The sequence below is a fragment of the Phaethon aethereus genome (genome assembly GCF_964289735.1).
Source record: "Phaethon aethereus genome assembly, chromosome: 2".
Lineage (NCBI taxonomy): Eukaryota > Metazoa > Chordata > Aves > Phaethontiformes > Phaethontidae > Phaethon > Phaethon aethereus.
In genome coordinates, this window is record NC_138582.1 from 132,645,026 (window position 1) to 132,710,747 (window position 65,722).

At 43.9% G+C, this 65,722-nt stretch overlaps 1 protein-coding gene across 1 annotated transcript; it reads left to right on the top strand.

Moving 5' to 3' along the window:
- Nucleotides 1–8,863: 8,863 nt before the first annotated feature.
- On the top strand, nt 8,864–50,296 carry COLQ (collagen like tail subunit of asymmetric acetylcholinesterase). Its single transcript, XM_082014951.1, has 17 exons — nt 8,864–9,106; nt 22,508–22,620; nt 24,429–24,533; nt 27,153–27,197; nt 27,865–27,891; nt 29,603–29,674; nt 31,499–31,561; nt 32,604–32,630; nt 33,289–33,333; nt 34,093–34,128; nt 35,061–35,141; nt 38,657–38,753; nt 41,162–41,301; nt 43,862–43,981; nt 44,590–44,710; nt 47,637–47,739; nt 49,718–50,296. Exons 1-17 carry the CDS (start codon nt 9,001–9,003, stop codon nt 49,785–49,787), a joined length of 1,371 nt encoding a protein of 456 aa, XP_081871077.1. The 5' UTR covers nt 8,864–9,000; the 3' UTR covers nt 49,788–50,296.
- The last annotated feature ends 15,426 nt before the right edge of the window (nt 50,297–65,722 follow it).

The following is a 65,722-nucleotide window of genomic DNA, read 5'->3' on the forward strand; positions in this document are numbered from 1 at the left end:
GCATCACATTGCAGCTGCAGTGGTGACTGCAGTGTCAACATACACTCAGGCACTCATCCAAGCTAGATCCACAGTGTCCAGATACAAGTCCCTCTCTAATGAAATCAGCACGTTAAAACTGTAAAGTAAAACAGTTGGCACTTTTTTTGAAGTGTTTGAAGAATTTGTCATCTGTCTCCTTAGCACTGTCGTTAAGATAATGTGCACGTACGGCATTTCAAAGACCTTGGCCCTGGGAGGTGCTGGTATCAGTACTGGTGGACTTGCAGGCACGCCTCAGGTTGCAGCCGAAGCAGTGCATCCTTGTTACAGCAAGGAGTCATGGCTGGGGTTTAGGTATGAAAACCTTGTTAGCCAGGCCGTAAACCACCTGCTTGCTCTGCAAAAACAGGGATATCATTGAAGTGCCCAAAAAATAAGTAAAAACTACATTAGGAAATATTAATATTTCAGCCCTACCAGGGATTTTCAGGTACCACAGATAGAAAGAGGCCCAGGATTAGGTGCCTATGTAGTTGAAATCAGTGAGACCTTTATTACAGAATTTAGTATAAGAGCTGGTTTTTCTCAAAGTTTTCATCCCTGTGTGCCAAATTGCCACTTGGTAAGGATGTCTGAAATACAAATGATTGAAGCTTCAAAAGTAGGACTTCATAATGGAAATGCTAATGCAGCCTTAATTATAGCTGCCTAATTCTGTAAAGGGAGCTGGGAAAATGCATTTGTCTAGTTTGATTAGGCTCAGCTGTTATCCTGTGTTCGAAGACAACCACCCTGGCATACTGGAATGATTGGGCGACGTGCAGTGCCCAGCCATTTTGCATGCTGCTGCAGTAAGAGTGTGGCCTGGGCTTCAAAACTTGAAGCATTGTAAAAAGGCAAAGCCTCTCCACCCAGAGCCTGACCCAGCACCCCTTCAAATCAGCATGAAATTTGCCATCAGCTTACAAAAACACAGCAGATTTAAAATGTAGGTGTACGCTGCCCAACAGAGAAGGTGCCAGAGAAGTCTCATTCAGTTCTGCTTGGTGTAGCTTGGTCAGCACTTGTGGCCGTCCATATACTTAAAAAAAAAAAAAAAAAAAAAAAAAGGCAAGAAAACTTGGCAACATACTGCTACTTCTTCCTACTTTCTACTGTGACCTATTTCTTTATCCAGCCCCAGCTTTATACTGTTGGTTCTTTTGTCAGGTCTTTGGATAAACAGGTGAGTTGCTCTACTATTGCTCCCTAGGTGGTTCAGCATCTCTGCTCCCATTGTTGCATTCTACAAGGCACAGGATCCCTAAATATTTAAATCATAGAAAAGACCTCTAAGATCATCAAGTCCAACCATCAACCTGACACCACCATGCTCACTAAACCATGTCCTAAAGTGCCACATCTACACATTTTTTTGAACGCTTCCAGTGATGGTGACTCCACCACCTCCCTGGGCAGCCTGTTCCAATGTTTGAACACTCCCTCAGTAAAGAAATTCTTCCTAATATCCAATCTAAACCTCCCCTGGAGCAACTTGAGGCCATTTCCTCTCATCACCAGTTAGCTGGGAGAAGAGACCAACACACACGTTGCTACAACCCCCTTTCAGGTAGTTGTAAATTCCCTCAGCCTCCTCTTCCCCAGACTCAACAACCCCAGTTCCATCAGCCGCTCCTCGTAAGACTTGTTCTCCAGACCCCTCAGCAACTTTGTTGACCTGCTCTGGACATGCTCCAGCACCTCAGTGTTCTTCTTGTAGCAAGGGGCCCAAAACCGAACACAATATTCAAGGTGCGGCCTCACCAGTGCCGAGTACAGGGGCACGATCACTTCCCTACTCCTGCTGGCCACACTATTGCTGATACAGGCCAGGACGCTGTTGGCCTTGTTGGCCACCTGGGCACACTGCCGGCTCATGTTCAGTCGGCTGTCAACCAGCACCCCCAGGTCCTTTTCCGCCGGGCAGCTCTCCAGCCACTCCTCCCCAAGCCTGTAGCATTGCATGGGGTTGTTGTGGCTGAAGTGCAGGACCCAGCACTTGGCCTTATTAAACCTCATGCAATTGATCTCGGCCCATTGATGCAGCCTGTCCAGATCCCTCTGCAGAGTCTTCCTGCTCTCCAGCAGATCAACACTCCCACCCAACTTGGCATCATCTGCAAACTTACTGAGCGAGCACTCGATCCCCTCATCCAGGTCATCAATAAAGTACTGAACAAGACTGGACCGAGAACCAAGCCCTGGGGAACACTGCTTGTGACCGGCCACCAACTGGATTTAACTCTGTTCACTACAACTCTCTGGGCTCGGCCATCCAGCCAGTTCTTTACCCAGCGCAGAGTACGCCTGTCTAAGCCGTGAGCTGCCAGCTTCTCTAGGAGAATGCTGTGGGAGACAGTGAATGCTGTAGGAAACAGTAGATGCTGTGGGAGACAGTGCCCAGAGGTATCCGTTGGAAGAGAGGAAAACCAGCTGTAGGCAAGGCACCTATGCACATGCTTCATTTCAGGAGCAGCTTCATTGATTTCACTTGCATGCCTGAGGTTACACTCAGGCATGTATTCTTCTGACTTCTCCAGGTTACATTCTGATTAAGTCGTCTTCTGCTCAGTGGTGCTCTGGCCACTCATCTGATACAGAACCTCTGCAGAAGGCTACAGTTCCTATATTAGGGGATATTCTCCAAGGCGTGTATGCACTGGTGTTTGGATCCATGTTTGCTTGCATCTTAATGGTGTAATGGGCTGTGGTGCAGTATGAAAACTGGGAACAGGATGGTGCGTTGCCAGCATCCACGAAGCTCTCTGGAATGAAGAGTTCCAAGACCAGTGTGAGCATTAAAACAATAATGTTAATATTTTCTTCTTGCAAGAATGTTAACAGAAATAAAAGAAGATTGTGCTTTGTGGTGTTTAATTGATTGGGCTTTTTGGCAAGCTAGATGATAAACCACTTAAATTAGGAGTCATGAGAACCAATTAATGCCAGATATTCTTCTGTGCCTCCAGCAGCATTGCAGTGATACTAGTACAGGCAGTGAGTTCTGCAGACCTTTACTAATAGAGGTAAATAACAGCAATAGACAGTCCAAATGAAAGTAAGACTAAAGAATTACCCTGAAGGCTATTTCCATCTCCTCTAGACGTAAGTACAAGAACAGATGGGGCTATAGCTGTAACTTGTTTGTGATTCACCACCCTAGGGTGCTAATGGCTATCCACTTACATGCTAGTAAGTGTAGATCTCAGCTGGCCAGGACTCCCATTCTCAGGGCTGTTGTACACATGGATTTTGACAGGCATCCTCTTTTTCCTGTGGAACATCTCTCTATGAATAATTCTAGGATTTTGCATGTTTGGCTAGGATTTCCAAATACCTAGCAATCCTGGATGTGTCTCTTGATTCTGTGCAGACTCGTGAGCATGTGTGATGAGTGCATCTCCTCCAAGAAGCATCATGTGTTCTGTGTGGTGGTCTTCTATGCAGTAGATACAGCACGATGAGAACATGTTTGGCAAACTATGTATACCTGAAAAAACCAACCAGTACCTGAACATCTTGGGGAGCCATCAAACTTTCTTCACATTTGATCAACACATTCAGCAAGTCCATGGGGTTCTTCCCTATACAGGTTTTTACAGCACGTGCATGCATCGCAGGGAAGCATAGGCTTTCTGCATGTCTACCACATTACGTATACACACATATTTCATCTGTGAATGGCAGCCCGGCCATTGTGCAAAATTTTAGACAATCTCACAGCGAATGCTAAATGATTGGCAGTTTGAAAGGCAAGCTCTGAAAGGCGGATGAAACCAACAGGAAAGGGGAAGAAGAGTAACGTTAGAAAGGTCAGCAGCTGAATTATTGTTTTAAAATTGTTCTACTTCATTGTGCTTTCCAACATTACAAGGCCACAGTGGGGTTCTTCTGATCACTTTGATGGAAGTCACTTGGCATTATCCCATAATCTTTAATCGTATTCATAACTCTTTTGTGCTGCAGTTTGTTCCATTATCATCAACAGAAAAAGAAATGTATGCATCGGGTTTACTCATAGGAGAAAAAAATTGAAGGACTGAGCCTTTGAAATAGGTCTAAAGGTGCAAAGTTAGAGTGTCAAGCTGAACTTTCTAAAAATGGGGTGAGAGCTGGGCTGCTCTGGAAACAAATAATCTCTTGAAAAGTGCAAAAATAAATCAGGTTCCCTATCCAGTTTTGCCTTTCTGCAAATACAGAGTATAGAGAAAAGAGGAGGCCAGAAGGTCACTGGTTGTTGTGTAATGTATAACACCCATCGAGTGACTGATTTGCAAAAAGTTGGAAGTTGCTAGGCATGTCCTGCCTCCAGTGTCCCGCTTTTGCCTTGTTCATCCAGTGGATAATACAATCTGAAGATTTACTAGCACTGGTTTGCTTTATCTGGCCAACTGCCCTGTGACCTGATACCCTGCTGGGTGACTGGCACAAGTGGACCTGTCGATTAGGTCAGAACTTTCTCATGCGGTTGAATTTACTTCATTGCACAGTTAGTGGGTCTAATTCTATATGGGCTTCTGAATTAGATCTAAATACACCCGCAAGGAAGTGATGAAGCCATTCATTGTTTTTCTGCACTTACTTACTATCTTTTTTAGTTCAGCAGTTGCCTTTGTACCATCTTCCAAAGTAATGTTAGCTATGTTGTAAAAGTATCAAATCTAAATGTCAGGCATAACTGATTGAGATGTACAAACTTGAACAGGTATTTTTATTGTTAAAAATAATTGTTGCTAAATATCTGTCTAACAAGGAAAACGTAATTATAAAGAATCTTTTCCATCTCCTGCACTAATTGAATGAACAGAATTCTTCTGTACTGCTTTGCAGACATAATCTGTTATTGAATTATTGCATTAACATTGGGTTGCTGTTTTACCTTTGCCCCACTCAGCAGAAAAGCTTTCAGACTTCTGAACTAGAAAGTCCCAATTATCTTTGTCCTTCTAACTAGCACTGCGTTCATATAGGACCTTGAGATTGATGACATTTTAACTACATTACTTTTCCCTTGACTTGTCCCTGAAGGACCTGTGGACCAAAAGTGTATAGGACCGAGAAGAAGCCTTCTTATTAACAAGTATTCATTCATTCTTGCATAGAAGAGATGGGTTCATAAATTCTGTTTATGAACCTATGTAGGATCATCAGCAGATTCTTGCACCCACTTCAAAGAGTTCAGGTCTGTGTTGAAAAGGTCAAGCAATAGCTACTGGAGCAGGTAAACTGTGCAGGCTTTTTTTTTTTCTTTGTGTGTTGGTCAACTTTTGACATTTTTAGTTGCTATGGCAACTGCTTAAAATAGGATTTTTAAAACTACAGTTGATTCCCTGTGGTAAAACTGTGGGGATCTTCTTCTTTGAACCATAAACTGCAGGTGCAATTTGGGGTTCTGGGGTTCTCACTGTGGAACAATTTTTTAAAGTCAAGTCCTCAAAACCTTTTGTTCTTACTTAGGTCATTAGGGTATCTTATAAGACTCTGAAACTGCAGAGTGTGAATACCTTCCTGTGTTTCTTTCTTAAATTGATGTAATCTGAAATAGAAATACTGCTGAAGCCATTGTATTTCCATTTGATGAACACTACTCCTAGTATCATAGTAGCACTTCTAGGTAAGACATGAGTATGAACTATGCAGGAAGAAACACTTCCTCTGTTTCTAGCAAATCTGTAATCTCATAGCAAAATTTTAAGATTCTTTAAAAGATATTTTTATTCCCAAATTTTTATGTGGTCTTCTCCCGTGGTTACATCATCAAGTCATATTAATGTGGGTTTTCACTACACCAGCAGCAGCTGCAGTGAATACAGAAGGAAGTAAGTAAATCCTTTGTTATTAATTGCTATTTGGATGATAAAGACAAGGAATTCTCTTTAATCTCAGAGCATTGGCCTTAACTACCTGGTGCAGAGCTCTCTGCAGGGAGCAGCAGCTTTCAGTTGGCTTCGCGGGCCCTCGGGAATAGCTGGAGGAATGCACTGCTTAACTGAGACGTTCAGAGATGGTAGATAGCTCGGCGACCTGGAAAGCACACGTCTGTCAAGTTTCTCACACCACACCATGTGACACTCACTCTGCTACTTGACGCTTCCCCTCCTCAGGTTCATCTCTATCACATGCGCCGATGCCACCGAGATCAGAAACAAGCCACGTAACCAGGTGTGCACCCTTGTCAAGTGGCGTGGAGTGCCACTTAGCGTGGCGTGTCACTCTTGTACACTGCCGCCTGACTACGTCAAAAGCAAAAAGCCCACAGCTATCGTCCATTTTATCTCAAATAGACTTCATTCGTCTCCCACTGACACCGTTAGCAACCTCGCCAGCAGCTTTAGCTGGACAGTGCCTTAAAATTAGAGGAAACAAAAATGCGTGCTTGCACCTTGATGTGGCCTGGCTTGCTGCCTTGTAATAAGACCTCTCCTTTGTCTTGACCTAATGGTGGTTCCACCGAAAACTAACGAGTCGATGAACTACTGCTACACCACGATGAAGGTGTCTCTCCAAATATAAGTCCAAACATCTCTTTTCAGGTCTTTTGTGGAAGACGGCGTGTTTTCCACAGCAGAGTGTTTGCCTACACGGTGTTTTCCTCTCGTGTTGGCTGAGAGCCAGTTCAGGTCAAACAGGCTCAGGCTTCAGAGTGATGGAGATGCTAAATAAAAAGAAAGGAGGATGTTGACAAAACATCCATTTTTAATCAGGGTTCTCCACTAAAAAAAGTGGATTAAAAAATCCCTACTTAAGAATTGACTGCAAAGCTAACTATATGTGTTTTTTTAAAACCTAGAAGCAGCCCTGACTTTCTGTATCACTTCTGGCCACCTCCAATATAGCACTCACTCTTGTGAGGAAAAGGTATATTCCTTGTTCCTATCTTCTTTAGAGCAGATCAGAGGGTGGATGTGATTTATGATAGTATTCCTTGCAAAATTCTTCAGGGAAGATACTGTTGCATTTTTATCTGAACATGTGTTTCTCTTCTTTCTTTTCTTCTCTTCTCTTGTTTCTCTCTTGGCTGAAGAACCAAGAACCAAAACTGGTGAAGGGGTGATGGAGGAGGGGAAAGATATGGGTCCTATTGTGTGATCTTAGTTCTTTGCAGTATTATTGGGTTAATTAATTACCTTATCAAATGGAACGTATTTTCCACTACAAATTTCTACCAAATTTTCTCTTGCTAAAAGACTACAGGAGGATTTCAGGAGGATTTGAAATTACTCAATTGTTGCTTTGGCTAACTATTGGGTTGGTCAAACATTTTCAGAGGTGAGATAAATTCTTGACATTTTAACTTTTGAGCAATTTTTTCCAGCATCCATGCTTCTAGTGTTGTCCACTGCTTACCTTTATCATCAGGCAGCTGGATATTTATCTTACATACTCAGGGCTTGTCATTATAAACTTCGCAGGAGCTATGCCTTTCCCTCTGAGATGCGGCATGCCAAGAGAACTAATGGCTTCTCCTTAATCCAGGGTCATCTTGGTCGAAGGAGAAAGAGGCTGAACTGCTATCTTCACTAAAAATAGACAAATACTAAAAAGGAACAGTCAGTGGAATAAAGTAGATTAAATTGAAAAATAAATTCAGTTATCCAACGTGTTGCAGTACCGGAAAGAGATTTTAGAAAGCATTATGGTTATATAAGCATGTCCTTTAAGGATAGAAATATATAAGGCGGATGTGATTGTTCCTTTCAAACAATTACATTTAGAAAGGATTTGTTAATATGCTTGCAGTGTCTTGAAAGTACCAGCCAAGACTGTTTAACTAGAATTGTGGCAATACATCACTTTGCCCTTCGGCGGTTGTACTCGGTAGGAGTTAACGCCCAGGGCGACGCGTCGTCATCTCTGTCAGCGTGCGCTTTTCTCAAAGGGGGGGGGAAATCAATTCTGTAATGAATCCAAAATATTTCCATGTGTGTCTTGGGAGGAGCGATAAACAGTGGGCAAAGAAAACCATCTCTGCCTGGAAGATAATAACAGTTTTCACAGCGAAGGGATACCTCTGCTTTTCATGGAAACCACTGTCAGATTCCATGCAGAACGGAGGATCCCTCTGCTAGTTATTCAGAGGGCAGAAATTAATTTGCAAAGCCCCGCCAGGCGGGATAAGGCACCTAAACACCAACCTTTTGTACAGGTAACAGCTTTTGTACGCTGCCTTTTTTCCAGCGCGGCAGCGGGTGGTTTGCTTCCCGCAGCGCCGCGTGGCGCGCTGACCGTCGCCCCGCCGCAGCCCGTAGCCCTTCGCGCGCCCCGCCGGGGCGCACGTATTGTTCCTTCCACCTGTTGCGCCCTGTCAGCGCGCGCTTCGCCGTCCGACGGTATCTGGCGCTGTCGGTGACGCTGCCGTTTTCGCTGGAATACTAAATAACCAGCCGTTCCGTGGGGTGTGAAGCCCCTGTGGCATCCGCCAGCCTGAGCTGCGCTCTGTAAATGAACGCAGCGCTTGCGACGACCGGTGATAAGCAGATGTCGGGTCGCTGCTCATCTCTCTCATTAAGGCAATTAGTGACCTGGAGAAGATGATCAGTCAGGGATTTTATCCATCCTGACGCCGGTGTCTGGTTGCCTGCACTGAAGGATGCTGTTTATAGTCCGGTGCATAATTTCTCCCTTTCCTATTCATCATTATTATTATCCAAAGTGCCTTTTTGCTTCTGTTAGCAAAACCAGAATCCCCCATGCCCCGGTTTTAGCAGCTACTGTCTACAATAGGGGCAACTGATCCAGCGCAGGAGTTAAATATAACCGTGTCTAGTGTAAGGAGAAGATTTAATGGGAAATGGTTGGCATTCTTTCTTCCTAAAGGCACGGGGAGGGGGGGAGAGGGAGACGTACACACACAGACACACACACGCATCCCACGGCGAGGGAAGAGGCAGGGAGCAGGCAGAGAGGGAGCCAGGGTAGAGCGAGATCCCCAAAGCAGCCCTGCGCCTCCGCGCCGGAGCCCGCCGGGGCGCAGCCGGCATGTTGGTCCTCGGCCCGCGTGTCTGGGGATCTTACCTGCAGCTTTTCTTCTGCTTTGCTTTCTCTCAGACTGCGTACGTTGACAATGTCTTCTCGGTTTCAGCAGGTAAATTGCTTTAAGTCTTGTTACTTTTCCTTGCTTGGAGCTCTCCTCTGCACTCTGATTCTTGGGGAAAAAAAAAAAACAAACAACAAACCAAACTTCAGTTGCAGCTCTTGGTGAAGGAATTTTGCATCACAGACCTGTTCTGCCACATGCTGGGACATTTTTGTTGCTTGGTTGTTTTTGCTTTATTATTTCTGGTTTTAAACCCCTCCCTTCTCTTCCCCAGGAGAAATAATAGACAAGATACGCAGCTGCTCCAAAATGCTTTTTTTCCATTGGTTCTGTGGTGCTGTGCTAATTCATGGATCTGGCCCAATTAGTATATTACTTGCGTGTCTGCATGTTTCTTTCTATTTTGGGTGAGCTTAGGTAGGTTACAGCAAGGGAAAGAAAATGAATCTCAATGTATATGTGCTTCTATAAATAAAGCCCTGACCTCAATGAGCGCTGCCGGAGTCCGACTGGATGTTAGCAGAATAAACATCATCTGGCTCTGGCTATGACACTAACAAATACTCGGATGACTTACATAGCAAACAAGAGTCCGCTGCATGGAAAATCCCTGCTAGGCAAAGGCAAAACAAATTAGTTGTCAGCTGAGCCGGGGCACTGGAAATCCCACTGAACAGATTTTGCAGTTTCATCAGCGAGACTTTCCTGTTAGCACGTTCTGTGCAAAGGGAGGGGAAAGCTGGCGAGAGCTCTGACTCCATCTCTCCTCCGAGGGACTTTCACCAACTTAGGGCAAATTGCGATCTCCCACTTTCTGTCTGCTATTCTGCATCTGTCAATAGAGATGCTTCTAACTAACATCGTAGAGTCCTCCAGTGTCAAATTTGAGATGGTTTAACTGAGATTTGTAGGTCAAGGTCAGCTATACCTACAGATCTTCCCCATGTCTTTCAGGTGAAGACAGTGACCAAAAGGGTGTACTTCTGAAGACTGTACATAAAATCAACCTTCGACATGAATCTAAACACACAGGGCCTTTCTCTCTCTCAATAATATCTCTGGTGTGACCACAGAGACAGGTGGTTTACATCCCAGGCATTTAAGAGAGAAGGGTGATCAGGAAGGTAGCTTTTATAAGATGATAGGTTTCTGCATTAAATAAGAATAACAGTATGCATGATTTCTTCTAAGGGATTTTTTTAAATCTTCTACGATGTGCAGAGCTAGTGCACTATTTCACTCCCAATGGTTTGAACAGTCCATTCATTTAAAGATACTCTCATTCAAACAATAAGATTCTGAGAACCACAAGAGTAATGCTGATTTCCTTTGGGGAAAAGCCCTATAGCGTTTAATAACGCATCCATTAGAGTCCTGTAGTCATTTCAGATAGCTTTTATGATAACATATAGAGAAGCCTAATGTTCGAAGAAGTACATCCTTTGAAAAACAATTTAATTCTTTCAAACCTTGAGGAAATAATATTTTTTCTGCTAAGCTCTATAGGATGCTAAAAAGCGTTTACATTTGTTATCATTTCTGTTTAATTGGGTATGCTTTTGCTATGATGTTGAGATTAGTTAATGCTGAGGTGCAGGAATCATCAAGGTTTATTTTCTCTGATATATTCCAGATTGCTTTGCAATAACATGTAAGTTATTAGACCTCAGAAATTGTTTTGAAGAGCTTTACATTTACTTGACACTTGTAGATGCTACCCAGACAAACAAGAATTCCACGTTTCTGTCACCTTCATAGCCTGGCCTTTCTCCTATGGAACACACTTGTGTGTCTGGAGAAGCCATTTAAACCGTTCTTTTAAAAAATAACATTTCAACAAACAAGTCCTCTTCTGAGGGGGAATTTCCCACTTCTGCTGAAAACAGAAGAGGAAAATATGAAGGAAAATGCATAGCATATTATGGTACACACAGGTGCTTTAGGGCAGAAGGATACTTCAGTATTTCATCAGCAATTCAGCCATGTTAACAAGGAGCTATGAACACCATTTGAATCCCAAATTCTGCACCAGTGAGAAAGCTGAGATAGAATAACAGTAGCTGCACTGCAATAAAAATATTTTGCAGCAGCAGTGCCACACGTACAGGTTTAATGTTAAGGATGGCATAGTGTCAAAGTAGAAAGAGCTCTTGGGGATGGCAGGCTACTCTTCCACCCAAATATCATGTCATCAAAGAGTAACCTATGCCTACAGCCCTTGAAACCGGCCACTGGTAGCCGCAGATGCCGCCTGGTTGCCCTTAGGGCCAGACTCCACCCTTCGCAGCAGAATATTTTCCGTGGTGCAGCCCCCGAGGCTTGCCCACCAGAGACCCCAGGGATCCCCAGGCAGCGACTGCAGCCCACCGTGGTCCCTTCTCCCTCCATCCCGACAGCTTCTGGTTTCAGGCTCGGAAAAGGTGTGAACGCGATCAGGAAATCTGGTTCCCAGTGTAGCAGCTCAGGCAAATCGCCGCCCCATGCAGGGCTCTGCGGTAAAGCCCTGTGCCGTGCTCTTCTGGCCAAGCCGCTAAAAATTACCTTTATACCCAGCGAGCTCTTCACAAGGCTTCTGCCACAAATGTGCTGTGAATGTTTGCTTGATATGATGTGGAAAAAATAACATCTGGCAGACGATCCAGTCATAATCCCACACTTTATGGATTAAGAGCCATACTTTGGGGAGCTGTTATATACCTGTGTGCCATTATTACTTGCTAATTGGGGTATTTGGTATGAAAAAATTCATGATAAAAAATTCCTTTAGTGCTTTGATGGCATCTGTGTTTTTAGAAACATCTCCTAAGAAAAAAGCAAAAAAGTTCTCTATTTTCTGGTAGAAATCTCATAGTGGGTATAGAAGGTGAATTAATTCCATTTAAATTTTTGGTTATTTTAATGGTTTCTCAAATGTTCGGTGACTTTTGGCTGAGTCAATTATTTGTATCTGGCACCAGGATGTAATTTCATATTTAAGGAATGGATTTCAGTGCTGTACTTGCAAATTCTAAAACTAATCACATTTCACAGTGAGGATGTTCTTAAGTGACAACTTGTCTTTGCTATAGTTGGGAAAATGCATTTGGGTATTTTCCAGGTATGTCTGAAAACTTCTGGGCTAAAAGTACTTTTATTTCTGTCCTCACTCACCTTTGCATAGCAAAGTGTCACAGATAAAAAGGTGTACAGGTCACGAAGCAGTAACTAGAAAGCAGAGATGAACAACTGGTAGGGGGGAAAAGTGTTTGTAGAATAACTAGGGCAAGACAAATAATCTGGATCTTTGTTTTGCTGCCAACTCCACCTTATATTCGCATCAGCCTCAAGCAACAGCGCATCCTTTTTTCTGGAAGTATTCTGAATATCACGTCAGCTCCAAAGAGTTGAGTCTCCTGGTGCTGAAGCATCATTTCTGGAGGAAATGCTGAAGGGAATAATACTACACCACGCTCAAGCACGTGGCTGTGGTTCCATGTGGCAGTGAGGACCCCCAGGGGTGGGTAGCTCAGCCCTCCTGGAGACAGCAGGTTTCTTTTCAGGGTAACCTGTCCTATCCCACCCTTACGCCACTGTGTTTGCGGTGTCCTTTATGACCATTTTTCAGAGCTCTGCTCTGCTGAGGTTCCTGCACTGTGCACTTGAGGAAGTTGCACTCATGTGACGAAAACTCAGCATGAATTATATACTCATTTTTAATAGGGTTTCCTGAACCAGTCTGCACCTTTTCAGAACCAGCCTGAAGGAAGCCACCTTCCAAATTCAGGTGGTAGAAAGACTCTTCCTCTCCCGCTCATTCCTTCTCTTCCCCTATTCTACTCATCCAGGCCAAAGGTTTCTGAGGTTTTGCAGCGAGATTGGAAAGCATTTTAATTACCAGCAACAGCTGGAGGAGAAGAACAATAGTATCTCGATGCTTCTTCTGACCCAAACTGCCGTTCACGCGTGCTACATGTATCCCTTGGTTGAATTTTCCTCTACGATCAGTATTGATATACAGACCTATGAAAAGAATACGGTTGATTAATTTAAAGGAACAAAATGGGGTGGTGAGATCTGAACACTATTGGCGGTATTCTTCATTCTTCTTTGCCTTTTTCCCATTATTTTCCCAAAAAAAAGGAACACCACGCCTCACTGGGCAGGTAGGGCAGCCACTTTGAATTGGGAAGGTGCGATGTTAACCTGCAACCCGACCTCCTGTGGGATAGCTGCTGAAAACAGATTTCTTGTGGACCGATGCTGTTGGAGCAGTAAAAGCCGCGGTGATGGGCAAGGCGGGTTGGGAACAGGAGCCGTGCAGGGTCGCAGCCTTGGCTGGGCAGTGCAGGGAGGGGACCTTGGTATCCCCTGCGTTGCTGCGCTGAGGGGAGAGGGCATTGTGCACGTGGGAGAAACAGCGGGAGAGAGAAAGCGCAAAACCAAATGGTGATTCCTGACATTGAGGGAGTCAGGAAGTCAGGATCCCACCTGGCTTTATGTAGAAGGAATATCTGACCCCGTCATTGGTTTGGTTTTCTTTTCCCTCTAATGAAATGAGCTGCAGGAACCCTAAATATTGTCAAAATGGACAGTAGATGTCAGGTGGATGTTTTTTGTTTCTAAGAGGAGTATTTCTAAATATTTACTTATGTAAAATCACAAGGGAAAAAAATGATCAGAGTGCTTACAGGAGTAAAAAAAGACACAGAAGAGATTTAAAATAAGACCAACAGTAAAAGCAGGAAGACTCTCAAAGGTAGCAGCCAGAGTCTACTGGGAAAACAGCCCAAAGGGTGACTACCAAGCAGAGGTGAATCTCTGAGGAGCAAAAACATCAGTCCAGGGAAGGAAGCCTGGCTTTGTCTGGAAAGCCAGCATGGGCTCTGGAGGTGCCCGGCTTCCTGATGCTGTTGGTCACGGGGTTTCTCATGCAACACACACGATCAGGCAAGCTTTGATTAGAGTAAAATTCCTGATTGAAATGAGCCACTAGCAAAGGCTACAGCTTCATTAGGAGAAGAAAAGCAAAGTGTCATTGGCCATAAGAGAAGGCAGCCACCTGGCTGTGGATCTGGCTGGGCTTTGGGCTGGACTTGGCTGGACATTTAAAAGCTTTCTGTCATCTTTGTGGCTCACAAATGCCTTTCAGGATTTCAGGGAGGCAACAGATTCTTTCGGTAGAATATCTCTTCAGTTTGAGAGGAAAAAATAACCTTGGGATTGGCCATTTCACCTTGATAGCCCAAACAAGTGGCTAGAAAGATAAGTCAAAAGAAGGATTGTGTAGTGGTTACCCTTCTAAGCTGATAGAGAAGGCAGTTCCTGAACAGCCTCTGGGGAAAGGCTTGGACTGGTAGCAAAATAACAGTCTAGTATGGTCTGGTTACTGTTGATTTAAGTAGATGGGTCTTTAAAATAAACACAGTCACATTAAAGAAGCACCTGATTTGACTTCTTTGTTTGACTACAAACTCTTGTAGTTTCTCCCCTGGTAAATACAAACTGTGAGAATTAGAAATAAGTTTCCTGCTCAGGTCAATGCAGGTAATACTCAGGGGTGAAATTACCTTAGGATTCGCAGACCCCTCTTTGGTGGCATATGGTGCAACCGCCTGTGCTGGGTCAGGTGAGAGCGGAGCAGCCATGCTGGTGCACAGCCCGTCCGCGCCGTTGTGCCTGCCCCCGGCTTCGTGTCGGGAAGGGAAGGGGAAGACCGATACAAGCTGCAATAGCAAAGGACCTCCAGGAGATCCTGTGAATTAGCGGTGGACCAATGAGTAGAAGCCCACTTGGTACTGTGGGTGAGGGACAAGGAAAGTACATCAGAGGCAGTTCAGGGGGTTGTGGCATTTGTCTTACAGCAATAAATAAAAATCAGAAGAGGACACAGCCACTAGTGAGGAAGATGGAAACTGGTTGCAACAAGGCTCCTTAAGTACAGCTCTGGGTCTTGCATGCAGGAGGGGAAGGGGCTTCTGACCTGCTTGTGGCCTTGTCAAGTTGAGCACCTGGGTGACAAGGTGCTCAACTTGACAAAAACTGTTCAGTGGCTATAATGCAAATGAAGGGAAAGGGTTCGATGAAATGCTGCTTAAGGTGAACATCATGAATGTTCACTGGCTCAGGAAAACACACATCAAAGGACAACATGGTCCCCCATCCCCTCTGGTTTAATATAAAGGTTGACGTGGTTGGCTTCATGTAGTGAGCTGATGGGGGCAGAGACAACCTGAAATACAGAAGCCAGGTTTGATACCTGGACTCCTGAAGTGCAGGAAACTGGGACTACACCAGTGGCCAGTTCAGATTTTTTTTCTGGGGCAACACTTGTGTTACAAGTAAGGCAGCCATCCAGCTTGAGACTGGGGCATTTCCCCTGGAGACACAACCCAAGCAAATCCAGTATTTTTCAGGTAGTTTTTTGGTGGCGAACAAGTTCTCCAGCTGCCAGGGGCAGAGCTCAGAGCAGGAGCTGAGGCAGTGCTTGCTTGGCTTTCCCAGCCAAGGAAGCAGTAACCGTTCTGAAGGTTTTTCTCTAGCCTGTGAATATTTCTGACAGGCAGCAACCAGTCCAAAAGGGAACCTCAGCTGAAAGCGATGATGCAGCTGGCATGGAGGTCCCAACTGGTTCCAGTAAGCTTCTCCGTGCTGTGTCGTTGCTGTATCTCTAGTCCTTAGGTAATGGACGTGCTGGTGAATATTATATTTTTGTTGTGACCAGACTGGAAGGTGGAGGCTTAAATTCCAGCAGAGCAAGATGTTTCAAAATCAGGTGTTTCCAGTGAAAGGACGGGAGCTCCACCGACAAGCAATCCAAAGTGCTGTAAAATCAGTTTATTCCATATGTACTGGTAGACAGGTAGTGCTTGTAAGCCTCTGCTCCTAGCACAGACAGTTCATTTGTGGGTTTGTCAATATTACCAAAGCCCTGCACAGGAAGGGAACTGTCTGTGACTTGGCATTTTAGCCTCCTTGGTTTTACAGTCTGTTTTATATCAGACATAGAGGCTTCCTGTGGGTGGGCTGTTTTGGCACAGGAGCACCAGTAGCACGACTGCAGAAAAAAAAAACCCTGCTAATCTTAGTTCAAACTATAGAAAAATATAATTTGTGTTTATACAGGAGGAAGTTTCTTGTCAGGATAGGCCATGTATCCCTGCAGCCTTTAACCCTTGGTGCTGGGATAGCGTGTGATTGCAAAGTCGGGGAGCACATTCAGCTGTAAGGCAACACGGGACTCACACAGGGCACGTCCGGGACACTATTTCATGCTGCAGCTTAGTAGGTAGAAGAGAACAGGGAAAGCCCTTCAGTTCTAGGGAGAGTTGTTCGAGGAAGATCAGAAACAGGCGAGAGAGAAAAGGAGTGAACAGACCCCAACCTAGATGTTCTGTTTCTTCCCTTCTCCTCTCCAAGGAATCAGCACTTTAATGAAATGGAAACTGGGGGGGATGCTTTCTGTAGTCACACAAGTGTAATGGTAAAAGGGCATTTGGGATGAGAAGATGGATATAGGAAGAGTGCAGAAGAGGACTGAGACAATGGTGAGGAAGAGAAAAGAAGCTGTTCATCATTTTTCTCAGGAACTAGCAAGTGTGTAGGCAGAAATGCGTACACCAGGGAATGCACACGTGTAAAGGGAGATGCTTTGTCTAAAGAAGATAGTGCTACAATTTCAGGGTTTTTTTACCCGGGGAAAGTGTCGATGGATTATTTTTTTTTAGCTTCTTGAAACTACAAAGTTCACAACTTTTTACAATACCAAGTCAATACGGAGTTATTTTTTTGTGACAGGCAGGAGAATAAAGCCTCAGCTGGGCTGTGAATCTGTTGCAGTGAGGGAGTCATGAGGAATTAATTTAGTCTGTAGCAGCAAAGTTTCAAAGAGGAATTTGAAGGCGTTTCTCTGAAGTCTTTCTGAGGACAGAGCAACACCCACAGTCTCATAGGGATTGTCTGGGACTGTCTGAGCATATGGTGGAGCAACATCAAAGTCAAGTACATGTTTGGTATATGCCAGCACGGACAGATTATGATCTTGCAGTTGCAGAAGGGTGGCACTGGTGTCTCTCGGCTTTGTCGCTACTGTTCTCAGAGATAAAGTGGGAGAATACTGTGTGGCAGTGACAGGTAGAAGTCTTTTGGGGATGATGCAGAGCCATCTTACATTAATCTTTAGGGTTTCAGGCTCTTCTACATATTGTAGTAGGTTCTTAGGCTTTAATACTCGGAGTATTTATAATATTGTTCTGGTGTGACAAGCAGTTGAGCTTCAGAATCCAGTTGATAAAATGACTGAGACGAGATATTGTGATTTACCAGACTGGAACTCTGTTTCTGGTATTGAGTATTGAGCCATCCATGGCTTTTGGGGAGTTGCTTAACTTCTTTGTGCCTCAGTTTCTCATCCACCGAAATGGAGGACATACATAGAGTTTTCAGCATCATTTAGCAGTGTCTAGAGCTCTGGACCTCTGCAAACGGAAGGCAATAGAAGGAAAATTGCACAAAATAGCCCTGTTGTGGTTATTGGGATTTATAAACCATGGATTTACTTTATAAACACATATTATAACCCACTGAAGTGTTCCACTCACCAGACCTTACTGGGATTTTCATGTTCTTGTGAAACTGGAGTGCAGAGCCAACCCAAGCAAATGTTCCTCTTTCTTTCTTGTACCGACCTCAGAATTTTCCTTCTGCAATCAATCTGAGAGAACAATATGTAACCTTTTGGCATATGCATTGCCCTCATACATGCACATTCACACGGATTAACTGTCTGAAATATTTGCATATAGGCAGTAAAAGGCCTTGCTTAGAAGTCTCATAGGGCCCTTTGCTTTCCCGCGTCTTGCCATTTCTGCCGCGTTTTCTAAGGCTGACCTGCAAAAGTGCAGCCGCCGACCGGTTGCCGGCCGGGCCGGGAGGTCTCACTGGGGCCTCACTGCCTGTGGGCACGCGGGAGGTGCTCGGCAATGCTGGGGGGCACGGGATGGATATTAGGTGGGGACAGAGGACAGAACATCCTTGCTCTTCCGGCCGGGTGAACGCCGAGATCCGCCGCCCGGGCAGCATGCCAGGGTTTGTGCCATTGTCAAGCTCTCAGAACGTCAACTGACTTTAAATACCTTTATGGATGTATTTATTTATTTATTTGTTATGACCGCTCTGCGTGTGCGCCAGCTGGTGAAACGCACATTACTGCTGCCACAGCCCATGGCCACTTTGGGGATTAGAAACAGAGTATTTTCAAATTTCTATGAGTTTTTTTTGGCTGAAAGGAAACTTGCAAGGTTTTGGCTGGAGTTTTATGTCAGAAGGATGGAGAATTAATTTCTGATCAGCTTTGTGCTTTTTCTTAAGGACTCTGAAGCTCCATTTCAAGCAGGAAGGAACCAGAAGTTGGGGAGAGCTGTAGCCCTGCTTCTCATCCCGCAACTCCCATGGGAGCTTCCTGGGTCACCACCTCCTCCACGCAGGCACCATTACCTAAGCTGTAGAGCTTGATGTATTTCCTCAGCATATTTACGTTAGCTGGTTTACAAGAAAAGATATATTTAGGCCATCGACCATAAGGCTGAAGTTTGAAAGAGTACCGAGAGAAGCAGACCGTTTGCTAACCTGACCCATCTCCAGACCCAGGCTTTATTCCCCACTCTGCTTATATGTGCTTATAGCACATTTGGGATCACAAAGCCTTGTAAAACACACTTTAAAGAAGTATGTGTTGTCAATGCTGGTGCATGTCTTTGGGGCTTTAAAGGAGAGAGTAATACCTGTATCTGCTCTGTAAATAAAGGATTTTGACCTGTATGGCTCTCAAAAGGCACTTTTGACAAGCTCAAAACTTTCCTAACTTAAAAAGAAAAAGCACCTTAGTCACCTTGCAATAGATGTATAGAATGGTACCGGGTGGCTGCTGCCCATGGTGTGCTTGTCTCCTGCAAGGAGGGTGAGAGGAGCCTGAATGAACTGATGAAAACTCTCAGTTTCAGTCGGACAAGCCCACACTGATTACCTGAATAGTCTGCCGAGCTCGTTTATTATTAATTCTGAATGCCATCCAAGTGGGAGAAGAACCTGTGATGGGGTGTCAGCCATCAGAGGTCTCTGTCTAGCGGAGTCCTGCCCGTCACAAGCCGGGCAGGACACCAGCGCTGCTGTCAGGGTGACAAGCCTTTGGACAGCAGCTTGGCTTCCCATCAGGGCTTGCTGGATGAACGTGGTCACAAATAGGAAGGGAAACACGTTAAGTATCTTTTTCCTTTCCTGTCCTTCCATCCTGACAGTTGGCCTACACCTTTGCGATTTTAGGATAAACATCACTTTCATGGTTTACTTACGATTTTTTTTCAGTGAAATCCTGTAAATCTAACCTGAACACAGGACAGCAGTTCTCTGCTACCTCCATTGGAGCTGGGGGCTTCGCAGGGTTGAAGGCCAGCTCTAGGAGCATCTCTAGGAGGGCTAAGAGACCTGTGAGCCCCATTCCAGGGGACTCATCCTGGGCGAAGGCTTCTCTCTGCCTCTGCGTTGGTCCACCTCGGATCAGAGTTCAAAACTTCCAGCTATGGTCAGAAGCAAGCAGTCAGCAGGATCAAAACAAAACATTGCAACAGCTTACCTAAAATATGATATTTTCTGAGCAACCATTGCCAGTATACCCATAGATCTATACAGTCACTTTCTTGAAGTAGGTGAACATATAGTCTGGCCCATAAAAATAATTTGAGTCTGAAAATGATAAAGACTTTCTATTTTGGATCTGACTATTACAATTTTTTATGTTCTCTGAAAACTATTGCCACTTAGACAAGTCCTATAAGGAGTTTTTCATTTTGTCTTCCTTCTCTTATAGAATAGGTTCTTTGATATTGAAGCTGTTGAAAGAGCCGTTTCCATATGAGATACGTAAATGTGCGCTCTGTGTAGGCAGGGTCTTCACATTTCACAGAAAATTATGACAGTCCTATTCTTGGGCTGAGATTTTTTCCACTGATGGGGAATGGAGTATTCTGAAGCTGTGTTTAGCAAACAAAGGTAACCTGGAGCCTAAAAATACACATTGCATTTGCAGAGAGCCTGTAAGCCTGTCAAGGTAACCCTTTTGTGATACACAAAACAAGCCGGTACTATAGTGGTTGTACATCTTGGATCTATCGCATTTAACAAAATCCATACCAATGAAATGCAGTGCTTAATGGAAGATCAAATTATAGCGGTCATACCTGTAGTCACTCTGTGACTCATTCATTTTTTTGCTCCCTCTTCTGTCGTATACACCTGCCATACTTGAGTGTGGGAGGTCCTTGGGTCCAGGACCAGCCTTTTCTTAAATATTTGTGTTACAAGTACACCTTCCAGAAAATAGCCATGATTAATGATGGAGCCCCTGAAATATTAACTACCTACATCATTATATAATTAATATCTATTCTAGATAATAGTAATAGTAATTAAATGTCTTTATTTATGCCAGCAAACCTAAATTGTGTTTTGACCTAACTTGTGGTACAGTAGTATTACAATAAGACTATAAAGACTGAAATCAATGGCTATTTTGCTATCAACTTGGTTAGCTATAATGTTTTTCACAATAAAAGCTGTTCCACAGAATTTCAGACTTCACTGCCAAAAAAGGAAAATCCCAATATTTTATAATCTAGGCCTTGACTTTACTCAGGAGGACATGACCATGAATTAGCTAGGTCATGGAATAAGGTAATACTAAGAAAGAGTGATGATATTGGAATGTGACCTAAAATAAAAAAATAATCCCATTTTATATCCTATTAAATTACAAGCCGTCCATTGCTTTAATAATATGTAATCTAGTCCCAACGCAGTATGTTCAAATACAATCCTGAAATTAAGATAACCACAGAAGTATGTGTGGTAAAAATTGAAGACCTTAGTTACAGTTGCGTAAGACTGACTGAATCCAGGATAAGCCAACGCAGATCTTAACTCTACGTATCTTTGTATTTTATTGCTCGTGAGAACTGGAGACAGGCAAACTCAAACCTTTGCTACTTTTTAAAGGGCTTTGGCATTTTCAATATGTATTTCAAGCTTTAAATGAAATGATTAATCTATGCTTTTTATCCTAAATGCTCTTCCTTTCTCTTAAATTGAAGGTTTTGCTTGAGTTTCAAGCTTGGGAGGAAAAGTTGAGAAAGAGTATTCATTATGGATCCTTTCAGACTTTAAGTGACTCATCTTTCAAAGGTATTATTGCAAGTAGTGTTTTGATAGAGAAAAAAATCTGGATAACACAAACTACCCCTGAATGCTGCTGAATCACACTCCTCTGGGCAGCTGTTTTCTGTGCGTTGGGACTGAGGGAAATGCTGTCCCCTTAAACGTGGGGTGGTAGAACCGATATATTTTCTGAGACATTTGAAAAACTAGAATTATCTCTGTCCCTTAGAAAATCTGCCTTACCTTGAGATGTGACTAATATCCAGCCTGCGATTGATTTGCACACGAATCTAGCGATTTTGTCAGGTTTGTCTTCTTAGAAACTTAATTTGGAGATTTTCTATTAATACCAGATACTTCATCATGGGCTTTTCTTCCTACTGTGTTTGGCTCCCTGCCACCCTTCAGTTCACAGACACCCGTTCCATCTGCCACTAGCCAGAGGAAGAAACCTACAGATATAAATAAATATTTGCTGTCCTTGGCAAAACCTTTGCAGAAGGTCCCCACCCTCATTAGAGATGTATTTCCCAAGGAGTAAATAGATTCAGAAAAAAAAAGACAGTGTAAATGCATCATCTTCACATCCTTTCTCTGTGCATCTTTGGTCACAGATGCTTATTTTGTTGATGGAATTTTTCCCCTTAGAAAAGGTTAAATACATTGCTGAACACAACCGAGGCCCTGCCTTACTGGTCAGTTGGTGGCAAAGCTATCAGCTAAACCTGGGTTGCAGAGTATTTATTCTTAGTGATGGTGCACGAATCAGAAATAAGGCAATCTGATTTCAGTCCCAGGGGAAATATAAGCAAATGTGCTGTGGAACAACTTCCCACTCTGTTATCACAGAAGTGCCTGAAGCGATTTGGTCCACGGGGAAGGTTGGTGGGCAACAGCATGGAGGGCTTCCTGGTGGCACGCGGGCTGTAACGGGAACCAGAAGACGCGATTTCTAATACGCTTTTGGAATGGGAGGAGAGAGAGAGAAATATTTCAAACTATTTTCTAATGTCGCTTATCTGAAATTTTCCAAAATCAGCCTGTGTCACAGCCACTTTAAGAGCTTAAAACTCTGCATAGTCTTCTGCACAGGAGGAAACTTATAGACTCCAGGGTCCACCCGGTTTCTTAAATTGCTGCTTGGATTACAGTGTTACAATCAGTGCACACAGGATGTAGGAAAATCCTGTGGAATGGAAACTCCTCTTATTCTGTAAGAAATATTTGTGGTGTTCAAGAAAATGGATGAGTGTTTGTATTGAACAGATCTCCCTTGTTTGGAACAGAAGAAACAGCTCAGCCACAGAGCGTGCTGCCTCCTCGGCCCTCCTCCACCACCCCTGTTTCCACCACCCTACTTCAGGCACAGCTGGAGCACCGTAAGTGTGGCCCAGGAGCCTTTCTCTTCTTTTTACATGACTTTTTATGGACGACACAGCCTGGAGTATCCTCTCAAGCACTGCTTCATGGTGTCACTCAGCAAACCCCTCTGGCTGTGTTAGTATGGCTCTCTTAGGACAATCATTCAACATCCCAGACTGGGGCTTGAAGTAAACTGCAAATAGATCAAGGAATGAAATGAGGCTGGGTCTGTTCAGGCAGTTAATTCAATTAACTTAAAATATTCTCCTTACTCTGTTTTGGTAACTTTCTTAGAGTAAGGCAATCCTGAACTAAATGGAATGGAAATGCAATAAGCCAGGACAAGTAAGGACAGAAAGGCAATTTTCCATCCTGCACAATGATTTCAGGGCGTACATTATGTATGTGTCCTGTTTTGCACCGCGTTTGTCTTTCCCAGTAGGTGAAATGAAGGTCCCACAATCCTCCTATGGAATCTATTTCCATCATATCAATTTGCAGGTTTGGGTTGCTGGTCTGGAGTTTTTGCTCACCCACCTATGCCCATACCTGCTCTATGTGATATGTATCCATACACATGTGTCAACGTATGAAACGTATAGGATATAATGGGTATATGATATAGCAGTTTGCCCAATTACTCTTATTGCCAGCGTCTGTTAATATATTTTCCAATATATTTTCCATCCCAACATTAAAAATTTTTCTACCTACTCAGCAATTCCTATTTCTTAATTCTACTGTTCATTTACCATATAAAAATACAGCAATTATTGCTAGTGTTATGTAAGTAATGATTAGTAAGCGCTCTGACAAGAACTAACCCGAGAAAAAATACAATGTAAAATCCCCCATTGCCTTCAAAGGTATCAAGATTGAGCTCAGGATGCTATTCTCCCCAAACGAAAATCTAGTTGCCTCCCCCTTCCTCATCCCCTCCCCTCCCTATGCCTTGGTTTCCACAGAAAGGAGACCCAGAGACAAGATCTCCTTAGGAATATGGTGTTCTCCTTCAGTGAGGATGAGGTTGGGACCAGGACTCCAAAGATTCCCCCAAGCAGGCAAGAGAGTAATCTGAATATAAAATCACCTTTCACACCACATTGCCCCAAAACCACAAAATAAAACTAAGTAGTTCCTAGGAGGGTGGGAGCCACATGAATTCACTATTGAGCAGCTTGCACTTTGGAATTTCTAGTCGGAGGTTGTCTGGAAAATGCCGTTTCACTTGGAAGCTGAAGATCAGTTGTGTTCACCCGGTGTTTCTACCTCAGTGTTCGCCTGCATTTCCAGGGGAGATGGCTTTTGTCACAGGACATAAATAAGCCAGTTTACTCATGCGAGCCTAATTTTGAAGTCGAAAGATTAGACGTTCATTGATCTTTAAAGGCCTCAGCCCCGGTCTGCACTGAATGAATGCCCCATGGGTCAGTATCTTCTGGAGCGAAGTTCACGCTGCCGATACCCCTGCTGAGCGTAGTCTCTATTATTAGAGCAAAGACGCTATTTTTGGAGAGGAGCTGCTACTTGTCAAGTGGGACAGAGAGAGCAGGGTCAGGTCTAAGAATAGGCCAGGGTCCCACGCTGGCGTGCAGGGGCGTGTGACAGCCTGGCTGCGACACGTCTCCGGGAGAGGAGGAAGCGTGGGGCAGGACGCTAATGTTCAAGCATCCGTGAAGATAACCTTGCGACAAATCCTAGGCTGCTCCCGAAGGGAGCGGATGAACTCTCTGGAGGCTGTAGCATTTGGTGGCTGTTTATTTCTGCATTTCTCTGACTGGCTACCTACGGCTGTGTGTTCATTTGTATGTTTTATGTTACATAGAAGCTGCTCGCCCTGGATATGGAAGACCTGTGTCAAGAGTTCCAGCTAATACAGGCTTCCTCTCTGCCTGAATCGCATTGCCCCGCAGGGCCTCCTGGCCCCCAGGTAACGCATTTGTGATTAAACCACACTGTTCTCGGACTTGCTCCAAGGTTCTTACAAAGCTGTGAAACTTCTTCTGCAAATGCTTGTTACCACTTAATAAGCATACCAAGCTCTGGCTTAATGTCATTGTGATACGACTATGCATAAATCATGTAGGCTTTTTGCCCTATGTTCTCATCCCTGCCTTGCATACTCCAGGAGGTTTCAAGGTCACCCTTCATTTTCATGGAGTTTTACAGTGGGTAGCACCCATCAAAAATCCTGGAGGTGCCATCACTTTCTTCAGAGGCTCTTTGCTAGTTTTCTTCTTTGCTTTAGACTCTGTTGTCCTTTATGTGAGGGAAAGAGCCCGTGGAGTGGGTGCACAAGAGGTGCAATGAACTTGAACGTTAGCAGAGTACATCCCTGAGAAGGCAAACGCCTACAGTACAGATCAGAGACAAGGAGGGGCTTCACAAGGGCAATGGGATGGGATTCAGGAGGTGTGGGATCTCCCAGCTTGATCTGCAACACCTCTGCCTCTGACTTGCTGGGTCAGTCCCTTTGAGCTCCTGTTGCTTTTTCTACAATTTGTACATTCAGAAATCTTCTGAGGAAATGGCCCACCTCTAGGAGGAAGGTTTTTGCAAACCTCCCTGTAGTGTGGAGAAGATCACCCACCTGCCTTTCCGTTCCAGTTCATTCCCTCCAAAGAAAAATACAACCGTTCAGGAGACGGTACTTCCAACTTCTCCTGGGGCGCAGGCGGTCCCTACCGATGTGCCGTGCCTCGTGCTTTGGGACAGTGATCGAGGCCCCTGGGTGTGCTAATAGCAGGCACGACACGGGACCTTCACTGCAGCAAAGCTGTGGCTCGGGCTTCGGCAGCCTGAGAAGTTAACAAGCACCCAAACACTGTTTAAAAAAGTAAGGAGAGTGCATCACGGCAAAGGTTCAGTTAGGTAGCAGAGAGCTTAGCTTTCATTAGTTAGAAGTCAATACTTCAGAAGGTATTTGTAAATAGCCTAGAATATGCAATGTGAAAGCCACAAAGTCTTGTTTTACGAACCCTGACTTTTCTGTTCTGCCATTTTGTCTTTGCTGAGATGCAGGATGAGTCAGACGCATGTCACGTGTGAATGATGAGGTGTGGAGAGAAGCGATGGGAAACGTTTGTCCTGTCCTGTATTGAGAAAACTCTTCTGCGCATTATGAAACAGCCCTGCAGTGTGGTTGGCCACAATCCAGAGTTGCAGTACATGTGAAAGAAGCTGTTGTTATTTCAGTTTTTGCTAGACTGTCTTTTTTTTTTTTTTTTTAATACTTTTAATACTCTCTCTGACTTAAATTGAAAGAAAAGTTATATTAGTTCTATTGTTCTGCAAGGTCCATTGCTATAAATAATATTAATCTTGCAACCAAATGATCCATGATCCCTCCAAGAATATTTTTAAATAGAGTAGGCTGGCAGATTTTATCACAGCGGCACACAGTAGGGTGGGTATAACATGGCTTTGGAATTTTTAATTCTAAAGTGCAGGACTGTGTCTTATCATAGGACAATGTTAGAGCCAGTAGTCCTCTGGGCAATACTTTTATGACAATGGTCACCTCGAAACAAATGCTACCACTAAAAAAAAAATCCATGTATTTCTGAATTTTTTTCTTCTGTAGCTTGCATGACTTTCAAAAAAGTCATAAAAGCTCATACTGTTGACTCAGAGCTGAATTTTAACACTTTTTCATAAGAAGGAGAATTAGACTTTTAATGATGTAACTCAGAGTATAATTCCTCTCATGCATAACCTAAGGTAAAATGAAAGAAATAAGATCAAATTTGGCTCTGACACTAATGGGATGCGTTCTGGTTTAGGCTGTTGAAAACCTAAAATAACTCTACTGACTAAAATAGAGTAATTTGCATTTGAGGATACACTTTGCTCCTATACATGTACAATTTGCATCATGTTTTGGACAGGATAAGCCAGACGAGATCCAAACACAAGTGATTTCTAGGGTGAATCCAACGCTCCTCTGATGCAAGCTCTTGGGATTTTTTTCCCGAGTCATTCGAAAATAGAAGGTGGTCTGTGAACTGAAGCATTCTACAACCAAAACTGTTTTTCTGATTTTTTTCTGAGATGGGGTGCCAGGTCTCCCTGGATTAAGAGGTCTCCTGAAAGGAGAATCAGCCTCATTTGAGAGAGAGAAGGATTCAGAAGTGGAGGCAATCCTCCATGTCCATACCACACTGCAGAGCCCATCCCACATGTTTTACGCCACTTCACTTACCACCCCTTTGGCTGACCTCCTTTGCCAGCTGATGCAGTGTCTCTGTGTCCTCATTGTTGCTAATTCTTCAGGACTCCGATACTTCTCATCTTTCCTTTTCCCCAGGCCTTTTTTCTTGGTAGTTTTCTTCATCTAGAAGATGACCCTGCACTTCTCATGTCAGTCCAACTCTCCAGACTGCCATTCAGCAGTGGCACAGACCTGACAATTAGAGGCCACATTCAAAGACCACATCCAACACCCCACCTTGGGCGTTCGCACTGTTCCCAGGAGACACCTAGAGGACTATGGGCTGAGGGAAGGCAACCACCAGTGCCTTCTTACTAATGCATTCACTTTTCTCCCTAGGGTCCACAAGGAATTCCTGGTATCATGGGACCAAAAGGGGAGAAAGTAAGTGTCTGTGTTATGCAATTTGGTATGTTTTTGAGGGGACGAGGAAAGAGGTGGTGGGGCTTGTGTTGCCTTTTTTCCTTGTCCGTTTAGTCAATGGTGGAACTTTGGGATGTGGGGATTTGCTTTAATTTGAGAGTAAAGCTGTGACTTGGTTTGAAGCTGGAATTTAAATCTTCATCTTTCAGTATTAATTTTCAATCTTGCGATGTTTTTTATGGCTTCTCATGACAGTTACCTATGTCTAGAGTATACATTAAGAAAACAGCTCAGATGCACAAGTCAGTGATCTTACTGATCCAACAGCCTTTGTCCACCTTGTCCCTCTGGGAGAACACGACAAGCAGAGCTTTCATATGCAGTGTTAATAGTATGGGTCAGCTCAGATATTAAAAGTGATCTACATGTTAAGTTATGGCTTCAGATCTGCAAAGCATTTGCTCCATGATGATGCTTGAAGAGCCTTATACCTGAAGCTGGGCACGTAATTATATGTTTTGCTATACAAGGGGGTGACTGTAGATTTAGGGCTGAAAGAACAGGAAAGACAAAGGAGCTCTGTTAGAGTAATTTTTCTCATTTTATGTCTGGAAGAAAAGTCTTGAACACAAAGAAAATCCCAGTATGTGTGGTGCCTATGAGACTAATGTATTCTTTTCTCTGGCAGGGGGAGATTGGCAGGCCAGGAAGAAAGGTATGAATGAAGATGCCGTCTCAGACACCGGTCTAATATTTGACAAATAGCAGCTGTCAGAGAGGGGTGCAGACAACAGTTAAATAAAATTAGCTAATGGTGAAGTTTCACCTGTTTGTGCTGCTTCCCCTGGTACCCTGGGTGGGTGGTAGGGAGCTCTGGGCACGGGGCTGGAGAGCTGGACTCTCTTGGCTTGGAGAGCTGTCCCAGATCGTTTGAATTCGACAAATTCCCTCGTAAGAGCATGTGGCTCTGGCCAGACAATTAAAACAGTGTGGGCAATTACCTGAACTATGTCTCTGTGGACAGGGGAAGCAGAGTATGGGAGCCATCATAAAAAGTGTATTTAAAAGAAACAAAAAAAAAAAAAGCAAAAGCAAACTTTTTATTCCTCTGAAGTTGAGACAAAGCTCAGCCAAATAGCCCAGAAGGGGGAATAGCCATTAATGATTGCATTTACAGAGTTTTGGCACCGACGCAATATGCTGACTACAATCCTATGCTTGGTGACATATGATCCATGATATATCATCAAAAATATGTGCCCCTACATGTGATGAAACAGAATACGTTATCTCAGTCGCTAAGTGCCTCCATTTAATGTAATTAACTTTAAAAGAAGACAGAAGTGCAGGATGAAACCAGAGATATGCAGGGGGTAGTCACTAACCAGGAAAAGAAGTACCCTTCTAATAATATACCAAGGATTTTAACACCCTTCTAATAATATACAAGGGATTTTACCACCAGCTACCAACCAGTAATTCAAATGAATATGAAACACGTAAACAAAAGAGGTCTTTTTCTTTAATCTAAATTGCAAATGCCCTACAGCAAACAAAAATGTTACTTACATAAATTCAAGAGACCAAACCAGTAATGTCTCAGAGAGAGTCACCCACCAACCTACAAGAGAGAGCAAACCTCAAACACTGGCGTACTTATTCTTCTGACAAAAACTAGTAGGCCCTAAAAGAGAAGTTGCTTAGGTTGGAAATAAAAGAGCATAACTCCTGCTAAAAGCTGTCTGGCTCGTGGGAGGTCACTCTTAGCCCCAAATGTCATGATGACATTTCTAAGATGATATTGTCAAGTGGCATAAAGCAGTGGAGTAGCACTAATCATCTGCAGCATTTTAGGAGATAATCAAAGAGTGATTTACAGGCAGTAGTTAAAACAGATAAATAACGGTATATATGCAGTTATTGCTAGTCATACAGTAGCTAATAAATGGCAATTATAGCACATATGAGAATGTTCAGAATAAGAATAATAGTAAATAAAAACAGGAATATCTTAGTTAAAGGTTTGGTTCTGTTCCTAATGTAAATTGGATTCATACTGATATAGTTACATGCAAGGGGTTTTTTTATTTACATTGTACTATTAAATGAAAAAAGGATTTAAGTTACTGATACTGGGGTTTTAGGATGACTATTTTGACTGCAGGTAGATTTACTCTGTAGCTGATCTACTTAGTTGAACCAGTATAACCTGCTATTTCTGCAAGCCTATGCTTCCTCCAGTAGCATCAACATAAACTGTATTACGTATATAATATAGTATTTTTTGTATGAAAAACAATGTAAAGAACCATTTGCAGGTCTTTTCCTGAAAAGACTATATTCCTCCATGTCTTCTGTCTGCAGTGAAGGCCTGTGTGTAGGAATGATGCTACATGAATTGTTGTAACTGATGTTTTCCGTTCAAGGGTAGACCAGGTCCCCCGGGTGTCCCTGGGATGCCAGGACCAGTAGGATGGCCTGGACCTGTGGGACCGAAGGTAAGGTTAAAATTCACATGGGATCACCTGTTCAACATCACAATCCGAACACAATAGTTGCCTGGGAAAGTCTTAAACCACTGTCTGCCAGAGGCTGGGAAGCTGCAGCAGTGCAAGGACACTCTATCCTTGTCCCGTTTCTTACACTGCTCTGCCCAGTCTAGGGTTAGGTTACTCCACCTTCAGCTTAGCCCCTGTAGCACTTATATTGATTAAAATAGATGAAAGCACACAATGTTTAGTACAAAGCTGCATTTTCCAGTAAATCTTCGACTCCTCATTTGCTCCATGAAGGTTGGTAGCTCTTGCTACTGCAAAACTAGTAGTGTGAATTAGTTCTGAATCCAAAGCCACACCTGCAAAGCAGACCTTCAAGCCCTTCACAGCTATGTTGGATGAGGAACATCATATTATATAGTATGTGGGAATGTAGGCAAGCAACAAGAGACTATGTACAAAAAAGAAGCCAATGTTCACTTTGAACTGTGAGATGAGAAATGGTGTCCCCTAGAATGCAGTGTGCTGAGGTTTCTCACAGTGGGAGCAGTGAGGACAGAAGGAAGCTCCAACTACTGCAGTCCCTCACAGTCTGATTACTGAGAGCACAGAAGTCAGAGCACTCATTCACTTGGCCTTTTCCATATATGAGCTCTAGTTTTATTTATGAAGTCTTCCTGATTTTTATTTTATCTCCTCTCTGTCTATGGTTATGCATTTGCATCACACTCCTAGAAGCATCCCTCACATTTAGTAGTAATACTTTTTCCTATACTTTGACTGCAAAGTCCTACTTGCTGTTTGATCCCGAGGCTTCTGCTTTTATTGGCTCCCCTGATACCTGCCTCCTCTGTTCTTTAGATGGGTTCACACTTCCATTTCTTCTGGTCTTTATAAATTTCTGTTTCCTGCCTGTCAGTTAAGGCTCCACTTGAATACAGGCCAGCAAGATCTCTGTGCTCACTTCATCTGTCGTGTCTCTCTTTCCTTTCTCTTTTTCTGATCTCTGGTCTTCCCCAATTCCTGATACTCATCTTCACTATAGTCATTTGCTGCATCCTCTTCTTGGCTGTAAATCGCCAGTAAGCTGCTGTTTGGGGTTTTTTTCTTATTCTCATCTCTGTGCCTTCTATTTCTTCAGCTGGGTCTCCTTATTTATCTTCCCTTTCTTTGACACAGCCTTGGTCCAATCCTTATTTCTCCTACTCTGTTTCTTCAAGTCTTTTCTGAACTTCTGCCGGAGAAGCAGCCAGTGTGAAAATCCTTTCCACTACTAGAACAGTGAAAGCCAAAGGAGAATGAGAGTCATCTGTATTCTGCTGGTAGGGCTGCTGCACCTCTGTGGGGACTACTCCGTATTTCACCCTAGATATAATTAGCTGACAGCAGCCAGGGAAGCTGTAAAGCCTTTTCATGATTTACTGGCTCCAAACCACCGTAAAGCACGTGATGTCTCAGGCCTATGATAGAAGTAGTCAGCATGCCTCCTCAAGCCACAAAGGCTCACAGCAAAACACCTTTCTTTTCTGCAACTCAGTGGAAGCGATGCTGGGTAGAGACAATGAGCCTTCGGGCAGTAAAAGGATGCACTGCTGCTGCTAATTGGCTCGCATGCCCTTTAATAGCATCTGGCAAAACTGAAGCACAAGTTACACACACAAGAAAATGCAAATAGAAGAATAAGGTAGCACGAGGACTCAGGCAGAATGCAAGTGCAATATAGACCTCTGACCAATGCTACACCAAGGTCAGGCTTGTCTCAAGTACATTCAAATATGACCTCATCAGAGAGCCACTCTCAATAACTCTCTTTATTAACCCCCTTAGGGTGAAAAGGGAGAGTTGGGTGTGATGGGATTGCCAGGTACAAGAGGACCAATGGGCTCCAAGGTTTGTTAACCAAACGCTGCATTTTCAGGCATTGGTTTCTAACGCTCTGCTGACAGCTGCTTCCCTCATGAATTTGCTGGAAAGCATTTATCAAGAGATATCTTTTCTAATACAGCTAAAAAGATATGTTCTCCTTCAAGCGAGGTTATGTTGTCTGGTTGGGCTTGGCTGTGTTATTGGCTTTTCAGAAAAAATGCTTTGGTGTAAATCACTGTGATACAAAAGTTTTTAAAAGCAAGATTTACATATAATTGTATCCCACTAGAAAACTGGAGTTTTTAAGTGTATCATCTGCAGCATTAACTTGTGTCTGCAATGTTTTCCATCCATCTCATAAGACTGTGGAGATCATTTTGGTCCTCTACTAAACCTATGCATACATGTTGACAATTGAATAGTAAGCACAATTTGGTCTGGATGTTCTAGTATCTGCACATCATTGTCTATAGCATAGCCTCTGCCTTTACAAATTTAGGCCACAACTTTTTAAAGTACTTTAAAAAAATATCTAATTAGTTTAAGCAAATAAAGGATTGGAAAGAAGAATTGAACACCGTTGTTTATTGTATGTTTCTTAAAGAGAAGCTCAGTTTTATAGTAATCTTCACATTAGAAGATCGCTTAAGTATAAATTAAGGATGTTCCACAGGGGAAAACAAAACAAAACAAACAAACAAAAAAAACAACAGAAGAGGAAGATTATTGCTAAAATTATTTTAGATTATTAATTGTGTCATCTAAGGCTTCATTCACTTGTTTACGTTTTATTTCCCTTGTTTAAATTTTAAAAGCAATATCATACCTGCTGGCTTTACCTAGCTTTTTGACATTGGCTTTTGGGCTGAGTTGTCTTGCCTTTAATTCAGATTTCATAGTTCTGTTTCAGTGCAATTTTAAAAGCTGTAAATATTGATTTGCATTTACAAGTTGATGCAAATAATTATTTGTGCTTCGTTCTTTTTCTTCACTTTAAAGTCTGCAAGTTTGCTTCTTGGGTAATCTTGAAAGTGAGATGCATTAAAATATCTACCATTCTCTTTAGGGTTTTCCTGGAACTAGAGGAGAAAAGGTCAGTGTGACAATAGAATAATATATAATTTAACCATTGGAAACAGTTGTGTAAAAAAAAGTAACTGTAGAAATGAGATTGAATTTTGTTGGAGTGACGTCTAAAGGTCCCTCTGAGAAATGAAAACAAGCATCAAGAAGGAGCACAGTCTTGTGGCTTGGGCTGCTAAAGAAGTGAGTTTTACACCCCGTCCTTTTGTGAACGAGTTACTAGGGTGCACCTCACTACAGTTTCCCCATCTGTATCTGTAGAAAGGGTATAATAATCCTTAATTGTTGGTCTGGTTTATTTAGGCTATATATACTTTGGCACAGAGACAGTTTTTACTATAAGAACATAGAGTGGAACCTGAACGTGGATGAAGCCAACTGGGAAAAAAAAATCAAGTTTGGAAGTATTACGTCCAGGAAAGCACGTATTTAAAGTAATTATCTGGGGAGAATGAGTCCCTTTTCCTACAAGCCTTACTCTTAATTCTGTTATACTATCAATGAAAGTAATAAGGAAACATTTTAGGGTGTCTACCATATACCTCATTCTGGAGACACTACTGTATTCTGTGTGACTCCAAATAATGCCTCATGTAGGAGAAATATTTTTTTTCTTCCTTGTGAAATGGTAGTAATTAAGCTGTTGCCACCCTGTTGTGTCTCTCCAGGGATCCAGAGGTGACAGGGGTGACAAGGGAGTCAAAGGAGACCAGGTAATTTTCTTTTCCAAATGGCTGAGCTTTAGCTGAACGTGCACACGAGGACTAACGTATTTCTGACAGAAAAAAACAGGAGCTGTATGGGCGAAGGGAGCCTGGAGGCATCTTCCTGGGAGGGCAAGAGTGGGGAGGGAAGGCAGGCGTCCTACCTGATGGGAGGGCGGTGGGGCAGCCTACATGCCCATGTGCCCCCAGCCCCGGCGTGTAGCAGGGTGACCAGGCTGAGGGGCATTTCCCGGGGTGTAACCTCAGTCTCTCCCAGCCTGTGCACTCCAGAACCACAACAGCTCGCCGAAATGCTTTTAGCTGGTGATATTATATTGCTGTGATGGGTAAAAAAAAAAAAAAAAAAAAGAGAGATTCATGGCTTGGGGGTTCTTTTAACTAAGAAAGGAGAAGTGAAGTGCTTTTAATGTAAATGGAGAAATGCCATTCCCAAATGCAGGCTTTGGGAGTTGTCCAGGTAGCAGGGTTGCCTGTAGACAAAAGCACGACCGGGATGTTTTTGCCAGGGGAGAGGAAGCAGGCAGCAGAGGATTAGACGGAGGAGTAGTGCTGCCGTACAAGGGGCTTTACAGTAAGATTTTGCTTATAGTCCTCCATCCACTGTATCATCTGCAGTGCCGAATCACAGTGTGGGTTTTTCAACCAATATCAATACATGGCATCTGATTTTCTTCCTTCCAAGCAAGGTGCTGCTTCATCAAAAATCACTCCACATTTTTTGATTATTTTTCTCCGTTTACTTTACAGGGAGAAATAGGCTTCCCTGGAATGCTGGGGCAAAAAGTAAGTGGGCATGAGGTACTGGGGAGTTAAGTGCTGGCATAAGGTCAATGAATGGCTTCAGAGACATCCAGGAAAGTATAAGGCATTGAAGCTCTTGCTTGACTCAGTGACCAACACTTCTTGGACTGGATCTAATTCTTTAGGCATTTTATCTTAGGAGAAAACTCTGAGATGTAGCTGTTTGTTCGTGTTTCTCTTTTTTCTAGAACACTGTTGTAGTCATAATCTTCCTCCTGTTTAACATACTCAAACTCTTGATTATAGATTGATAACTGCCCTAATTGTTTGGGTTTTATTCACTTGAAGCTAATAAATATTTCCTTCTTGATACTCTGAATCAAAATGGCATTACTATAAAAAGCAGTGATAACCCTGACCAATTTTTGTCATCATTATTCTGTACTTGAAAAACAATCAAAATGCAGGTGTTGGCTGATGGATACAAATCCTAAAGGGGGATAATTTTATGACATAATCACATCTTATCTCTGAAATTAGGATAAGGAAATGATGGTTGCTTCTAAGGAGGCTGGAAGATGAGTGAATTCACCTCCCTTCCCCTGAGTGACTTTATTGCATGTGCATCTCAACAGCAAAGCAAGATATTGCCAAGGGGTCAGAGAGTTTTGCTAGCCTTGACCTCTCCAAATCTCTGAGCATGTTTCTGATCTCTCCATTTGGCTTCCTCCTTAGGAAAGGACTTTTCAGGGAAACTTGGGTAAATTGTAAGAGATATTTTTTTACTTTATGCTTGTTTTTAAGTATTTTATTATAATTTTGGATTTCTGAGAAAGAAATGGTGCCAACATTATCTAGAGGAATCATGTGAATGAAAGCACTGTTCTTCTGCTGTCTTGTGTAAGGCAGGTATAACCAAGGTAATGTGAATTTCTGTACTTAAATCCTGCTTCCTTCCCTCCACATCCACCAAGGGAGAGATGGGCCCAAAGGGACAATCTGGAGTACCAGGACACAGAGGACCTATAGGAAGACCTGGAAAACGAGGCAAACAAGTAAGACCACCATGTTTCCTCTTCCCATGACTCATGGCATCTGTGTGGTCGTGGCATACAACAGGGGTCTGTGTTCTAGTGGTACCATGCACTTTGTAACAACGGGAGCAGATAGAAGCTTTGAAACACCTCACAATGCATGCACAGGCTGCACAGGAGTTAGTCCCAGCTTTAGGGTTATAAGGAAGAAATTTTTCACAGTGAGGGTGGTGAAACACTGGCACAGGTTGCCCAGAGAGGTGCTAGATGCCACATCCCTGGAAATATTCAAGGTCAGGTTGGACAGGGCTCTGAGCAACCTGATCTAGTTGAAGATGTCCCTGCTCACTGCGAGGGGGTGGGACTAAATGACCTTTAAAGGTCCCTTCAAACCCAAACTATTCTATGATTCTATGAATTGTGTATAAATTTGATACTGACTCCTCTGCTATAGTATTTTCCAAGGAGAAGGTAGCAATATTGGTACAGTTACCTATTAAAGTCACCAAATGGGCCTCTCTGAGTGCACCTTTCCTTGTGTGTTTATTTTAAGCAACAATATTGGGGCTACAAAGGAGACCAGTGCCTGGTGCTCTGAACTGCCACCTGCAGAGCCTGTTTCTTTCCACTGACTGACAGGAAGGGAACATGTTCTTGCTAGACTGACTTCAGTGTTAATGCGCATCTGCCCAGATACAGGAGCTTGTAGATACTGTGGTTAATGGGCTTAGCCGAAAGCATTTTGTTTGCAGTCTGGTTATGTCCAGCTTTGCAAACAGAGGCACATGCCTGCTTCACTGTTGATCTGATGCCATCAGCTAATATTGAAAGAATAGCCAGTGTGGGGAAAAATTAAAGTTGGGTGTTGTGGAGGGAATGATAGGTCACCAAGTAAGGAAGGTATGCGCAATGCAAGTCTGCTAGATGATCCAGAAGAAACTTTTTTTTGTCCTTGATTTGTCAGTTTTTAAAAGCTGATGCATGTGCTTCACTAGGTTTAGGCTTTTTTCTTTTGCAATCTCTGCTCATCTCTCCTGCCAAAGTAATGTGCACAGAGTATGATTCCGTAGCGCAAGGCAAAGGGAAGATGTAGCGCCTGCAGATCAACTTGAACACGCTGCACTCCTTACTTGACCTTAGGTGTTTTGTCACACTGCACAGCATCTTAATCAAAAAGTGGTGATGCAAGGCACGTCATAATTTAAGGCAACAATCAGTGTGACTACAAGAACTATAGTTTGGCCTTAAATTAGGATTTCCAGGCCCAAGGCTCAGTACACAAACCCCTTTCTGGTGCCCTGAAGGCAATTTCAGCATTGATCTTCTGCAGGAAAACAGGGCTTCCCTCTGTAATTGGTGAACTAGTTGTTCCCTTCCTTCTTTTCTAAGCCTTTGAAAATCTTCAGAGTGGCATTTTAAGGCTCGGTGGCTCTGGCTGCTGCCTATAAGTGCTGTAGTTATCGTCTGGCTGTTTGTTCAGCTGAGGGGATAGTTTCCATCAACATGGGGCCATTTCCTGTCTCTTGATCCAGCTGACATCCCTAGATAAAAGCAGCTAAATTAGGAAGGTGTCACTTCCACTTCCATTTTGAGATACATCTTGATTATCTCACTGACTTCTTCAGCTCTCCTCTGCCTCTGGGGCAGGCTCTCCTAAAAGGTGGCCAGGAGGTGGGAGTAACAAGTCACAGCCTCACTGCCCTCTAACTGAGATATAACACCCAAAACTTTGTAACTTGGGAACTGACCCTAAGGAGCATGATAGGGAGGAATGACTTAGAGCTTCAGATGATGTTACTTTGAAAGAAGGGAGAGGAATATAAGTATTGTCCATGGGAAAAGCTTTTTCTGAACGCATGCGTGTGAATGGGTGCGTGTGGAAAGAAACAAGGCAAAGATACGCAACATAAATCTCTGCCATGGTTATTTAATCTATCTGTGCTAAACAAGAAAGCATTAAGCAATCATTCCTCCAAAGCAGGAGACACAGCAGACAGCTCATTTTCAGGCAGTACATGTCTGACTGGCCCTGGTTTGCCTCTGCCAGACTGCTGTTGTGTGGGGGAAAGAGATTTCCCACGCACTTCTCGGGGGCTACAAAACCCTGGTCTGCCAGTTCAGTGTTGCGTAATGTAAGAAGCAATTAGGGATCAGCATTGCTGACATTCACATAAATCCTGGAATATTTTGATGGCACAGAGCTTACCAAATAGGATTAAACAAAGCAAATATTCAATTAGTTCTTCACGTGGCATGGCAAAATCAACCTTCCTGTGGTGAAATGGTGCAAGTGACATTCAGATGTATCCATGGGATACAACTTATTATGTAACAACAAATTATTTTAGCATATATTACTATATATGCTTCATTACTCTGAAATTAGACATGCAACCACTCATCATGCACCTGTGAATGCACATTAACCTGGAATTACACCATCTTCAAGGAGCTTATCTCCTTTGTCCCTAAAGGAAAGCTTACATAGCACATGTCATTTTTGTTATGCTAAATAACATATGCCGTTACATAAAAATCAAATCAGATATTTAAACTTTAAGTTATGTAATACACTGCTGAAATAGAAAGCTGAGAAATTCAAGCCTTGGTGAGTATAGAGCAGGAAGATAAATATAGTTATTTTTAATAAGTGTCACCATATTAAATTCAGGAGCAAAAAATAGGAAGGCACTGAACAGTTCTAGGGTGAAACTTCCAAATGCCTAAGGGCATGCCTGCACAAACAAGTTCCCATGGGGCAAATTAGGGCTGATTTTACAGAATATTACCTATTGTATGGTAATTGTGTGTAAGCTCGTCTCCCATAGGTAATTTTACAGCGTTTTGGAGGATCACCATTTGTCAGCGTGGTGTTGCCACACACTAGCTTGCACTTTGTAAAGCCAAGCCCTTGCTTGCCTTGCAATGATTTGTTAACATAGCTATACCACGGTGAAAGTCAGAGATACAGGGCTCCAGGAACCTAAAGTACTTCTGAAAACAGTGTGGGCCTCACAGTCATTAGCGTGCTTCTGAAAAACTGCACCCTAAAACTGCAAAATGTCGCTGTGGAAGCCCTTGCCCGACGCCTTATTGAATTTTCTCTTTATTTCCCCATTGAGTATTAATGCAGTAACTAGGGATTTCCAGGGTCACCTATTTCAGCTCCACCAGCCCTTCCTTCCTCAGCTGCACTGCCTCCTAGAGAGCTACCAGGGGTAAAAAGGCATCCTTAAAGAAAGGCCAACCAAATGATTGGAGTCAGAGCAGGGTGATTCCTGACTCCACACAGAGCAGATCTGCTGAGACCATTCACTTTTAGGAGCAGAAGTCCTGCGTCCTGCCTGGACATGCTTTTCTGTCTCCATGTAGGAGAGGACAGCGCCTCCTCCCTGGGGTGGTGGCTATGAAGTTCATCTTGCATGCTCCTTATTGGCAAATGCCTTGGCTTTCTTGAAAGGGAAGCCAGTGCTGGCTGGAAGAAGTTGTGTGTTATTAATAGTTTAGCAAATAAATGGATGTCGCCTCTCTTCTAGGGACTAAAGGGAGACATTGGGCCCGCAGGTATCATGGGTCCCCCTGGAAGACCTGGTCCTTCTGGCCAGCCAGGCCCTCCTGGACCTTCAGGATCAGGTAAGCATGAGATGGGTTGATTTCCTAAGCAGTGTCACCGCTCCCCAGCCCTTCATGACTCATCACGTACACCTACACAGGCCCCTTTACAAAAAGTGCTGCTGGGCTTTGTTTGCTTCTCTACTGACAGCAAGGAGAGGATTTCTCCTGAAGGTCATGCCATTGTTGTCCATTATAGGGACTCTATACCTGTCCTAGTTTAACCCCAGGCAGCACCTAAGCACCACACAGCCTCTTGCTCACTCCTCCCATGGTGGGATGGGGGAGAGAACTGGAAGGGTAAAAGTAAGAAAAATCATGGGTTGAGATAAAGAGAATTTAATAGGTAAAGCAAAAGCCGCACACACAAGCAAAGCAAAGCAAGGAATTTATTCACCACTTCCCATCGGCAGGCAGGTGTTCAGCCATCTCCAGGAAAGTAGGGCTCCATCACACATAACGGTTACTTGGGAAGACAAAATGCCGTAACTCTGAATGTCCCTCACTTCCTTCTTCTTCCCCCAGGCTTTATATGCTGAGCATGATGCCATATGGTATGGAATATCCCTTTGGTCAGTTGGGGTCAGCTGTCCCAGCTGTGTCCCCTTCCAACTTCTTGTGCACCCCCAGTCTCCTCGCTGGTGGGGTGGTGTGAGAAGCAGAAAAGGCCTTAACCCTATGTATGCACTGCTCAGCAATAACAAAAACATCTCTATATCAACACTGTTTTCATCACAAATCCAAAACACAGCCCCATACTAGCTACTATGAAGAAAATTAACTCTATCCCAGCCAAAACCAGCACAGTACCTTACTTGAAAGCTTATGTTATGACTTCTGATATTTCAAACAAAACCAAAAACATGGCCTTGTAGTACCTGTGGGACTTCGGTAGATGGGGATGATGAAAAGCCATCCATCAGCCTTGGAGGAACTCGTTAATCTCCATCATCAAAGTTCTGCTGCTTCTCCAGATAACCTGGCTTACAGTGAAAGATTGTGACTTCTAATTGGTCAGGACACAGTCACTCTGTGCAGCTCTGTAGAAGAAAACCAGATGAGACTCAAGTCACAATGGCAGTAAGGAAAGAAGGGAAGAGAAGGAAAGGGATAGGAGTCCAAGGGAAAAAAAGGGTGGTGAAAAAAAACCCTCTCTCTTCTTAGTCAAGTGCTGTAGATCTATGCTTGCTGCAGTTGTGTGTGTTGTAGGAATCATGAGAAAAATCTTCTAACTGATAATTGTACAGCTTCAAAGCTATACAAGGAGATGAACTCTAGGCAGCTTGTGAGACAAAGCGTAGACATGAAGGGCAATACACAACCCACGATGTTCAGTGACGGTGAACCCTCAGGTAGGGTTTTCTCAACCCAGATATATACTAAAGTACCTGACAAGAAAAACAAAACCGGTTGGAAACTACTGTTGCCTCAAATATACAACAGCGCTTGCACTGCACCGCATCTGTTCAATGTCCTCTTCCATTTTGCTTTCCCTTTTTCTTCCTTTGCTTACATCAGTGGGCAGGAGGTCTCTTCCTTCTGGTGATGTGGAAATGGTGCATCTGCGAAGCTGGGGGCTGCTTCAAAATCTTCACATAACTCATGTCTCCCAGTATGAAACATCTTTGTCCTGAGTAAAATAGCTGGAAGTTTTCAGAGGGCAGAATTTTCACCATGCCAATGGAAAGGCAGCCAGGACCTTGAGATTACTTTTTAAAGGCTTTATTCCATCTGCAGAAAGTTTATGTGTCAGGCTTGTTAATCTTTTTCCTCTAGAATATAAATTCTGATCCTAAATGACCTTTCTGTAATGATGTCACTGCTTGCAGTATGCACATGTTGGCTCATAGTCTAATTCTGCAGAGCAGTGCATCCTTGCCAAAGTTTGAAAGTCAAAAAGCAGTATTTTAAAAAAAAATTATTTGCAGTACTCCTGTATTTCTGCTTGGATTTTCTTGTATAGAAACCTCTGAAACAGCATTGCTCAAGTGATTGCACAAATGCACAAGTCCAATGCATTGTGGATGTCTACAGAGTCTGACTCTACTAAACTTGGTGCATAAGTGCTGTAGAGTGATCTGTGTGTTCATCATGACCTGAATTTCTGTAGCTTCAAACAAGCTGACATTTATCTAGAAATCCTAAGCACATGGCCTCTCTTTTTCTCTGTAAAGTTGGTAGAAAAATTTAAACGCTGATCTGAAAAAAAATGACTGTGGTACAAAGGCTGGTCTTTCTCCTGCAGTGCTGGAATTGGTGGTTCTAGTAATCACATCCTTCAGTTCCCAGTGGCTTTGGTGGGAGATGTGCATGTCTGAAAATTTACATAAACACATATATCCACCTGACCTGTACTTTTTCCCCTAAGGCTGCATTTGTGTTTTGTATGTTAACTTCATAACAAGGCAACCTGGTACTTTGCTTCCTAGGGCAATTTGCAATAGGACCAAAAGGGGAAAGAGGACTTCCAGGGCCTCCTGGGAGATGTCTCTGCAGATCCCCCCAACATGTGAATAACCCGCCATATGAGGAATCTCTGTTTGGACACAGTTACCCAAAAGTCCCTGCGGTAAGCAGATTTTCAGGGAGAGGATGTGGGCGATTCTTAAATACTTTTATTATTAGAGTTGTTACGTTCACTAATATTTTGGATTTAACAGGTAAGATGTCTGTATGTGGGCAATGTGTTATTTCCAGTACCCACAACCTCGGAGATCCAGTCAGTGCAAAAAAATCTGGTCTCACAACTAGTCTGAGGATTGTGTGATTGAGGCACTGAAATGTAGCTGTTTCAAACCATCAGTAATGCAGCACGTGTTTAGGAACCTTTTTACAAGCCCGAAGGTGCTCTCTTCCACCTGCTACACATATAGTCTGTTCTTTTTATTTCAGTAAATTGAAATATATTTCAGATTGGTCAGTGAAGTAAGCATCTCTTTCTTGTTTATTTTTTATATCATCTTCCGCAAAGACAGTGATTTCGGAACTGAATATTGGGGTGAAGCATTTCACATATAAGATAGAACTTTCTCCCAAAGCACAGAGCCTCTGCCTTGAACCAAAAAGGAGTCTTCATGAACCATGGGAGTCAGACTTCTGAGCTCCTGTCTGTAGACATACACTTTTATATAGCTATAATTTCAATCTCTAGCCTTCTTGAAAGCATTTTTACGAGCAAATTGGACAAAGTACTTTAAAGGACAAGTCATTGCTGGAAAGTGACCTAGCAATTTTTCATCTCTGATTTCTGTGGGCTTTTGTAAAGACTATTTCTGTACTTTCCCTGCTGCTGGTCCCTGCCTTATTATTCTGTGCACTGTGGCACTTAATCAGCAATGAAAGTGCTACCTTGCTGCTGCGGCGTACCAGCACAGCCCAGCCCCTCCGCTCACGCAGGGGGATACTGGGCGGTTGTCGAGTCACCTCTCAATGACAATAAGCAGCAATTAGCTTTGCTAACTTGCCCATCTGTCACATTGTCGGAAAGCTGTTACAGTTTGTGAAAGGGACATATTCACAACATTGTCCATTAAACTGGGTCATTGAACTCAATTTTTTGCACGAGTGGGCTGCAAGTCTTGTCAGCTGCTCGCTCATCCCTGTCTGTGTTGCGTTATAAAAAACGCCCCGTTATTTTAAGACTTAATGATGACAGAAGAAAGTGCATGAAATAAAGGTGCATATCACAACATGCTGCACACTGTTGCAGAAAAATATCATGTACTTCATGGCTCAATGGACAAGGTATAAGGCTTGCAATATTCTGTGTAGGTCGTGTGACCCTCCTCCATCTGGCACAGTTTCATATTAGATCATAAAAGATAGTAATGAGAGTGTAACTACCTAAAATATAAGTACCCTACGCTACCTCTATGAACCCTCATTTGGCGATGCTCAAGTGCCGTTTCTGTTCTCAGAAATGAGGGACGGGGAAGAGGCAAGCCCCTTGCCCCGGGGTGGGGCGGGCTAGGGAGCAAAGCACTGGTTTTCGGTCACCGGCTAAGGGTCATTCCCGTTTTTAAATGTTTTGCCATTTCGAAGGCCGGTATCTGTAAGAGAGATTTTCAGAGAGCACAGATGTGCTGTTGATTTCAGGAGAAATTGGAACTCTGGGGCTGGGACCTGAGCTCCTGAACGCAGTTACAGAATCAGTTCTTTGCTGGCTTTCTATTTCTTTGCTTTCGTTCATTCAAGCTGAAGGCGTTTTTGTTCAATGCTTCTTTAATGAAATTGGCCTTTGTTGGGGGCTGTGGGAATATTCTGCCATGTAAATATTTCAGGGCGATTTGTTTTAAAAAGAGCCAATTCTGCTAATGCTGGTGGGAATCAGGCTCAGCCGTTTTGCTCAGAAGCATTCCATTTGCTTTTTCTTAATTTAACAATGGTTTTAATCTTTCTAAAATTAATTTGGTTAAGCTGCTGAAGGAAGAGATTATTTCCTAATGCCATTTAGAGCCCATTTCAGTGACTGAGACATTAAAAAAATTGGTAAGAGAGCAGGTCATCCTAATGTTTCCATTTTGAACAAATTTTCTTCTGTTTAATTGAAGACTTGGTTTTAGACTAAAGTATATGCATGTAAGGAAACATGCATTTCAATGCCAATTAAATCTAAACAAAGTACAAAGTAGTAAAAGATAAGTGCAGGTTGCATTGAGCAATGCATTATTTATTTTGTAGCCATGAGCATGCCTAAAAAAAATATAGACAAAGCCACAAAAAGCTCTTATACCCATATGGATTTTGCAATTGTTCCAGCACCTAACCGTTTGAGCATCTGATTTTTTTTTTCCTCAACACTGATTATGCATGAGTATTTGCATGATCATGACCTGTGGATGTGCATTTTGAAATAGGGGCCATTGGAGCCGTAGCTAGGGGCTCAGGAAAGACCGTTCTCCTTTGGAAACTGGTGTCTCTTCTTACCAGTTGCAAATGAGCCTCTTATAGTCGGGCAGTCCATGGGTGTAAGTTCTCACACCATTCTGTTTCTGAAAACAATCAAACCACTTTTCTGTGCAATTATTTACTTACTTGCAGATATATATGCCAGTTTACAATGCTAGATTCTGTGACAATCCAAAATACTTCTTGAGAGGGTTACCAATCGCTCTTTTTCTGTGCCCCAGATTTTTGTGGTGAATAATCAAGAAGAATTGGACCGGTTAAACACCGAAAATGCCTTAGCTTTTAGAAGAGATCAGAGATCTTTGTATTTCAAGGATACCTTTGGATGGCTCCCAGTCCAGGTGAAAATATGACTGTGGTCTCAGAAAACTCGTGAGTGTATGTTTCATTTTTAAAAACAGCACATACTTCTGTACTTAAGGTGTCATACAAAAATCAAGCAAGCAAATGGAGCAAAAAGCTCATTTTTTAGCACTGCCACAACTGTACTTAATTCTGTGATTTTTGTTCACAGGATTCTTAATTACTGAGGCGTTATCTCATCAGTGTTGCAGGTTTTGCTCACCTGCTCGTGAACCAGGCTCCACTGCTGAACAAACTGGGGCTGAGTTTGAGGAATTTGCAACACTAAAGAGCACTTTTGATTTAACACAAAATAAGGCAAAACTCGCCAGGGTACAAAGTTGCAGGAAAACACAAACCGTGCAAACCAAAACCATGTATTTCCTTATCGTTTCAAGGAGCTAAGCCAAGTCTTGCTGAAATCAGCAGCAGGATCCTTCTTGTGCCCACTGGTCTTTGAACCAGATTCTGTATAAACCCTCTGAACCACCAAGTAGCGGGATGTGAAAACTGGGTTGCAGGATCTGCCTCCCACAGCCCTGCACCCCGGCTTGCTCGCCAGGCTGCTCGTGGTCGGTTCGGTAACCGCTGTGTGTTTTTTGGCCAGCTCACCCCTTTCTCCCCTGTGGATTACCGCTTTGAGGATGGTGGCACCTGCGGAGACGGGGTTGTACAGGCAGGGGAAGAGTGCGACGATGGCAACGCAGTTGTGACTGATGACTGTATAAGTAAGTTACAACGCATCGAGAGCGGCTTCTTTCTACCAGGGAAGGTGCATTAGTTGTTTCCGCAGAGTACAGCGCTGTGTAAATCACACAAGCGCTTCACTCGGCGGAGCTTGCGTGGCTTTTGATTCGAGTGCAGGCACTGGGGCAGGGAGGCACGACGGCCATAGTGCAAACACCGAGCTCCTTTGTGCAGGAGGATGCCATACGCCAGGTGTCTGCAAGTCAGCGCAAAACCGTCGCATTTCAGGGGCCGAATCCAGCAGCTGGTTTACATACACACCTTCTTCGGAGGCTGTCGACTTTCTGTCACTGAAATCGGGAATAAACCTCGTAACACCAATGTAGTGTTAAAAGGCAGGCATTCTTTATTCACGGCGCCAGGAACACGAGGGATAGCTCCTCCTAAATCGCGTTCGCTCGATCAGTTCAAAAATCAAACATTTATAGGCAAGATTAATACATATTCATCAAGTTTCCATACAATGATTGGTTAAATATTCCTCGCCTCACATGTAAATGACCACGCATGCTCACTATAATTTCTTGAGATTTTACTTCCTTGATCTTTTGAGTCGGAGGGTTTCTTGAGTGGGTGGTCTCTGAGTCGGTGGTCACGATCTCCCCCTGCCGGAATTACCTTTCCTACAAAGTTCACTTAAGCTTGGCAACACTAAATAGATCTTCACGGGCTACCGGTCCAATATGCAATCATTCACCCCACAGTCCTTTGTTTTAAGACAAGACTATAGAATGAATAATTACCCACCCACCGGACCGTAGAACTGACCAAGGTGTTCCTTCTTTCTGACTACTTGTTATTAGAACAAAACATAATATCATGATCACAATGTTACACTTAACTCCTTGATAATTAAATCAAGATGGGAAGGGTTAGGTGGGTTCTCGAGCAGCATTGCTGGTGCATAATGTTCTTATAGTTACAACTTGCTACAAATTCACAAACCTATTTTCTAACCCTATTTTATTTTAATTCTCTACCACCTTGATTACATTTCTGGCGGAAAGATGTAGCATCCTTTTGCAGTGCAACACAAAACCCCTTAGGACAGACACTGGTGCTGGCTGTTTCTAATTGTAAAGCCAGATCCTGGATCCAGTAAAACCGCTTCTGATTTTGTTATTCGCTTGCCTGGGGAAGCTGTCAGCCCACTACCTTAACTAGTAGGTTTACACAACATTTGATTCCTGTCTAGTCAATCTTCGTTTTGCTGGTTGTGGATAGCAAAGAGCCTACAAGCGCAGAAGCAGCTGTGGCAACCTTCACTTCGACCTTTCAGCTGCTTTTGCCGCTTGATTCCTTCCCCAGAGCACGGCGCTTGACGCCGTCTGCAGCTGACGCACAGCAGGTTTGGTGCTCCGTTGGTTCTAGCAAAGGGATGCTGCTTCGTGTTTCAGAACAAGAATCAGCCAACACTGAAAGATGCAATTTTTCTTTTTCGTTTATACAGCCCTCCATTTTTCAGCCTGTCTTTCTAAGGAAATGAAGTGTAAGCAGTCACACTGTGTGCGTTTGTCCATCCACCTATCCATCACCACCCTTTCCCTTATAGCTTAGGAATCCCAGTTAACTTCTCATCGACAACAGGAAAGGGATTTCAAAGGCAATTCAGTTGCAACAGGTATAGGGAGACATATAAATGAATGTCCCTCTAAGCTTGCCTGACTGCAGCGTTACCCAGTGAGAGAGCATGAACTCTCCAGGCTCCAAGCACGAGAAAACGATTCAATTAGAATTTGCAATCAATCATGTGGAACAAGCATGCAGGAAAATAGTGTTCATTAGTTCTAGTGCCTGCAAAATTGCACACAATGCATCTGGAGGCACATCGTGTTGCTGTGCGCTATACACTGGGCAAAGCTTCAGGTCAAAGCCTTGCAATACATAGATTTCTGGCACTGATCTGACCCAAAGAGTTATCATTGAGTTACGTGGAAATGAGCACATTGTCATCATTCTGCTCTTGTGACTGAACCAAAACAAAAAGCTTAACCAAATGTTAAGTGGACTAAAACAGGCTCATTGTTCTTAGAAGCATCAATTTCTAACAAACAGATACTTGCTGCAATTAATTAACCATTTCTATTTGTAAATAACCCACTTTTATTCTTATAAACTCCCTATTCTTGAGTGGAGGATGAGGACATTTAATCCATTGCTTAATAGTGTCTCCAGGAAGGTGTCAAAAGGATTTTAGCTAAATTTATTTTTTCAAGTTACAAAGTCATACTCAAAAAGTTGAAGATATCAAAAGCCAAGCCCAGCTGCTAAAATAGCAAAGACACCCACATATTACTGCAACCTACATGCCAGTAATCATGAAAAAATGTCACAAGGCCCGCTCACACTCAAGCCAGTGGGAAAGACACATTTTTGGCAATCTTTACATATTTTTTTTCCTTTGATTGACAGGAAATATACCTGCATATTGATCCCACATTCATATGTAGGAACTCACAGTAGACACGCATAGATAATGTGCAATATTGGGTAAAGGTCTAGGTTAGGATTTTCAAACCATTTAATGACCTCAGAGTGTTTTTTTTCAAATTGTGACCTCCCCAAATCATTTGTTAGCTACATTTTATGCTGCCTTTAATTTGTTTTAGTAGTATTTATCTATGGTGATAATAATTATTAGAATAAATGCTGTTATAATTAGTGTTTCTGTAGTAATTATTTTTAGCAGTTATCCATTCTTTCCCTTCGTCATTGAAATTAGGCTAAAAAAAAAAATACTCTTTGTAGTGAAGAGTATTGCTCCTCCTAAGACAGTCTGGGGAGGGGATCCTCCAAGAAATGCCTTGTTTTATACTTTACACTTGAAAAATCTAGTTCCACTTACCTGACCTGCCTCCCTTACATATGCCGTGCCTTGAAAGTATTTCTTTCTGTATTTTTCACTAGGATGCCGCCGTGCTTACTGTGGAGATGGCTACAAACACGAGGGGGTTGAAGACTGCGATGGGAAGGATTTTGGATATTTGACATGTAAAACTTATCTCCCTGGGTATGTATGATATGTCTTCACTTCAGTTCAGGGATTTTTGTTTGGGTTTTTTTTTTTTCCTTTTTTCTCTCTTTACCAGCTTTAAAACAGAAAACGATTATCCACTTAAACCTTGTTCCACTGAGACCACTGCGGGTAGCGAGGGAGAAAGAATCTGTCAGATTATTTCTGCATATCATTGACTTTAAGGGCTCAATCTCACCTCTCAGTAATAAGCACATGCCTCTTACTGTACATAATGAATGAAAGTCACATTTGCCCATTGCTTGCAAAGATTTCCTCATTTGGTGACATTATCATTGCATTGATGTTCACCCATAACATACCAAGAGTAGGAAAGACCGTGAGAAGGAGATGATCACACTGAAGGAAAAAAAAAAAACAAAAAACAACCAAACCACAACCTTCTACCAACCTCCTGTTGCCCTTACCTTTAACTATACTCTTGGGTTATCTTTGTTTCTGAATCAACCAGTCATCTATCAGCCTTTCCAAAGACCAGGAAATTCAGCCAACAGCAGATGCAAAGCCATGCGTCTGCTTAGCAATGATGTCCTTCATTTAAAACATCTGCTTATTGTTGACTTGTCTTCTCTGCCTTTGTTTAAGCAGCTTCCTCTGGTTAGCATTCTGCTTCCAAGAGCAGTACCTCTATTTAACTGTCAGGTATTGTTACTGGCTAACAGGAAACATTTAATTTGCAAATGAAATTATGCACAGAGCCCTCATCATTCATGGAAGAATAATGTGCTAATTGACAGGAATAAGAAACCACAGGATGTCTTTGTAAGTCAAGTGCTGTGCTAATCCTTCCACTGCAATTGTTGGAGCACTCCTGGTGTAAGAGACTTGCTAAAATCGAGACCAGCCAACCTGTCAATCTGAAACATTTTACAGACATCTCCTCTTCAGACAGCGTGGAGCTGTTTTCTACTGTGAAAACTATTCCTTTCTAAGTGTCTGAAGTTTGGTGCCAAAAATAGCACCACAAAAGCTTAAGAAATTTTTATAAATTTCATTTTCCATGTATAATCAAGTTGTGACAAGCTATTTTAGCAGATTATCTGCTAAACTAAAGAAAAAGCTGTGACTCATCGGTAAAATAGGTATATGGGTTTGGCACCCCATGGGATTTTCATCCCAAAGCACCCTGTCCTCCACGAGCTCTGCTCCAACTGATTTTCCCATACACTCTTTCCAGCCCCCAAATCCCTCTCATATTTCACACACCTTCACTTCAGATTTTATGTCGGTTTTCTGAGAATGTGGGATATCCAAGGACATAGTTTTAAGGACCTGCTTAATGGCTGTGTAGTCCACAGTTTGTGGATTATATGATGGAAGGTTATTCACTTAGACATATGCTAGTAATAAAAACTCATCAAAATGGTTATTTTATTAACATCTCTGGTCAGGTCTTCCGTAGGTGGAGTCACTGCAGCTCAGTTTAAGTCAGTAGAAAGACAAAATAACTGTTTTTCCTTATTTTTCAAGGACCCTTCCATTCGCTTTTTTTTATTTCAAAAGTGGGTATGTGTCACTATCATTATGTCACATACAGGAAAAATAAGTTAACGGACAGGCACAGTCACAGCTGCTAGAGCTATTGGAAATAACTGGAAAAAACACTTAAGTCAGAGCCTCAGATATTTTGTTACACAGTTCCTGTGGGTGAATGCCAAGGCCTCCTGCACCTACCCCTGCACAATGCTCAAGTCCCACTGTCAATTAGTTTTTTTTTTTTTTTTTAATTGACGTTACTGGAAATTCAGTCTTCACTCATAGTTTCTCCTGAACTCATATTTTTCTAAGAAGGGGGAGCACAGTAGAGCACGGATGGAAATTATCCTCTTATTTTGTTTCCTATATGTTGCTGGCGTTTTCTGATATTCTTCACTCCTACAGAGAGTTACATCCAGAAACCACGCAATGTGAACTATAGCATACTTTGAAACTGAGGAATTCTCTTTTATTTTAGGTCTTATGGAAAATTGCGATGCACTTCTTACTGCTACATCGACTCTACACAGTGTCGGTACTTCACATGAGGGGAGCGGAGGTGGGTAGCATCCCAGATGTAGCGGGGTGCTAGGTGCTATACTATCATCTATCCAAGAAGGACCGGGACAAAAAAAACCCCACCCACCTCTGTGTGAAAACAAACAGGGAGACATCATGCTGCTGATGGCCATTTTGAGATGTTTTTCTTTTTTTTTAAATTAAGTCAGATGATTGGGAAAAAATAGGACCACTGCATCCTGTCTTAATAGAGAAATGACAAATGGTGTTTGCCAGTAAGACTTTCACGTGGCTGTGGATGGCAGCTCGCTCTCCATCACAAACACAACGTTAAGCTACTGGAAACTGAATTTCACTAACCAGGAATATCGTGTAACAATTACCTCGACTTAGCACTGTTAAACCTACATATAAGCTCTTCAGGGTTTTTGCCTTCAAACCTTCTCAGCGTAAACACAAAGCGTATCTTGGATGCGGTGTTTATAGAGACTTTCTCTTTCATTACAATGTGAACTTTGCAAGTGTTGTACCCACATGGGTGGTGACTTCAGTGGTGTTAAGGTTAACTATACACCTTCCTAGGTCGAAAGACCAGAGGCCCTTCAGTAAGCGCTTTCAAGATCAGCAAATCAGCCAAAAAAGCTGGTTAACTTCACCTTCAGGCTAAGATGTTTGGCTGCGTGATGCACGGAAATGCAAGCAGTCGCAGGAGGCCTGAAACTGCAGACCACAAAGGCCAAGCTGGACAAATAAACTGTGAAATAGCCAAGGAGCTCTCTTCCAAGGGCAAATCAGACAAGGAGGGAAGAAGGAACATATTTCCGTATTTTTCATCTCTGCCGAGCTGACTGAGCTCTGCGTGACCCCGAAGGGGCTGGGACGGCACCGGTTACCTGCCTGGAACCCCAGCACGACCACGTACACATCGCCCTCACCCTGGTTTCTATCTGGGAAGGTCTTTTTGTTTTAACCCCTTGCCCACCTGACCATTACCATTCAGTTACTGGTTATACCTTCTCCTCTCTCCCCCTCTCCCTTGCTCGCCGCTTCCACTGTCGTTTCTGGGGTACCCCCCAGTGTAAGTAAGTTCTCACTTTCGTATCGCTATAAATCAGATCTTGGAGTAGAGTGTTTATGGATGCTCATTCATGCTGTGTAATGTACATGTATTGTTGTTTTTCAGAAAGTTTGTTCAACTATATTAGTTCTGATAGGAGTCAGAGTAATTATATACTTATTTATTGGCAGGCATTAAAGAGCATATTTCACATAAGAAACATATTAAATGTTATGTGAAAAAGAGTCTATAACAGAAGTTAATTAAACAAAGGGTGTGCAGAATTCAGGATTAAGAGCCTCAAATCAAGGTGTTATTTTCCTGCAAACCACTCATTTCCGCTTCACGCTAAATGCTGTACACGACTGTTTGAAATGCGTGAGTTACCTGTACCAGCGACAGCACCACAACAGCTGCCCTTACACTGCTGCTTCGGTAAGGGTTAAATAAAGGTGGATGATGTGTTATAATGATAATGCATTGAAGTAACCAAGAAAAGCATACAACTTTTACCACCTGTACAGAAGACACTTACTCTGCATGTCCAAAGTGATACTGGAAATCACCAATTAAAGAAAAAATAAACAAGATTAATGTACTCTTTGTGGCTATCACTTACCTGGGCTCTTTATACTGCTGTGAAGTCAAGCCACCACCTTTTGTAGTCCAGTTCAATAGCTCAAAATTCTTCTTCTAGTTTCTTTTTTTTTTAAACAGAGGTCTTAATAAAAGGTCAAGGAACCACTGGGCCAAGGAACTTGCCCAACATAAGCTCTGGAAATCTGGGCACTAGCACAGCTGCCTTTTGATTTCCTGTGCTTGTGCAAGCGGCGGGTTCCGGCAGCTTCACACCACGCGGGAGCGTGTATCCCGTGGGAGGCTCCCGAGGACAGCCACGTCCCTGGCAGCACGTCCAGCTGGCCAACCCTCCGGCTGAACCTCTGGCAGCACCTGCTGGTGTTACCATCCTGGGCTTGGAGAGACTTCCTCTGACAGTCCTCACCTTCTCCAAGGAGTTCATCTCTACGCCCCAAAAGGCTGGACTCTTTGAGAAATTTGATAGTCCCGGTGGCCTGTCACCTTCAGTTTTAAGTTGCGTCATTTTTAAAAACGCCTACCTCTGAAAGACATTGAAGTTGCAAAGCCAGGCACGCCGGAGCAGGAGTAACAGGAGTTGTGATCGGGCAGGTAAAATTGCACGGTGCTGCACATGTTCAGGAAGGGGTGCATCAGTCTGGTCAGAAAACATCCGCAAAGCACGGATTCTAATGGACTTTGTTAATGCGGCACAAACAATTCAGCATCATAACAGAAAGAAAGGAATGTAAGATATAAGGAAAAAAATAAGACATGAAGCAAGTTTCTTATTGCCATTACTGTCTTGTTCCCCCAAGATGATAAAGCCTGAGAAAGACATCTGGGAAAGCATTAAATATGTATGGTTTTAAAATGGCAAAACCAGTCCTCTTCCTCCTTATTTCTCACCTACCTGCTTTATCATTAATTAGGGATTTTTCAGCTGGATGGTGCCTGGTGTGCGGTGAATTATCTTCCCTCCTTCTCTGAGTTTCTTAACACGTTGTGCCAAGTCTGGTTCAAAAGTTAATTGGGGTATTTCAGTTCCTTGGCCTTTTGTAGCAGCAAATGCTTGTGGGAGAGTTTTCTAACGATTAGTATGCAACTCTAGACTGAAACAAAGGTCTGAAATACAATAACAGTATGAGCTTATGCCGTGCACTGTATTAAATGTATACTAAAAATCCAGCTTGCACTTAATATATAATTAAATATATGTAGTTACCTACTGCCTGTATTAGCAGCTCTTGTCAATAAACCATGCTACTGTAGTTCTGGCATGTCCTTACTTTCACTTATTTCATTTTTGGGTTTAACAACACACTTTTTAGATACAATTGCATAGTTTAAGCTGCCGGGGAGGGAAAAACAACCAGTGCCTCCTCTCCTACCACACCTGCTGCCTCTCCCCCGCTGCGTCTGCGCATCCCTGCGCCCGGTCCTGGGCACCTGCGCATCCCCGCGCCCCGTCCCGCCGCTGCCTCAGCCCCAGACAGACCCGTGCAACATGCCATGCGCAGAACCGCATTGGAACAGGCTGCCCAGGGAGGTGGTGGAGTCGCCATCTCTGGAAGTGTTCAAAAAACGTGTGGATGTGGCACTTCAGGACATGGTTTAGGGGACATGGTGGCGCTGGATTAATGGTTGGACTTGATGATCTTGAAGGTCCTTTCCAACCTAGTGATTCTGTGTGATTCTGTGATTTCTGGCTGTAATCGCTGTCACATGGACTACTTTCAGTAAGGCTTTGGGCTGCGGTGCGGGGGATTATGTCCTCCTGCTACCTCATAACGTGCCGGCCCGTCTGGTCTGTAACTCCTGCCAGGGGCCGAGCTGATGGCTGCAAACCAAGAAGCGACGGTGTCGGGTGCTGATGGACGATGGGAACGGCGACGTTGGCACCGAGGGTTCCGTCACTCCCGGCAGCCAGTGCCCAGGCTTTGGGAAGAGGCTCCTGCCTTGCCGTGGCAGCCGGCAAGTCTGTCCTCCTGGGCATTGGAGCATCCCAGAGAAGGGCAGCACTGTCTGCCCCCGGGGGGAATGGGCGTGTACTGACAGCCAGAGAAAGAATCGGGGCAGTGTATTTTCTGCCTGTCCTTTCTAGAAGCTCAGCTCCTGTGACACTCACCTCTCTGGCTTCCCCAATGCCTATGTCATGTCTCTCTTCAGATAATTCAAAATTGTAGCTGCCAGCCCTGTCCTTGCCCATAAATCTGGTCATGCAGCTCTTTTTTCTTTGTTCTCAAGGTTTCCTTTAACAGCATCAAAGTTCATACCCTTTGTAGCCCATCCAAAGCCCTGCAACACCTTCGCTGCTCTGCAGGCACTGGGTTTCGTCAGCTTCTTTTTCAGCCTCTCACGTGGTTTTCTAACATCCTCCACAGGTCACAGCCCCACAAACCTCACACCTCACAGCAAAGTCCCTTGGCCACGGTTCTTACCTTCTTAAAGAATGGCTTCTTAGAGAAGCCAACCTCAATGTCTCTAAAAACCACATGGTGCCAATTCCCATTTCCTTCCCACTGGTTTGGACAAGAGGGGAGGGGATTGGTGGTTATCCTTAAACTGGGAGTCCCCCAGAACAGGCACTGACCTTGAGCACCAGCTGTTTTTGAGTAATTACAGTAATAAGGGCCCAGTTAGCTGCTTTGGGGACAATTCAATAGCTCTGGTACCCTGCTGCCACATACAAATGGGACATGTATTGAGAACAGAAGACCAAAATAAACCCAAGAGAAGTAAACCAGTACTACGCTGTGATTCTTTGATGATACTCAAGTGTATCATGCAGGCAATAGAATGTGGCAAGATCTTTCAAGAGTTGTTGGAAAAATCACGTTTTAATTCACAAAGGGTGAGGCAACAGAGAGCACTCTGTGATAGACTTTCAAATTCTTCCTGTGATAGCTTTTGCCTGAGGAGATGGATACTGCAAAGCATGTGTCCCTTCCCTGGAAACCATTCTGTTGCATGGCAAGCACCGAGTAATGGGCTATTGAACTCTGCCATAGGCAACACGAGGTGCTGGCAGAATGACAAACTGAAGCAGACAATTAGTGAATATAAAATTGGGGTCAGGAATCCGGTTCAGAGTAACTGATGCTTACCGATCTGGTAAGGGACCGTGCAACTTGCATACCGTCTGAGTGCTGCCAAACCTCAATCAAAGAGAAAAAAGAAACAAAGTCCACGCAAATGAGCCATTTTGTGTCTTTACTGAACACGGCCGGTGACAAAACCCTGTTGTATTAATGCATTCCATTACATGCCCGGCAATGTGCTGCAAACTGGGGTCCTCTGTGCTGAAGGCTGGTTGTCACTCCAGGTCTGAAGAGGCGAGAGCAAAGCCTGGGCACGTGCCTTCACCGCATTGGCAATTACTGGGGCACTCGGGAGGGTGGCCCTGAACCAGCCCAGCTGAGGAAAGGCTGCATTGAAAGGGTAGCCAGGCAAAATTATATTAGAGGAGTGTATTCCTGCTGGAAATTACATCAGTGGCTACTTCTCTCCCTCCCTCTGCTCCCAACAAAATCTGGGAGCTTAAAAAGCGCTGAGTTATAGCCCCGGCCTTTCAGTGCTTGTAATTAGCTCTGCCCGTTTCCTGTGCATCCGATAGAGGGTCCGGGCTGGATGCACAACCTTCTCGAATGAGAGAAAACAGGGTTTAAACAGCCATATTTCGCTGCAGCCTTCCCTCCCACTACTGAACAAGTAGCCCTCCTTCCACAGGGCGCTGCTCCTTTGGGAAAGGGGGAGGATGGAGAAGTGCGGAGCTGAACCCCTCAAAGCCTCCCAGAGCAAAGCCAAGCGGTGCAGCAGGGCTCTGCGGGGAGCCGGGGCCGCCCTGGCCATCGCGCTCCGGGCGGGAAGGGGCCTCGTGCCCCACGTGCGTCGGAGCATCTCACGCTCTTCACAAGAACCGTCCACCAGGCTGTCCCCGAGGCCAACGCTACCGGTGGCATTGTAACGAAGGTGATGGGGAAATCAAACAATAATTAGAAAGTAGGTCAGCAATAAGTTGTAAAGATGTAACTATAGGAACAGGTTATGCACCAGCAATGCTGCTCAAGAGCCCATTTAACCCTTTCCATCTTGATTTAATTATCAAGGAATTAAGGTGTAACATTGTGATCATAGTACTATGTTTTGTTTTAATAATGAGTAGCCAGGAAGAAGGAACAACTTGGTCAGTTCTGCCTAGTCAATGGTTCGATGAAATGTAATTTTGCTGTCTTGAAACAAAAGACTGTAGAATGAATACTTACTTATTGGACAGACAGCCCGTGAAGGTCTATTTAGTGTTGCCAAGTTTAAGTGAACTTTGCTTACTTCTATCCATATTTTAAAGAAAGGTACAGCACTAAAGAAGCATCCAGGGTGTAGTGCGGCTGGTATGCAAGGGATCCATTCCACGGGAGTTCCCTAGTCCTCTAACTTTAGATGTTGCCACACCAGGGGAGCTTGGTGTGCTGACTCTAGGAGAAACCGTACGGAGGGTGGAGCGGAGTGGAGGCACCGCGGCCAGGCTCTGTGAGATACAGAGAACTCGAAGGTACAATGGAGCCGATAAGCTGCATATTCCCTACCCTGAGCCAACGGTCTGTCATGTTTTTGACAAAACGCTGTACTTGGAGTGAACTTTGTAGGAAAGGTAATTCCGGCAGGGGGAGATCGCGACCACCAACGCAGAGATCACCCACTCAAGAAACCCTCCGACTCAAAAGATCAAGGAAGTAAAATCTTAAGAAATTGAACTGAGCATGTCAGATCATTTACATAATGAGTGAAGAATTTTTAACCAATCATTGTATAGAAACCTGATGAATATGTATTAATTTTGTAATCATATGCCTATAAATGTTTGATTTTTGAACTGATCAAGGATCACGACTTTGGGAGGAGCTATCTCCCGTGTTCCCAGCGCTGAAAATAAAGAATGCCTACCTTCTAACACTACATTGGTGTTACGAGGTTTATTCCCACTTTCGGTGACAGCATCACCTGCAGGACACAGAGAAGGACAAAGCTCTCGCCCAGCAGTGTCGCAGGCACGGCTGGAAGCCTGCTTGGCTGGTGTGCGACGACCCAACCGCAGAGCCTCAAGAGAGTGGGAATCTGAGGTAACGGCACAGTAAACCAGCCAGGAGGAAGGGGAGGTAACACTATCCTCCCCACGCAGGAGTATGTTTAGTATATTTAGAAACTTGGCAACTGATGACCCTCTCTCAGCCAGTCTAAAGTGTCACCGTTTAAAAAGTGAACAAACAGACATCAGTGTTAAATTCAAGCTTGTGCCAAGACATATGTGTTTGCTGGACCTCTGCCTGACCCAGGTGTGGGAGGAAGCTCTTGGAGAGGAGACAGAGACCTGTCAGGGTCTTCAGCATCCCCCATGCAGGGGGGGACAGTTACTCACCATCACCTTCCCAGGAGGAAGAGGCACCAGATGGCATTTCTCACTGAACCACTTACCAAGTCCTGACTTAAGACATGGAGATGCAGGCGTGTAAGACATTCTCCATTGCACTCAACCAGAGCATCTCCAATTTGTTGGAGCAAAGAGGGAATAGCTCAGGGACCCCAGACTGTTCCCCAGCCCCATTGTGTGGACAAAGCCCCCGTGGCTCCCTGCCTTTCTCATTTCCATCAGCCATGTTCTCCCACAAAACTCACCCTGCAGGAGCTGGGGAGACTGCACTGAGCCCGTTGGACATTTGAGGCAGAACATCTGTTTGGTGCTTTCCATGCCTTCCTCTCAGAGATTATTTGATGGACAAACATGTAGGGGAATCTGGAAGCCCTGATACTTCATAGCAATATAATTTCTTTTACACATTTCCATTGGGTTTGTCCTTTTACCTACCTGGCACTACTTCTCTGAGGATGGGACGTGCAAGATAATATTGAGGACTGCTTATACTTTGAGTTGTTACCAGACATAAAGAGGAGGATGGCTGATTAGAAGTAAGAAACAGAGAATAGTTCAGGCAACTAACTGTCCTGAAGTGTCCTGTAGAAATGTGTACATTGTGGGCCAAAGCCCATGGGGAAGCTGGTCATGAAAAGCTGTGATGCACCAGTGCATTCAGATAAACCGACATAAACCATCTGGTGGCTGTAGCGGCGAGCTACTGTTTTGCTGTCATTTGACCAGAGATTAGTTTTCAAACCTAGCAGTAACCCCAAAGCAGCAGCGTGGGACCAGTGGGGTGAAGCTAGTAATCTCATTGATCTTGATGGGTGCAGCGGAGGGCAGAGAGGCTTGCTCTGTGCCAGAACTTTTTGAGCAAGACAACACCTGGTGTGAAATGCTGCAGGATTACAGCTTCTAAATAAAGCCAGGGAGCTGTACCTGTTGCTGCCTGGGGTCAGCAGGCTCTGCTTTAAACTGTTAATGCTAATCTGAAGATGATAAATATTTGTTCTCTGCTCCACACTATCCCGTTATTTGATGAGAATAACGTCCTGTGGGTCTGTAACCACATGGCAAGGAGGATCGGACTGCCGTGACTGGCCCCTGGGACAAATAGATTGACATAAGAGAGTCTGTACTGGCTATAGGCAAGGAAGAAACAAGCCCTAAGGACATACAAATAATGAAATTATTCCTTCTGCACTCAGCAGTCAAGTATCTGTTAGGCCATTTGGGAAACCCATGCTCTCTTTAGCCAAACTGCCCCTGTATTTTTGCAGCCCTGAGGACGGCGGGACTCTACCTGCAGGGTAAAGAGAGGCAAAACTTCCCTCGAAACGCAAAGCCGCCCAAAAGGCCGTTAGCGATGTCTCAGCAGTGGGGTTTCTGCCGTGCCACGCAGCACGGCCGCGGGTGATGCTGGGTGGCTGGGGTTTCTCCCCTTGCCTGCAACACACATGCCCAGGTTTCACGGTGGGGTGCTCTGTTTTGCTGAGCGCATCCATATGTGAAGATTGAAGATTTTTTAATTTCTACTGCATCAATGGCGGATGCACTGCATCAGGATTTGGGAGCAGAAGGAATTGCATCCTCAACATCTATGGCTCAGCTGAAGGTTGTCACTGAGGCTGAGGGACGCATGCTTGACAGCTCTGATTTATGGGGATGATCTGTCTGATGTTTGTTTAGAGATAGAAACCAAGGCAGTTTTCCAGACCCTCTCTTGGTTTCACCAAACTTTGAAACCCACAAGAAAAGTCCTTTAAGTCAGAACTCCCTCAGCAAAGGGCTGATTATTTCTTTGCTTCTTTCTTTTTTAATAAAAAGGGTAATAACAAATAGTTGTATTTTAGAAGTTACATTTGTACAGGAATATCCTGTTTTTATATGCTTTTAAGCATCTGTATCAATAGCTGAAAGCAGAGCTCCATTTGTGATGGTCTGGGGACAAAATATACAAATTTAGACAGACGAATCCTCTCCCTGTGCTGAGAACAGCTATGTACTCATAGGCTGTTCAGAGAATATAAGAAAATGACTTGATTGCCCAATGAGTCAGGCTTAAGAAAACATAAATTAATATTCAATTACTTCATCCAAAGCGGAAGAGCTTCAACAGAAGAGAGTCATATTTCAGAAGGAGCATAGCCTGGATGTATGAACTCTCCTCACAAGTAAAGGACTGATACAGGAAAACGAAGTGCCACATGAAGGAACTTTTGGGCTGGCTGACAAAGCAGCACATCCAAGTTCTTTGAAATAGTCTGGGATTTTCCCCAGCTTCCAGACAGGGGCTGGTTAGAGCCCCCGGTGAGAGCCGCCTGCTCAAGGTGACTGATGAAGCGTGAGGCAGGTAAAAGTAGCACTGACAATTTATACACCAAGAGTGTGCTGTAAATTAAAGGTGTGAGAATACAAATCCTTTAGAAGACCAGGGAGGGAAGGAAATTTAGTAATCCAGATTGAAGAAAATAACTTGTGAAGTGTCCTGGAAGGATCCAACGCACAACCAGGATGGTCAGCACGTCCCCGACGAGGAGAGGACTCCTTACAGATGAGCGCCTGCGAGACGGTCCCAGCGCCTGGCGCATCTGGTGAGGCAGGACTGGCAGCACCTCAGCACGGGGTCCAGGGGCAGCAGAATGAAGCTCCGAGTAGGAGAGCGTGCCTCTTGCTCTTGACAAGTGTTTCCCACCATGGTTCCAGCAAGAAAGCTCTCCCAGCTGCCATGGCGTTCAATGGGGCGCAGGTTTTGCAGAGACATCCCCACGGGTGCGAGGTGGGTCCTGCCCGCGGGGCAAAGCTTTGTGTTTTGTTGTGTTCGGGAAAGCTGATTGCCGTTCTATGCGTGGGACGTGGAGCCTTGGGCTCAGCGGGTGTCGAATACCTGAGACCACGGCTCAAATGTCACGTTAGGGAGAAACAGGGCAGGTGAGCGGTGGCAACGCAGCCTGGGCTGCAGGGCTGCAGGGGCTGCGGGGATGCAGGGATGCAGAGGCTGTGGGGGCTGCGGGGATGCAGGGGCTGCGGGGATGCAGGGGCTGCGGGGGCTGCAGGGATGCAGGGGCTGCGGGGCGCATGGCTTCCTCTTGCCTGCAGGAAGGAGGTTGGGTACCAGCTGCTAAGCAAGAAAGCAAGTGGAAAACTATGACCTATAGGAAACTATGTGAGGCACGTCTGGTCTCTGAAGACTACAGATGAGCTGGCGATACCAATGCTGCAAACAGATGCTAAATTGATTGGAAATTACTTTGGCCGAAAGCCATGGCCGGAGCAGGAGGCCTGGTATAAAGACAAATTGACGCAAAATGCATTTTGAAGTCTCAGATCTGTTTGATGTTGAGAAAATGGTGACCTGTCCTCTCTTTGGTGTTGCTGCAGGACTTTGCAGATACCACACGCCAGTGCATCTTGCCAAAAGCAGTGAAGTACATACTTACAAAGTGGCCAAATGCTGCTGGTTGGCACCAGGACCCACTGTGGGCCCTGGCAGGGAAGCAACATCTCAACAACTCCTTGATTGACAGCTCTGGAAGGACATGAGTATCACCAATTTCAGCTACTCCTGCTGCAGGCGAAACTCCTGCTCTAATGGAGACGCTGTGCTAAAGCAGTGGGTAAACAGCGAAAGGTCCTGGAGGAATTGTACCAGATCTTGCAAGATAGAACATCACCAAAGCAGTACCGGCTGGTAAAAAGTGAAGGTTAGGGGAATGCAAGAAAACAACAAAACTTGGAAAAGCCTTTTTCCCCAATCTCCGAAGTCAGGGGTTGAGCCTGCACTGCTGTCGCTGCAGCTTCTCTGGGAACCATCCCCTCGCAGGGCAGGGAAGGAAAGCTGGAAGCTTTCTAAGGCTGATACATTTTTTTAATGATAAAACAGGAATAAATATCTGTTAATTAAGAAATACATTTGGGTCACTGTATTGAAATATTAGGAAAAAATACATGGTAACATCTTGAACCAAATCTTCCAGATGGACACACATGTAGCTTGGTTGCACCAACGTCTGGAAGTCCTGGTGTACTGCAGCATCTCCTGCACTTCCTTTTCTCAGTCCTAGTAGCTGTGCTTGACAATTACTCTTTGCACAAACACATTAAACTGGTGTTCAAAATCTGGGCTCCACCCAGGCTGTAGCACTGAATTAAGGTCCCATATTCTGCATTTCAGTAAGTTTGCATTTCCCATAGGGCACCAAAACTGCATGCCAGCCCCACACGCAGCGTAGCGGGGTTTCCAGCTGGACTAAAAAGCAAGCGACCTAGTAAAGGTTTCGCTGTGCCTGATTGCATTGGTCAAAGCTTTGGTGCTGTGAGCTTGCATTGCCTTTCCCCCTGAAATTCAGAAAACATAGTCTTTTACCATATAGGAGAACCCCAAGAAAAAAATATTTACGGATATTTTGGTCATTGCTGACTCTTTAATGTGTCCTCTTTGAGCTTCCTATTTTAACAGCAGCACCTGTTAAAATGAACTCGACACATTCAGCACACCATTTTTTATTTTGAACCCTGGATCTAGATTCCTCTAGGGACAAAGGTAGGGACTGGAATTTAGCAGCTACCATCACGGCCCGTGATGTTTACTAACAAACCTCACAAACTCCGTCAAAGCTTTAGGTGGGGATCCATCTGCTCGGCCGTTCATCTGGGATCCCCTAATGGCAACAGATGTGCTTTTTTTTTTAACCAGTGGAGGTTATGGTGAGGAGACACTTGCCTGGGAGATACCTGTTTGTGCATGGGCTTTCTATCAGCATCTGTCTGCGCAGCGCTGCTGGTCTGCGTTCGGCTATTTAGGAGAGCAGAGCGTGCTACGGAGGTGGCTAATGCCTCCCGCTGGCAGACAGTCCCTCTGCACAGCCACAGACCTCCTCACCACAGCCACCATGTTCTGCTTTTCCTTTAACGACTGCCTCTGCCTACCTCCTCTTTGTTTGGGCGTGAGGAGCTACAGCAGCCTAGTACAGCATAAGGCAGCACAGGTGCCAGCCCCAGAAGCGCCGGCTCCGCGTGGGGCAGGGCCCTGCCCCAGCAGCAGCCCCGACGCGTGCGGGCACGGCTTGGGAGGAGCTGCCCATCCACGGAGCACACTGGGCTCCGAAGCAAACCTGCACCACGGCTGCAGTGATGGCTCGGGCCGCTGGCACCCAGGCTCACCCACGTGCCAAGTTATTCCCGCGTGCCCGTGGGGCAGGGCCAAGACAGCACCTTAGGGGACATCTACAACTACGAGAGACACAACTGCTGTTATTTAGCTGCACCACAGAAAGCGGGAACTGCCAGGGGCTCGTGCCCGACAACCTGCTCGTTTCCTTGGGAAGGAGAGGAGATGAACGAAACGCGGGGGCGGTGAAAGAGGGAAGTGCTCTCCGCCCTGAAGTCTGCCTCCCTCGCCGAGCTGCCAGCTCTCCAGCGGCCCAGCCCCGGCAGAGGGACAGGTGCCGAGTTTGGGGCTGCTGCCAGCCCTTGCTGAAGCAGAGGCAGCTCCCAGCCTTTGCAGAGCTGATGTTCCGGGGCCTACTGCAATTAGCTAAAGAAGGGTTCAGAGGCTCCTGTCCCCCACAGCTGAGCAGCGCTGCTGTTGCTGCAAGAGGATACAGGCGTTCTCCTCCCCGCCACAGGGCTGGTTCGGCACTGGCAATGGCTCAGTCTCACCTGCTCTTTCCCCAGCTGAGAAAATGCCTTCGCCGCTTCACAAATGGCCACATCCAGGTGGAAATCTAACAGAGGGACTTGCCCTTGCTGCGGGGAGAGAACTGGGTACCACAGATTTGCTCAGGTGCGTGCTGTGTTTATACGGAGAGAGAAAGAAAGGGGAAATAGAAGGGAGATGTTACACCCACATTAAGTAAGGAACACTGGTCTTCATCTGCATCTCAAGATGACCACGCAGATTTTCAAAGACTTCAGAAACTGCTACAGAAGAGATTCAAGTCCCAGCAAAAGGACATATGATATATGTAATTTTAAAATATGAATGCCTCTCACACTGCTAGGCTGGCTTTTGTAACTACAGCCTTCACATATTTACATTGGCCAAGGACCCACAACCATATGCCAGACACAGTTTTTATTCTCGTAATCAAAACAGGCTCCATGTGTGTTAACATTCTTTGTACAAAGATACATCCAGGCAGTTTCTATGAACCAGAAACATACTGTTTTTGACTGTTCACACAGTACCTAGAACAGATGCAGTCCTGAAGAGCACTTTGAGCCCCCTATTGTAATAAAAGAAACAAAATTCATGCAAGGAGAAAGTGAGATTTTAGAACATGCTTATTTAAAATAAGTTTATTAGAATGAAATAATATAAAAGTCTGACAAAGGTCTTAACAATGCTCCAAAAGAAAAGGAACAGATGCTATATGATTTGAGAGATGATGCAGACCAGAAACATCAAAGTGTTTCGAGACTGAACGGCTTACAACAGCACAATTTGTGCAATGCTTACACTGGAAGAGGTGATTTTGGGGGCATGAACAAGCCCTTACAATTAAGTAAATTTAAAGTGTGAGGCAATATACCTTCTCTTCATTTTATATGTATTTCGGTATATTTTACCATGTAGAAGTAAGGCTTGCAGTAAGCTCAGCTTGACATAGATAAAATGTATGCCCAAAATTGGCTTGAAGAATAGAAAGAAAATAGGAAAGGAAACCACAAAAGCAAGCTGCTTTGGTTTTCGGTTTAGTCACCATATTCTGGAATGCAATTTACTTGTTTAGTTTCAAGTAGACATAAATCTTGAACTTTCAAGATGGCTTTAAATAAAGGAATTAGAGTAAGTTTTGGACGTCCTGAATGCCGCAATGCAAAATGAACAAACAGTGTTAAGCAAAAATCAGGATATGATAACTAGGAAGTTTTATAAATTAAAACAACAAAACCAAACCACCTTTAGCACATTTGTAATATCTGGAGGGAGAAATAATATACCAAGACAGGGATATTAAAAATTACAGTCCAAGACCATATTTTGAAGAAGTGCATGCCAGTGGGAGGGTGAGCGTGTGTTTAAGCGAAGCATACGCCCGTGGTCTAACTTCAAAGCAAGTGCTTAAATCCTTGTGTGAACTGTGGGAAGGATTAGCTACTGCCTGGGCTTGCTCAGAGCCAGTGAGTGCACTATGATACCCCTTCTACACGAGGGTGATTTTATGTTGCTTGGAGCATACAGTAGTTTGCAGGGTTTGCTCACTAAGGGGCTACAGAGGTTAACAGAGAGGCATGAAATCAGTTATTACCCCCACCCCTTCTCTTTTTGTTTTGTTACCTCTACTATGCAGGCAATAGAAGAGAAATAAATCAATTAAAAATCATTCCTGTGCTTTCACTCATAAGAGGTACAACTGAAGAGTCCCAATTTAAATTTCATTGGTGAAATTAAACGTTCAAGGTGGTATGGTTTTCCTTGGCTAAATATGTCAGTCCAGGGAGAAACTTCAGGCAAAAGCAGCACATTCTCCATCTGACTGTAGGTTTAGTTGCCTGACAAAGAATTCAGGTCTCATTTTCCAAGTTTACATTTTATCACCTACAGTCAGAACAAACTGTTTTCTATAATGGTCCGCACCTCTGAGCCAAAACACACTGCAAACTGGAGCACATTTTGGGCATACTTTTTATATGTCCAGCCAACCAACTGACACTTTTCAAACTATGAAACGTTTTTAAAGCAAACAGCTGTAGCCTAAATCTTAATGCTGCTTTACAAAAAGCTTGTAAGTGAAGGTATATGGCCCTTAACTTTAAGTGCATCTGTTAAAGGGAGACCCTTATTACAACAGTGTCAGGATGGGATGTTTCAATGACTCCTTAAGTTTACACTAAAGCACTTGAGTATCCAGTTCATATTCTACAATTGTAATGTCACAGAACTTCAATATGCAACTGAGTATGGTGTCTTAAAATAGCAGAGGGGGCTCCAGAACAGAGTTTGTTTTTAAAAACTAACAACAAAATAAATAAAATAAATAAAAGCCTCCCATTGCTAAGCAGAACTCAACTGAAATTATTTGAGAGCTCTGCTCTAATTCCAACGGCACTATATTACAAAGATGGGTGTATGATCTCTATGCAGATATGCTGACAGCCATTATTCAGTACTAGATAGCACTTCTATCAGATTGCTTTGGGATTTACCATGTCTCAGCAAGGATGTGCACTGGATAGACACTGTCAGCGTCAAATGCTGTATCAGAGTTCTATGTTCAGCTATACTAATTTCACAAAAGCAGCCTTACTACCCTAAGATAAGGCTGTGATTACTCTTATTTTGCCATGGCTAAGTAAAATCCCTGAGAATATGCAACTGTTAGACATTGAAAGAAACAGCTGAAAGCATTTCTAAAGGAAAGGGACGCAAACCTTCAGACTAGTGCAGTTTAAGAAACCAAAGCAGTTCATGTAAAGTATGCAGAGCAAGGGTGCTGTTATCCGAGAGTCACATGGACCTCTATCAGTATGCAGGTCAGTTGTTCATAAATGTCAGCCATTAAAAAAAAAACCAACCAACCCTAACCAATAAACAAACCAAATAAATCAAACAGAAAACACTGACCGTCTCTCCAATTCTAAATTTGAAGACCAAAAGTTAGTTGCTTGTTCTCTATAATTATTGGAACCAAAAGCAGTCTTCCCTGCTTACCAAACTGACATCACAAGAAAAGAAAGAAGTGAATTGCCTGGGAGTGTATTTGCTCCCACGTGGGCATCTGGTCTACTGCATCCTTACAGGTGCAACTTGGAGTTCAGCTCTGCAACATGCTGCATGGGTTTCTTTCTCAGTAGTGGTTTGACTGGAAAGACAGCATTCGTTCGTCTTAGGAGTGCTCAATGCCCTGCAAGAGCACTGCATGATGAAGTACAAGTTCTGAAGGCAAGGAGACCTTGCTCAATTCCTTCTCTAC

Excerpts from the sequence above, each read along its gene's own strand:
- COLQ (XM_082014951.1), top strand. The coding sequence starts at position 9,001 with ATGTTGGTCCTCGGCCCGCGTGTCTGGGGATCTTACCTGCAGCTTTTC. Across the intron at positions 38,754-41,161 it reads TCCTGGACCTTCAGGATCAG|GGCAATTTGCAATAGGACCA; the intron begins GTAAGCATGAGA and ends TTTGCTTCCTAG. Across the intron at positions 43,982-44,589 it reads TTGGATGGCTCCCAGTCCAG|CTCACCCCTTTCTCCCCTGT; the intron begins GTGAAAATATGA and ends TTTTTTGGCCAG.